The sequence below is a fragment of the Nuphar pumila genome, chromosome 13 (assembly GCF_984573655.1).
Source record: "Nuphar pumila chromosome 13, dmNupPumi1.hap1.1, whole genome shotgun sequence".
Lineage (NCBI taxonomy): Eukaryota > Viridiplantae > Streptophyta > Magnoliopsida > Nymphaeales > Nymphaeaceae > Nuphar > Nuphar pumila.
Window position 1 is genome coordinate 100,458,947 of NC_143261.1, and position 63,973 is coordinate 100,522,919.

At 37.6% G+C, this 63,973-nt stretch overlaps 1 protein-coding gene and 1 pseudogene across 3 annotated transcripts; one reads left to right on the forward strand and one right to left on the reverse strand.

The window, feature by feature from the left end:
* Positions 1-2,544: 2,544 nt before the first annotated feature.
* On the forward strand, positions 2,545-34,004 carry LOC149819457 (autophagy-related protein 3-like). Of its 2 annotated transcripts, none has more exons than XM_089984154.1 (10): positions 2,545-2,920; positions 3,927-3,997; positions 4,967-5,083; positions 5,261-5,421; positions 6,880-6,965; positions 7,730-7,781; positions 16,544-16,609; positions 17,044-17,171; positions 30,872-30,975; positions 33,815-34,004. In XM_089984154.1, exons 1-9 carry the CDS (start codon positions 2,760-2,762, stop codon positions 30,963-30,965), a joined length of 936 nt encoding a protein of 311 aa, XP_089840280.1. In that variant the 5' UTR covers positions 2,545-2,759; the 3' UTR covers positions 30,966-30,975; positions 33,815-34,004. The 2 variants fall into 2 exon arrangements, with proteins under 2 accessions (XP_089840280.1, XP_089840281.1); XM_089984155.1 differs by having other exon boundaries at positions 2,561-2,920; positions 5,354-5,421.
* A 24,719-nt stretch (positions 34,005-58,723) lies between these two features.
* Positions 58,724-59,695, reverse strand: LOC149819458 (ethylene-responsive transcription factor ERF024 pseudogene; annotated as a pseudogene). The gene has a single exon (XR_016427452.1). The product of XR_016427452.1 is annotated as an ethylene-responsive transcription factor ERF024 pseudogene (transcript).
* Positions 59,696-63,973: the final 4,278 nt, after the last annotated feature.

A 63,973-nucleotide genomic window follows, 5' to 3' on the forward strand; every position in this document is an offset into this window, starting at 1 on the left:
TCAACAGGGCAAAGAAAATGTGTGGCTATTGCTAGAAGATCACGTTGCTTAATTTAAAATTTTATTTTCCTATTCTTTTCTCTTAAATACTCTCTCTTTTAACTGTAGTACTTTCAAACAACACATAAAACATATAGGCTATTTCAAACTTACTATACTTTTTTTTTCATCTTTCACAACACCAAAGAAAAGGGAAGGTCGATTATCATTATTTGTTTTTTTTCTTTCCTTTAGGTGGGTCCCACTAGGGGCGTGTCACTCTATCCATTGTATTATTTAATAATTTATTCTTTTATTATAATTTATTTATATTTTTTTTTTTGGGTATCAACTCTGGTTTCCTAATAGATCTCAAATCCTATTTGGATCACATAATAATTTTGGATCTCTAAAAATCCAGCTTCAATATCCAATTATATTTCAGATCTATCCGAGATTCAGATCCAATTACCAAGTCCAAAACAGTATATTAGATCCATATGACTTTATTCGGATCCAAGACCCATTCAGATCACATTCTTCTATTTAATAATATAACCTATATAAAATAAGTTCACTTTTATTTATTTCAATAATTGCCTAACTTTTACTGGTTTTACAAATACCACCTACCCCTACAAGTGTATGAGAACACTGTTTTGGGAGTTGAGATAAACCATTTTGACAACTCAAGCATCATCTTCCATTTTCATTTTCACTCCCATCACCCTTCTAATCACATCTCAAATACCGATTCCCAAACATAGCAATGACTAGTCATAAGTAGGGATGTTAATGGGTTGCTCACAAGGGCTTTACTCATGGGGCGACTTGTGACCATCACCAAGTTTTTTTTGTTATGATGAAAAACTTCTCACTGAAGAAAAAAACCATGAGTTGGATCATGCCTTACAATCACCTTACCGTATGTCTTTGGTTGCCCCTTTGTTGAACATAGTTATATTAGGTTATTAAATGTTAGCGTTTGCGTACAAGTTGTTCTTTTAAAGCTTAGTTTAGTTAGAGTAATGTCTTAGTTAAGGTTTTTTATTTTGGTTCGCTTTCTCGAACTTTATTCTGTTGACCTATTAAATGCTAGCGTTTGCACACAAACTGACCTTTTATAGCTTAGTTCGATTAGAGTAATGTTATAGATAGAGTAATTATCCTTTGTTGTCTATTTCTCGAACTTAGTTATAAAAAACTATTAAACGTTAGCGCTTGCATACAAACTAACTATGTAGAGCTTAGTCTGGTTAGGGCAATACCATAGATAAGGTCTCACATTTATTGCTTTGAAAAAAATGACTAAGTTTGGGGTTAAAAAATTTGAGACGTTACAATTATGGTATTAGAGTGGGGTAGAATGTTTGGTTCATGGCCTGTCCAACAATCCGTCATCACGAGTAAAAATGATCCAGTTTTATCGTTTGATTCTGATTTGTGTATGAGAACCTAAGAAATAGTTAAGGACATCACTCGACATATATGATTACTAGTCATGTAGTTAGATTAGACCTAAGAATTTATAGTAATCTTTTTGTTTTGTTTGAATAGATAACATGATCGGCAAGATACAATTCATAATGCAGGTTATGAAGAATAACCTACAATAAATGACAAAGGAAAAACAAATTGCAGGTGAAAGGTTCATCTATAAGAAAATCATGGACATGATCTGCGTACACTGTACACTCGTAAGGAAGATTAACCGAGAATTAGTTTAGTAAAATTGAACACATTTTTTGTGTGTTTGAGGTCTCAGGTGACCGCAAGGTTAATTTTGAGACATATCGACTGAAGAAACATGCGTAACTCACCTCTAAAAGCTATAGGCACACCTGTGCACCAGCGTGGTTTGATCCAACATCTTAATCTCAATGCCCTCACAACCACCTGCTGGTGATGCGAGGGTCCCCCGCGATTTGAAACCAATATGAGCATCTCTTTCAGCGAGGTGGAAGCTGGGGTGTACTCGGTAGGCAGAGGAAGACTTGGTGTGGACATAGTAATCACTTAATCCAATCCAATCAGCTGGTCTTCACTTAAATGGGCTTGAATTCAGATATGGAGTCGGATGAAAAAAATAAAAAAGTGTCACTTAATCTAAATCTGATTAACTAATCGGACTATGAAATCGGGTCGGATATCCTTAAGGTTTTGATTGGAATGGAAAGCTGTATACTGAAGTCTGATACGAGTATTAATCTGATGGTACCTGCTTTATCAAACCTGATTAATTGGATATTTAATTTTAGACCAATTCGATCCGTTGCTACTGCATGAGCATGGATCTCATTTGGCCCTGCATGGTTCTTTCAGTTATGGATCAAATCCGAACCCGCAAATCAGAGCCGGTATCTCCCCGACGTGCTCGTACCGCTCCAATCGTCTCGTTAACGCCACAAAGACACGTACATGAAAATTGTTGGAATTAATAAAATAATATAAGTACGTCTTATACCGTGTCACAAAAAACATGCAGCTAAAATGCCGTGTCCCTGTGATGTGTCATCTCAATGGAGCTCGCCAGTTAAATTATCGAATCTGCGCGTTGAAACCAAAAGGGAGACCCAGCGAAAAGAAAGAGTCTCGACGATCTCATCCCCGCCCGATCGTGAAATTCTTCTCCTTCTTCGTTTCTTCCCCCCCCCTGAAATCCGTTCTCGTTTCGTGATTTTGGGTGGTTTCGCTTGTTATTGGTTCATCGAGGCCTATTTTTCTCCTATCTTTTCTGGATTTCTCGGGTTTCTTTCTTTATCCGGTTTTTGCGGGAAAGAATGATGCTGTCTCAGAGGATCCACGAGGCGTTCAAGGGGGCGGTGGAGAGGATCACCGGCCCGAGGACGGTCTCGGCCTTCAGAGAGAAGGGCGTACTCAGCGTCGAGGAGTTCGTCGTCGCCGGCGACAATCTCGTCTCGAAATGCCCCACTTGGTCGTGGTACTCCTTTTTTCTTCCTGTTGTTTGGTTATTCGATGCTTGTATTCTCTTTCGTTTTCGATTCGCAAGTTTCGTTTACGAGTTTGAATCGATCGAGGACGTTTATTCGCCTCAATGATGGAATTCTGATATGTTTGGGTTGATATTATTACAATTCGAAAGTTCGTATTGATTTTTTGTTTTCTGGATAGATGTTTTGTTATTGGATGTTAGCTTGCCGAGCTTGAATTGATCGGGGATGTTTATTTGGCTATTGCTTTACTAATTTATTTAGTTTTTCTGCCAAATACCGGGAAATCTGATGATTTGGGTTGGTATCGTTACAATTTGAAGTGAATTCGTGCACAGATGAAATTAGGCGATGTGATAGAAAATCGCGTAGATGGTTCGCGATGGTGATGATTATTCCTGTTTATAATTTTATGCATATGTGTGCGCTGTGTAGGTTGGACTTTTGGTGTTGTTGACACTTTTATTTATTTATTATAGTTGTAATGTGGATGTCATCCACATTAACTTCAGCTCAAAGTTAAGATCAGATACTCCACTTTGACAAAAAAAGACTTGTTAGCGATATGGCGAGTTGTTAGATGTAAGGAGTACAATGCTAAATTTTCTTGGTTCAGTAGTCTTATATTTTGCTAAGTTCATAGTTTCTTTAGCGCTTCATTTTCTTGGTTCAGTAGTCTTATATTTTGCTAAGTTCATAGTTTCTTTAGCGCTTAATTTTCTTGGTTCAGTAGTCTTATATTTTGCTAAATTCATAGTTTCCTTAGTGCTTAACTTAGACTTTGTTCTCGGATTTCCCACTGCAACGGTTCCTTTGCATTTAACACCCTCGCTTTAATTCTAGTTTAATTTTTGAGAAATTATCTTACCTTGTGTAATCTGTTTGAACAGGGAATCTGGTGATCCGAGCAATGGTTCCTTTGCATTTAACACCCTCGCTTTAATTCTAGTTTAATTTTTGAGAAATTATCTTACCTTATGTAATCTGTTTGAACAGGGAATCTGGTGATCCGAGCAAGAGAAAACCTTACCTGCCTGCTGAGAAACAGTATTTAATTACTCGAAATGGTATGACAACCCGTTAACCTCTATCTGTTTCTTCTTATCATCTTATAGCAATAAAAATAATAATGTCTTGTTGTTGTTCTTATTGCAATTATTATTAAGAGCACAATAACGTACATTATGGTCAAATGAATTGTAGCAAATATACAAAAAGAATGCACTGAGATTCTAAGGAAACATGAAAAGTTGCAAACGATAAAATAATCTTAAAGTGACATTGCAGCAAAACATTGGGTTTTGGTGAAAAGCTGTAAAAATGGTAAATTTTTTTAGAACTCATGTTTTGTTTCAAGATATTTTCAATGATAGGTGTCTAGTGGTCATTAGGACTTCAAATGTTTTTCACCACAGCCCAAAAAATGAAGTTGACTCTGCAAACTTATCCTTATGGTCGGGTTGACAGCCTAATTGTTATGGGTGCCATAGAGTATCCAGTTGGTTGATTAGTTTTCATAGGGAACCTGGTCGACTATGCATTGTCTTATGTTGCATTTAAATTACATACTTAATGTGTGCAAGTTGAAGAATGCCCATCAGGTGGTTAACAACTTGAGTTTCACCTAGCTGACTGATTCTAGTCGATTAGGCATCACTTATTCTTGCAATTAGGTTTCATAGTTTCTAAATTGAAACAGCTCATGCCCGTCTCCAACAATTTTGGGAGCATGATGATTTGGTGATGATTGCTACTGCAAGCATCTTCTGTCTCTTGCATCAACTCCACCGGATTGTGTTCAGTGTCACAACAGCAGTTTCACTATAAGTTTGTGTAACTTACAAAAAATGGCATGTTCATGTTATCGTCATTGTGTGCATCTTCTCTTATGGTTTAGACTATTTGTCTCATATGAGATCTGCATGACTTATTTTAATCCACTTTTTATCATCTTTTCTATTATCTTTTTTAATGTTCTCTTAGTGTGATTGAGGAGTACCGAAGTTGATATTTGGTGTGTTTGCATTTTGTTTCAGTGCCATGTCTTCGTAGAGTTCAGTCTGTTGAAGAAGAATGTGAAAATGCTGTGGCGGACACTCTCCCAGAAAACGAAGATTTTGATGGGTGGCTTTTTACACATGGGCAGCCCAAAGGTACAGCAACCATGAATTGGGACAAGAGATTTTAAGCTCATTATATTGATTAAATTGTAGTGTGTGAAAACATATTTTGGAATCTTGAACTTCTAGTAGATACAAAGTTGTATGCAGATATTTCCAGCGTATGCATTTTAATGCTGATAAATATCTTTTTATTTCTTCCTGTTGTAGATAATAAAAATAGCAAAGAGAATTTGCCTTCAATGGAAACATCTGAAACTGGCAAGTCAAGGACTATTCAATCTATTTCCACGTATTTTGCAGCTGAAGATCAAGATGTTCCAGACATGGAAGAATATGAAGATCCTGAATCTGTTCATGAAACTGATGCAGTAAGCTGATTTTTGCCTAAATATTTGTTCTGATAGCTCCGTAGTAGAAAAGAGCATGTTTGATATGCTTTCAGTTGCATCAACATAGTACAGGATGCCTGTCATGCTGATGCCACTTGAATGTAGTTCAGACTCTGACTTACCCATTGCCGCTATCTTACTTTCTGACTCGGAGGAGTTGCCTCATACATGGGGCAAATACTAGGATGATAGGGAGTGTTTTTTCTTCTTCTAGTAGGTTTCAGTGAATGGACATTCTTACTGGCATCAAAGTCTTTTTCCTGCTTTTGGTTGCAAAGTCACAGCACTCGACACATTTTTTGCATAAATGAAATTGTTCTCATTCCATTCCTTCTCTTGTCACTCTGTAGTCTATTGTCATCTTGAAGGGAGAAATGGAAGCAGACCATTGTTTTCCCCTGTTTGGATTCTCATATCACAAGCAGCAAGCTGCTATTTCATGTGTGGCAGCAATGCTGTCACTCAACAGTTTTTTTTTCTTTTTTGCATGGAGTCGTCCTCTTTGTACCATGGGAATGCAAATGAAAAAAGTTGGCATTTTATGCAAATAAGATATGCTGTACCCATTATGAGGCCTCGTGGAGCTCATATTGCTCCCTATCCTTTTCCCTTCTTTTTTTTCTCTCTGGTGTTGGGTGTAGGGAGGGTTTCTTCTCCCTGTGGACACAATTTGTATTTTATGCATTGAATATGCTTGTTGGAGCCAAATGGTGGGTGCAGTTGGAATGGAAGATATAAACCTTTTGGTTTTTACCTTGGTGTGGCATGTTATATAGTCAACAACCATTGGATCTACATATTGTTAGAATGGTAGATGGATAAATTTAAGTATTGAATGAATTCTGTAAGGGGTTACAGATAAGTAAAAGAAAAGGAAGAGAGAAAGAGAAATGCTCATATGTTTTCTGTGGTGTTGATGCCATTAACTGGATCAGATACATCAGATCTTATGTGTAGTTCTTTCTGGTTTTAAGGCTGTATATGTTGGTGCATTAACCTGTGTATGTGTTGTATGTTCATGTGTAAGCGTGTTTGCTGTGCATCTCTCTCTGTGTTTTTTTTATGATGTTTATGAGGGTTGTACACATGTATTACTGTGGTTCTATGCATCTATTTTTATGTGTATGTGTATCTGGCCATCTTTGGGAATGCAAATATGTGTGTGCTTGTGAATGTATGGGTGTGTGTGTGGCCATTTTTGTGGGTGTTGAGTGTTGATATGTTCCAGCGTGTGTTATGGGTGTGCGTGTGCATGGGTTTGTGGGTGACTGATTGATGAACACTTGATTCCATGTACTTACACTTAGCTGCATTATGCAATTTTGGAATTTTATTAGTGCTTGCTAAACATGGTTTTGCCTTCTTATTTGAAACACATTTAGTAGAAATCTTGAGTATCACGACTGCGGAGTCTTATGCTTCATTTGGCTAATGCAGGCCACACTTGATTCTACATATTTGGTGGCAAATGAACCAGATGATGACAATATTTTACGCACCCGAACATATGACGTTAGTATCACGTAAGACTTTATCTATGTTCCTATGCATGCTTTCCTTTTATTCAAGATTAATGGCTACTAGTTGCAACTATGTGGTTCACAATGTCACAATAAGAATGTTATAACAGCTAGATCATCCAATAGTTTGAATTTTTTTAACTGTTTAATTTTTTCTAAGATGAATCCTGTACTAGAAATTTAGCATGTGGTTGTGCTCTATATGGCTATATTTTATAATGGTTATGTTTACATAGTCATGCTTATTTTTTCCTTTTCATTCGCATTAAAAACTAGGAATTACTTGTTGATAATGCTAGGAGTAGCAACATAGTACTTCACTTTTTTTATTTTGTTAAATGGAACAAGGAAATCTAAGATAATTTTAGTACAAGGCAGAATGAAAGATGGTCATGGTGATAGGATGTTAATGCTGCTCAGTTGAACATTTAGATGTCTGCTACATGATAAAAAAAACAGTTTAAAATCAATTTATTAACAGAAACTTAATTTTTCTACAAACTTGGTGGTGTTCCAACTAGTTGAAAAGCAGCATGGTTTAGCATATTGTACCAACTTCAGTATTTGAAGTTGGTTGAAAGTTAGCAACCTATTGTTGCAACTTAGTGCAATCAAATTGGTTACTAATGCTTTAGCACACATATGGTGTGGATTTTTGTTCTCTTTTATTTACATGATCAAATAACATGGACTATTCCATTTCTCTTATTGCCCTTGTTAAGTAACTCAAACTGATCCCTTGTTTCATGTTTAATTAATCTCTCTAGGTATGATAAATATTATCAAACTCCTCGGGTATGGCTTACAGGATATGATGAGGTTATTTCTTTTCACCTTAACTGTTTATTTCCTAGAGATATGTCTCTGTATTAGACTATGTGCATGCAAGAAACATTGATGAACCAACAAAAATCATATTGAAATGCCTCACATTGTGAGAAGATATTATGTATGGTATCATCATCATGCTTGATATTTTAATCATGAATTTTCCCCCTTTTCTGTTCTGGAAGAGCTGATTGGTTGATTATGTTGCATCCCTCCATTTTTTCTAAATGTGTATTATTTGCAACAGAAATAAGATTTTGTGAAGTTAGATTTATGCCTCTCACAAGCAGGCCTATGAATCTAGCTTGTCTTCCTCTTGATAGCATTTTCCTTCCTCTATTCATGTTTTTAAGTTTCAGATCTTTCTTTAAAAGCATGGGATAAATTTGCACTTATACACCCACAAGCTTCTTTAGTATTGCGACTCTTAGAAAACTAGATACTTGGACACGGCTACATATATAAATATAAATAAATATATAAGCAAAATATGATAAAAATGTGTTAAATCAAACACAAAATATATATATCCATTTCATTCAATTTGGATCTTTGATTATTTATATGAACATGAATATGTCATCCGTCGAATACTTTGTGCCCAAGACATATAAACGTATCAGCGTACCTAAACTAGGTACTTTTTATTTCAAGACATTTAAGAGTGTCTTATTCGGATGCTTTATGTCCATGACACTAGACACTACATCTCTGAGGCACATAATTAGTGTTTTAACTATGTTACCTAGGTGCGGGTGCAACGATCTGGCACTTTTAAAAAATTTGTGTGCGGGGGTGCTAGAGGGTATATATATATATATACATATATATATATACATATATATATATATATATAATTTTTAACAGTTGACAATATCACTGATGAAATAAAAAGCAATTATCATATCATCAATTCATCATGCATGCAATTAATCAAATTAACATTCTACAATTGCTATTCTTCATCAATAAAAAATAACACCATAATTAAATCAACCTAAATATATTATGACTACGCTAAGTGAATTAAGAAAACATGAAACAATCAAACAAGTCAAGCAGAAAAGAAGTAAATTATACTAATAAACAATTCTTAATTACATACCAAAAGTATATTCTACACAATGTATAATAATCCTAATAATTTTCTGCTTCATCATAAAATTCATCGTAAGAAGGAAGAGCAGACTTAGATAAGTCCATGTTTATAATGTTGAAATCATGCTCCCTCTCTAAGTCACACTCCTCTGGGTTTACATCCCAAAAATTGGATGATCCTTGTCTACTGTAGAATGTGATGGGGTTGTACAGCCACCTGTGAGTGTAGAGAGAGAGAGAGAGAGACGACTGCACAATAGAACTCGTTAATTGAGATTAGGGCTTCTCTCTATATTAAATAGAGAGAGGCAAAAACAGAAAAATTACATCTAAGTCCTTATGAAAATAATATTTCAGAAAACCTCTAATATATGAGAACTTAACCAAAAACCACCTATTCTCAACACTCTCCCTCAAGCTGGAGCATAGATATCTATCATGCTCAGCTTGTCACAACATCTGGAGAAATTTGGCCTAGCAAGAGACTTTGTAAACATATCTGCAACTTGGTCTTCAGACTTTAGGTATTTTGTAGTGATATGACCAGCTTGAATCATATCTCTTACATAGTGGCAATCAACCTCAATGTGCTTTGTTCTCTCATGAAAGACAGGATTGTTTGCTATATATGTTGCCGCTTTGTTATCGCACATCATGGTCATTGGAGAGGAAACCTTCACCTGGAGATCATTAAGAACAGTGCGAACCCATATCAATTCAGCAGCTGTTTGGGCCATAGCCCGGTATTCTGATTCTGCACTTGACCTGGAAACCACATTTTGTTTCTTACTCCTCCATGAGATCAAGTTGTCTCCCAAAAACACACAGAATCTTGTGGTAAACTTTCTATCTACTACAGATCCAGCATAGTCAGCATCAGAATAGGCTACTATCTCCAGAGTTCCACCTTTCCTGAACAGTAACCCCTTTTCAGGAGAGGATTTTAGATATCTGAGAATCATTATGGCTGCATTTCAGTGTACCTCAGTTGGTTTGTCCATGAACTGGCTAACTTTGCTTACTGCTAAAGCAATATCTGGTCTGGTCACAGTTACATATAATAACTTCCCTACTAGGGAGCGATAGCTTTTACTATCAACAGGTTTTGACCCTTCTTCAAACAACTGAACTTTATGGTCCATGGAAATATTTGCTGGTTTAGCTCCCAACATGCTCGTTTCCTTTAATAAGTCAAGAACATACTTCCGCTAAGACAAAACCATCCCTTCACGGCTTCTAGCAACTTCTATACCCAGAAAATACCTGAGTGAACCAAGGTCTTTTGTAACAAAGTGTTTTTGAAGATGAGCCTTTGTGGCTTCAATAGCTTTCACATCATCTCCTGTAAGAATGATGTCATCCACATATACCACCATAACAACTATGCCAAAGCTAGTTTTCTTTATAAAAAGTGTATGATCTGCTGCCGATCTATTAAAGCCAAAACTTGACATCACTTCAAACAATTTTTGAAACCATGCACGAGGACTTTGTTTCAAGCCATAAATCGCCTTTCTCAATCTGCACACCTTCTGACGCTCCCTCTCAACCTCAAAACCTAGAGGTTGTTGCATGTAAACGGTCTCAGATAGATCCCCATACAGAAATGCATTTTTCACATCTAATTGACACAAGCTCCAACCATGCTGAACAACTACTGAGAGAACAAGACGGATGGTACCCATCCGTGCCACAGGAGAAAAAGTTTCAAAGAAGTCAATTCCATATGTCTGAGTATACCCTTTCGCGACTAATCTGGCCTTGTACCTGTCAATAGAACCATCAGATTTGTACTTTATTGTATATACCCATTTACATCCAACAATGTCAGCATCTGCTGGGGAATCAACTAGATCCCGTGTATGCTGAGAGACCAAAGCTGTCATTTCTTCTTGCATAGCCAGCTTCCAGCGATTATCGAGTGCTGTCTGGTGATAGTTCAGAGGAATGGTTTCAGCAGACAAGGCTGAAATAAACGACTTCATTTGATGTCCAATTCTGGCATGGGAGACATAATGAGATATGGGATATAAGGTGCATTGTCTTGTCCCCTTTCGTAGAGCAATAGGCCTGCTATCATCATCCTGAAGATCACTATTGTCAGTAGAACTTACCTCAGGAGAAGAAGAAGATGAAGGCTCTTGCGGACATGGAGCTCTACGCACATATACCAATGGCGGATTATTAAATCTGGAGGAGGATAAAGTTTGGTTCTTTAAGGAGGGCACAAATTCCAAATGAAAAGGAGGGATAGGTAATGGAAAAGATTCAGCTGGATCAACCTGCAACGGAGAACCGAAACTAGAGTAATATGGAGAAGATTCCAAGAAAGATACATCCGCACTGACATACTCTCGGCGAGAAATAGGATCATAACATCGATAGCCCTTTTGATTCTTTGGATAACCGATAAATATGCATTTTGTAGCTTGAGCGACTAATTTATCACGGTCAGGGCCAAGTTTGTGTACAAAACAAACACATCCAAATATTTTTGGTGAGAAAGAAAAAAGTGGGGCATCAGGTTTTAGGATATGTAATGGAATTTGATCACCCACAGAAGACGAAGGCATGCGGTTGATCAGATAGCAAGCAGTGGTAATCGCATCACCCTAGTATAAGGCAGAAACATTTGATTGAATCATAATGGTCCTGGCAACATCAAGGAGGTGCCTATGTTTTCGCTCAGCCACCCCATTTTGTTGAGATGAATAGGCACAGAAAGTTTGGGGTTGGATGCCATGATCTTGGTAAAATTGTAACAGACCTTTTGATTTAAACTCGAGAGCATTATCAGTGCGAACAATCTTGACAATAGATTCAAACTGAGTTTTTATTTCAAGAATTAGGGATTTGATAAGACTTGGAACTTCAGATCGTTCTTTTATTAAAAATACCCATGATAACTTAGAGAAATCATCAACAATAACAAGATAATAACGACACTGAGTCCTAGTAGGAATCTTACTAAGACCCCATACATCTGCATGTAAAAGTTCAAAAACTTTATTACTAGACTGACTCTGACTCGAAGGGAACGGGCTTCGATGATGCTTGCCCAACTGACATGCTTCACACTGAAATGATGTGGTGGAAGGAATCTGAGGAAATACCGACCGAAGCTTTGACAATGAAGGATGGCCAAGACGACGATGCCACTGAATAGGACTGAATGAATGTTCCACTGCAGCATGAACAAAACCCATTGGATGATGTAGGTAGTAAAGTCCATTTTCTTCATAGCCTCCACCAATCTTCTTCCCCGTCAGCAAATCCTGAAAATGACAACCCATTGGATCAAATATTACTCTACAGTTTTGTTCTTTTATAAGGCAACTAACAGAAAGTAAACTTTGAGGAAAGTTTGGAGCATGAAGAGCATTTTTCAACTGTAATGAGGAGGATATAGAAATATTTCCCTGACCAACAACCGGGGAGGAGCTCCCATCGGCTAATGAGACTCCAAGTTGAGCCTTAATGACCTTTAGATCTGAGAAAACACGTGAATTTCCACACAAATGTCTGGATGCACCAGAGTCAATAACCCACTTACTATCATTCGGATGGAGATGATTTCCGGTTGAAAAGGCAACCCCAGCTATAGGAGTGGGGGAACTCAAAGGTCGAAGAGCAATCAACTCATCATATTCCGCACGACTAAGGGTGATACTACTTTCATTTGCAGTGACAGTCTCTGGTGCATTTGTTGCCTCAATAGTAGTAACATTTGCTTTAGGGTTATATGACTTGGATGACGAAGAGCTTGGCCGACCATGCTTATTCCAGCAACGATCTTCTAAATGTCCAGATTTTCCACAAAATGTACATTGAAGCTTTCCTCTGCCTCCCATACCACGTCCACGTCCTCGTCCTCTGATATTCTGAATATTTCCACGCCCATAACTAGATGGGACAACAAGAGCAAATGACTGAGTCACAGGCTGAGATTGTGGCAGAGAGATCGCAAGTCTACTCAGACGATTGTAAGCATCAGCAAGAGTGGGAACATCTGAACCAGTCAACATTTGAACTTTTGCAACAGAGAAATCTGAAGACAGACCTGGAAGAAAACGAGCAACCATGGTTTGTTCTTGATGATCCTTTTGCTTCGAGCAACAAAGAGGCCTGTGAGCATTAAGTCTTTTAAACGCAACTTTGACAGAGGATAGTATTGGGCCAAGGTCTGATCTCCCTGTTGCAAGTTATATATTTCTTGTTCAACTTGCAGGATCCGACTCACATTCGTTTCTTGTGAGTATGTATCACGAAGATTGTCCCACATTAGTTTGACTGTATTATAGTAGATCAATCCATCGACAATATGGGGTTCGACACTATTCATGATCCATGACATAACTATGTCATTATCTTTATCCCAAGTGACATATTTTCCCAATTTTTCAGTGGGTGCATCTTCCAACAAAATATGTTTTCGACGATGTCCAGATACCGACATCATAAAAGTTCTGGACCACCTGGCATAGTTGGTTTCATTCAACCTTACAGAAGAGCCATATGAGAAGGGGTTGGCAAAAGCCTTATACTCCCCAATGTGTTCCAGTTTGGAATCACTTTTCGAATTTTCAGCCATACTGAAAAAAAAAACAGAATACCTTACTTGAACAACAAGTGTTCAAGAAGATTTTTTTTTCTTCAACTCGGCAGGAAACCACACCTGCTGTTTCCACAGCAAACAACAGCCCACACACGAAATAAAAATCAGTCCAGCAGGAAATCACACCTGCTACTTTCCACGACACAGAAACTTAAGCTACCATGTTTCCAAACAAAAAACGACACAGCAGCCACATTCTGAAATAAACCAATCCACTGAAGCAACTAAATTTCAGTTGCTGTTGATAGCACAGAAATCACGAACATTGAAAAGGCCCAAACACATCACGATAAATGAGAGACTGCAGTTGCAAACCAAAGTATTCACTACACTTGCTGTTCTCCAACATATAATGCACGACATCCAGTAAGTATCACAAGTAATCAGCATTCACAGCAGCACAGAAAAAAGAAGATGCATTCACGGCAGAATTCTGATAACACACAATCAGCATAGGCGAGAACCCAGCAATCACGGCAACACAAGAAAAAATAATTTCTGCTATTCCCAAACAGCAGGAACACACCTCGACAAGGACTTCAGCGCTCACAGCAACAAAAAAAAAATCTGTAACAGCAGGAACACACCTCGACAACTCACGAACAACAAAAAAAATATCACGTCATAGTAGAAACCAGTTCTCGGCAACACTCGATCGCAGTGGATCTTCTCCTTAGATCTGACGACAGATCTGGGTAACATCCCAGATCTGTGATCAGATCTTCCCCAGTCAACCCCACCGAACCTGATTTTTTTAAAAGGCCGTAGGGTTGTTGCTCCTCTTTGATGGAGAAAAAAAATCAGTCCCTGTTGATGAAGATCGCGCTCCCACGATCGAAGGCTCTGATACCATGTAGAATGTGATGGGGTTGTACAACCACCTGTGAGTGTAGAGAGAGAGAGAGAGAGAGAGAGAGAGAGAGAGAGAGAGAGAGAGAGAGAGACGACTGCACAATAGAACTCGTTAATTGAGATTAGGGCTTCTCTCTATATTAAATAGAGAGAGGCAAAAACAGAAAAATTACATCTAAGTCCTTATGAAAATAATATTTCAGAAAACCTCTAATATATGAGAACATAACCAAAAACCACCTATTCTCAACATCTACATTACAATTAAAATTAAAAAATGTTAAATACTTGCATATTTAAATGAAAAAACTAATAAATAGTCAAATAACTAAAAGAGCAATTAGTACCTATATTCCTCATTGGTTTACAAAAGTAATCGAAGATTAGAATGAATAAAGACTAAATCATTTGCACGCTTGCTGGTGAGTTTGTTTATCTTCATGTTGTGGATTTGAGCATATATGGTCTAATTTCTTTAACAACAAGATGAACTAGCAGACTGAGATAGTAATCTCAATGCAATATGTTGCAGAATAGGTGTTTCTGATCCATATGTTGACCACCATGTGCTAGAATTTAAATCCTCTTTCTATCTCGCTATTAATGTTTGTCTCTATAACCTCGAAGAGGAAATTTTTTCAAACTCTTGTGTGACTTGCTTTATAATATGTGATTCTCGATAGTCTTGCCATACATATATTTCTATTCTTTGATAGTTATGGGTCTAAATTTGGAGGGACACGGTCAACAACACTTTCTTGCCACTTTGTTGTGTAATATTTGGGATTGAGAGATTGTGTTATGCAATGCAAATGAGTGTTGCTCTTATCCCATCTTCTAACCTGTGTAGTCAAAAGCCCCGAGTAGGCACCGACGTGGAAGAGAGAAGGGGTCGGGGTCTGCCGCCGTAGAAGAGGAACAGGAGAAGCGAAGGGGGAGGCATCGGGATCGGGGGAGGAGGGTGATGTGCCCTAATACCTTGGGCCCCGCCCCTTAGTTTTTTTTTGTCCAACATGGACTCGGCCAGAGTTGCCTGAGTCCATTTTGGACAGATATCACCATGGGTATGGTTGACCTCACCGGGTGCCGCACCTGCACCCATGTCGTGTCATGTCGACCTATTGGGCGAATTCCTGTGACATAGTGTTTTAAGTTAAACACTTCTTGTTCATGACACCTAAAACTCTCTTAAATTGGATACTTTGTGTCTAAGGTATTCCACACTTCATCTCCCGAGTTGGACACTTTGTATCTAAGTTTTAAATATGTTATAAACAAAATATTTTGTGTCCAAGTGTCAGACACTCCATGTCACAAACTGGACACTTCATCTCCAAGTGTCAGACACTCTGTATTACAAACTGGACACTTCATGTCCAAGTGTCGGACACTTCATGTCTACATGTAGTCGTGTCCAACACATGACACACATGTCCAGTTTGGACACTCACTTTTTGCAAAAATTGTGTCCAGATGTGTCCGTGTCTAGCCATGTCTGACACTTACATTTCAAGTTCCTATAAGTGTCCATGTTACATATTTACAAGGGATCAGCAGGAAAGGTAAAATTACAGCTTAAAGTTTAAACAATGGTTTCTTCAAAAGAACTTTGCACTTCTTGAATTTGGATCACACACGTGCTTGCAAATATGCAGACCCATAAACCTTCTCACATACTATGTCATCCTTCTCATATAATTGCTGTATATTTGCACCTAATCTGTGTTTGATGTTATCCTCTGTATCTGTGTCCATGTTGAAGGATGTGGGATGTGCAAGATTATTGCCTCGTGCAAATAATGTTCATGTTCTTCATCACGCCATGTCTAGATAGTGGATATGTACAGTGCCACTTATGTATTGCACTACTATATCTAATGCACCACTTGCATTTGTTTTTGTCTGTTTCGATCTTTTCCAAATGCGCCTGGACAGTTCCACAGGTCGTTGGACTCTGGAATTTCCTTTTTCTAATTGTTAAGTTAGGTGATAGCCCCTGGTAGGATTTGAATCTGGAACCCTTCAGTGATGATAGTTTCTGTTCCTCTAGAAAGTATTTTATTTCATCTCATACTTTATTTTTTTGTTTGTTCCTCTTGAAAAAATGATTGTTCTGTTTGTGTTTTCTTTGTATTATCCTTCTAATACAACATTTGAAGTCTTTGGTTTGATTTGTATGTTTCTGCAGTCCAAGATGCTTTTGCAACCAGAGCTTGTATTGGAAGATGTTAGTCAAGACCATGCTAGAAAAACGGTACATTTTTGTATTGGTTTATTATTTTTCTTTGCTTTCTGATGAACAAATACTATATATATAGTTTCTATTGAATTTCTGCCTTCTCACAATAAGCAGGCTCACATAGTTTCCTTCAATGTGGAACATGTTATTTGGCACTTTAGCCACAACACCATTTCTTTGTAGGCTTAGCTTTTGTACAACGACCATGCCCCCATCATGTATGTGTGTCTGTGCCCATGGATGTACTAGCTAGCCATCTCTGACTTTTTTCTTTTGCATAGTCAACTACACAATTAGGTTGTCATACATGACCTGCTGAAGCTGAAAATGTGGCTCAAGTTCATTAGGTGCTTTTGCTTTTAATTTTAAATGCTTTTGTATGGTGTTTATTGTTGTGGTTTTAGTGGCTTATAGCCTTATCTCTTTCTCCCTGTTATGGCTCTGTATAGGTCACCATTGAGGACCATCCTCACTTGCCTGGAAAGCATGCTTCTGTACATCCTTGTCGGCACGGTGCTGTGATGAAAAAGATCATCGATGTTCTAATGTCACATGGAGTTGAACCAGAAGTTGACAAGTAATTATTTTCTAATACTCTCATCTACTTAAATTAGATATGAAAGTGATGATGAATTATGACTACTTTAAATCTTAAGTAAATAACTTGAAGCATGCAGCGTTTTTTGAGAAGTAGACAGCTTAATTTTAAGCAATTTTAATCAAGAAAAGTTGTTACAAGAGCCAATTTCAATTGCTAAGTCACCAACAAATCAATCAAAGTAATTTGAGTCAAAGCTGTCCTGTGTAATGAAACAAGAAGGAATACAAAAGAGTGCCTCTAAGGGCTACAAGAACATAAAAATACACAAATACAAAATGCCACTTAGGGGCAAAATACAAGTTCACATGAAGTCTCACTAACACATTCCAGTAAAGGGCCACAGTGTAAAAAATATAACTATTATTGAGCATCAATATGCTTGAGAAAGCATAGCTAAAAATACATGGCGGAGATCCCGTTTTATAGAACAAAGAAAGGAGCTAAGGGCTAGTCCAACTCAGAGTTGCCAGTCGAGGAAGCGGGAGCGGGAAGCGATACGGAAAGCGAAAGCGGGAAGCGAGGCACTTTCAAAATTTTAGAAAGCGGGGAAGCATGGGATGACTTAGAAGTGACCCAGGAATCGTCTCAGAAGCGACATAAGAAGCGAACCGGAAGAGACATAGGATTCGAGTGGGAAGTGAAAGAAAAGCGAATAGGAATCGAAAGGGAAGTGAAAATGTAATTATATGTTTTTAATTGATCAAAAAATAAGATTTATGTTATTATTTACAAAATAAAACAGGAGTTTCTAAAAACTGTATCATATATGCAAAGTGCAACCATTTAGCAAATACATTTGTTGCAAGCATTTAATAAATAATAAATAAAGTAAAATTCAGAATTCATAATTTCATATTCATGTTGCAACCATTTAAAAAATGCATCATGTTGCAAGCATTTAATAAATAATACATAAAAAGATTCATAATTCATAATTTCATATTCTGGCTGCAACTATTTAACAAATGCATCATGTTGCAACTTTCAAGCATTTAATAAATAATACATCAAGAAAAAATCATAATTCACATTCCTGTGGCAACCATTTAACAAATGCATACAAGCATTTAATAAATAATGCATTAAGAAAACTAATAAATTTGATTAAGAAGGATACGTTTTTCAACGAAAGAATCAAATGATTTGTTATTTGATGTTGTGAATCTTGTGATCTCTACATTATAGAAAATGAGAAATCAATAAACTCAAAGATTACATAGAGATATAGTTAAATTTTTAGGTACACAAAACAAATTGCATATTTAAGCACTAAAAAAGTAAAAACATAATTTTATTTCATGCATTTCAAAGTTGAATTAAAGTATAAACTATAATCTATAAAGTTGTAAACTTTAAACTTAAAATTAACATAATTCACTACTTCACTTTATCATGCAAGCTTCAAAACAAAACTACTTATCACCGAAATCAAAATATTACAAGGCCATGACAAAAAAAAGTAATATAAAAGTTTCTAAGTTGGACTACTCCAACTACATCATCAAAATAATAATTAAGAATTCAAGAGTTCATTTCATTGTCAACAATCAATAACCTGTCATCTTTCACTTTCCTTTCAGGTCAGCAATAGATCGAGAAGAACTTCCTGCATCACCACGTCCTCCTTACCCTCCACGACCATGCCTTTTGTTCCTTCCTTCATTTCCTATAATGAATATGTTAAAAAATAAAAATGTTCAAAAACCTTAATCTAAAATATAAAAAAATACATATATAGAATAAAGTAAAATAAAAAACACAAGATGTATTTTTTTTATAATAAGAAGTTCCAGATTGATATCCTATTTTCGACTAGGTCCTTCTTTATAGCGATTGTTGTACCTTTTTATAACAAGAATATAAAATATGAATGCCAACAAATAATCAATGATAGATAAATATTTTACAATATATCAAAACAAAAATACAAAACACTTTAATTATACATGTCAATCAATTGAAGATTCGAATGAATATACACCAACGTATCAACACGATCTTCATTGAGCATATTTCTTTTAACATTATAAATGTAGCTATAGGTGCTCTACACTATTTTTGGAGAAGATGTGCTAATAGGCTGAGATAAAACCTTAATGGCTAATGCTCTCAACTTGGGTATATCACCACTATAAAAACACCACCAATTAAGGACCGTCATTGTAGGATTCAATGCATCTAGTCTTGCTGCATTTCGGCTAAATCTTTCACTTCTCATTACAAAAGCTACAAGTTGTGACCTATAAAGTGTAGATAGTTTTTCATTTCCAGCAGATATAACTTCAAGAGTGAGCATTGCACCATCTAAGATATCATTGTCTTTTTCTGCAATTTTTTTGTTTAACTATAACAAGAAAATGCAAATGAAATAATAAAATAATTAAATCATTAAACTTTAAACTTTATTAAATAGCTAGAATAAAATTTTACAAGGAGAAACTCATTTGACCCCTCCTGGTGCTAGGATCTTGAGATACTCTGACTCGTAATATTTTAGAGTAAGCATGTGAGTCAGACTATGAAGGGGTACATTTATTCTATTTCATCTATTTGAGACAATCTTATGAATCTTTTCATACAAATCTGGTTGTCCTTTTAGATTATATTTGATTTTTTTCAACATGTTGTCCATGCCTTCATATACTTTACCAATTATAGGGCTTTCCTGATCATAAAATTTGATCATGTAGATGGGTTTTATAATCATTAATGTTAAACGAAAAAATCCCAGTATTCTTCATCAAGAACAGTTGTTTCTGTCGTAAGGGTCCTCATTTTCATAGTCTCATCAGTGCATGATTGCTTCCACTCACTCCATCTATCTAATATGACTGTAAGCCTCAAGCTCTCTCTCACATTAAGCAAGCGTTTCAGAGTAGTATAATGTGAAGCAAACCTTATTTTTGCAATCTTTATTAACTCTAATTTTTCATTACTTCTAAAGATTGTTAATGCTTTCGAATGATTGGTGATTTATTTTATAATTTCTTTATTTTGCAAATATGTCTCTTCCAACCAATATAACTCATGTGCGAAATCTTTGAAAATCAAATTAAGGGTATGCACAAAACAAGGTGAACAAAAAATATACTTATATGTTTATTTCAATTCTTCACCAGCTACCTTGCAATTTGTTGCAGTGTCTGTTATCACTTGCATTACATTAGAAGGCCTTACAATTTTAAATCCAGTCTTTAAAAACTTGGCAATATTTACAGCCGACTGTTGCACATTAAAAAAATCGCTCGCATATAAGGACATCGAGCCAAAATAATTTAATACAAATATATTTATCAAGTGTTTGTTCTTTATGTTTGTCCAACCATCTGAGACAATGAAAACTTCAAACTCCTCAATTTTTTTTCGAAATTCACTCAACTTCCTGTAAACACACTATTTCTCATTATCAAGCAACGTTGGTCAAGTTTTTTCATACGATGGGAGTTTATATCCAGGCACTTTACTAACTGCTGATATAATCTCTTCTCAATACGGTGATTGAAGCACATTGAAGGGTATGTCATTTGCACACAAAAAATCTAATAATTTTATGATCTACATCATCTCTTTTTACTTTTTTAAAGGTATCGCGAATATCAAATGTGTTTCAGCTTCCACTAGAGGCAAAAAAAGATGTCATACTAATAGACTTCAGTTTATCAATTCTCGATCTTTTCAACTTGAATGTGCTTGATAAAACTTTCACTCGTCAAAGTTGCCTCTTAATTTTTCTTGCCAACTCAACATTTTTGCAATTATAGGATAAAAGGCAATCCCAATACTTTGTCATTTTTGAATTCCTATGAGATGTGCAAAAACTCGAGTATATGACCCATGATAAATATTTTTACAGTGCCTGCACATAAAAACCTGAGTTCCACTTTGTTTTCTTTGCCCACTCTTTTTTTGTTTCAATACATGATGTCATAGCAATGTTGTCTTATGCATGCTAGGTGGTTCTACTTCTGGGGCATATTTGTCATATAACTCATCTAAGTCATATTCTTCTTCATCTTCCTCACAAAACAATTTTCTTTTCTTTCCTCAAACTGATATGGACAATCAGACCCCTTACCTTTTCTGACATTGTCATTCTCAACAACACTAGACGATTCATACTTCAAATTGCAAAAAATTTTTTACAGTGCCTGCACATAAAAACCTGAGTTCCACTTTGTTTTCTTTGCCCACTCTTTTTTTGTTTCAATACATGATGTCATAGCAATGTTGTCTTATGCATGCTAGGTGGTTCTACTTCTGGGGCATATTTGTCATATAACTCATCTAAGTCATATTCTTCTTCATCTTCCTCACAAAACAATTTTCTTTTCTTTCCTCAAACTGATATGGACAATCAGACCCCTTACCTTTTCTGACATTGTCATTCTCAACAACACTAGACGATTCATACTTCAAATTGCAAAAAATCTTCATCATCATAATTGTCGAGATCGTAGTTTGTGATGGTCATTAGGGAAGCAAAGAACAAGCAAATATACCTGCATCATAAAAGTATATGCATCAGTCTAAAACACTTTAAAAAAACTATTACTAGCTCCAAAGGATGGAGAGCGAAGAACACAAATCATTACTCTCATAATCTACCAATTACTAAAACAAAAAAATAAATATTTTGCATTAATGCAAGCTACAAAAAAAACAGCAGATAAATGGAAAACAACCAGCAGCTAGAGTCATAAACCAACCATGACAGGCACATATACTCTTCAATATCAAGTTTTTAGTGAGCCTTAGAGAACATGTATTTCTTATTTTATTTATTTATCTGAGGATACATGCAATTCCTCATCCACGCATGATGGTACAAAATAATTTCAAGTGTCATATCAAGGTTTTAATTGTGAATACTGAAATTTATGACTGTCAACTTCCAGATAATCATTTTTCAATCCCAAACAATTCCTCAAAGCTTGTACAAGAATATAAGTTAAATAGTTAAAATTGGTTTTTTAAGGGAAAATTCAACCAAAAAAGTCAAAGGTAAAACAGCTAAACTCATTATTTGCGTTGTATTAGACTATTAGACAGTTTTGTATTTACAGTTTGGATCCGGATCCGGATCCAAACTACTTGTATATAGCATAATGGTATACTTGTAAATAACCCCAGCTTATCAGGGTTATTGTAAAGGCTATGTATTAGGGCTTTTGCCTATTTATTAATGAAATAGGTCACGATTTTTGTTGTTGAGAAATCGTGACTCATTGCAGCCTCCACCTTTTCCCTCTCTTAACTTCTCGTTCGCAGGTTCTGGAGAAATCTCACATGGTATCAGAGCAAGTCTGATCCAAGGGCTGAAATTCTTCTACACAGGTACGTCCATACGAGATCTTCCCTTCTCTATTGGAATACGAGCCTCAGCCCCAGCTGCCATCTTCAGATCTCCTTCCTCCAATTTGTTCGTTCTTCTTCTCTACTGGACTACGAGACCCAGCCCCAGGTACTTTTTCTGTTCGTACTTCTCCCTTCTATCTATTCCTCCATCTTCACATCTCTTTACATCCAGTTTGATTGCTGAAACTGTTTTGGGTTTCTTCCTTCAATCTGTTCCTCCATCTTCACATCTCTTTACATTCAGTTTGATTGCTGAAACTGTTTTGGGTTTCTTCCTTCGATCTATTCCTCCATTTGATTGCTGAAACAGTTTGATTGCTGAAACTGTTTTGGGTTTGGGCCAAAATCCATTTTCACGATATCTTTGTTCATCGAATCGGTAGATCTCTCGATTTGGATTTGCTTCTTTGGATTTGTACCAAATCAGCCAATTTCTTTGATTTCACGATATCTTTTTGAGTTTTATCGGCTGCTGATACATCTGTACATCAGCGATATTCCTTTTGCTGTGTGCAATTTTTAAAGAAGAAGTCTTAGCTTCCTTTATCAAATCAGATTAGATCTGATAATTCAGGTATCAGTTCTGATTATCAGATTCACGCTGAATTCTCAGCTCTAAAAAAAAAAAACAAATTCTTCCATTCATTAAAAGTCAAGGTCTTTCTGGACATTTAAATGGATCAATTTCAGCCCCTCCAGAATTTGTCATACAAGAAACTAAGGATGGAAACGAGGCTGATCCTATACAACGAATACCAAATCCCCAATATGAAAATTGGATGAAGCGTGATCAAACTGCAGTTGCTTTCCTTATCTCCACTATCTCTCAAGAAGTATTGGTGGGAATTCCATATGAGTGCTCAGCAAAAGAATTATGGGACCGGCTAGTGAAGACATATTCTCAGATTTCAGAGGCTAGGATTTCCTTTCTTCAGCGTGAATTTCAACTCCTCGCTAAGGGTTCCATGTCTGTCATGGAATACTTGAACAAGGTCAAGAACATAAGCGATCAACTGGCTGTTGTCGGATATGAAGTTACAGACAAAGATAAAGTCAGGCAAGCCTTGAATGGATTAGGATCGGAATTCCATGTTCTTTCGACCTCATTGTTATGTCTACCCAGCTTACCATCGTTTGAAGACTTGCAAGCGAAACTCCTTCAATATGAGATGACCTTAAAGGGGATGTCACATGACACTGGTGGCCAGGTTCTTGCTACTAGTGTTTCCTTTGGCCAGGGACGCGGTGATAGTCATTTTGGTGCAGGCAGAGGACGAGGTACCCCAGGGGGGCGTGGGTTACTACCCACTCTGAATGCCTCCTTATAATCTGAAAAACGTGCCCACCTGTTACCTCTGTAACAAGCGAGGTCACGTCAAAGCCAACTGTTGGCACAATCCACAGAACAAAGGAAAGTTCCAAAAGGGTGAGAGTTCGTCAGGACGAAAGGAGAACCCTTCAAAGTTTGGTGGCGATGTGAAAGAGCTTCTTTTGGCTGCATTGTCTGAACTTGATCTGAAACGCGATGATAAAGGCGTCTGGTACATTGATTCGGGGGCGGCTACTCATGTCACAGGTAATGCGGGTAAATTCTCTACTTTAACTCCTTATTTTGGAAAAAGTAACATCGTCACTTGAGACGGGTCACACCACCCCATCACCCACATTGGAAATGTTTCTATCCCCTTGCCTAAATCCCCACTTCATCTTTCCAATGTTCTTCATGCCCCAAATATTACAAAAAATATTGTTTCTGTTTCTAAGCTTGTTGATCATACCAATTCTTCTGTTGAATTTACTCCGTCTTTTGTTTATGTCAAGGATCTACAAACGAAGAAGACATTCGCTAGAGGGGAACGCCGAGGAAATATGTATGTCTTCCAGGAGGACCCTTCTACTTGTGTTCGACCTACCTTGAAGTCATCTCCTCAGTCCATGTCGTCCAAGCATATTCATGTGTTCAATTTGCAATCTTCAAATAAATGTAATAAGCCTGATTTTTGGCATTTGCGTCTTGGTCATTGTGGTCGAGTCTTCGTTGAGCGACTCGTATCTGATGGTCTTATTCCTGAGTTTGGCCTGATTCCTAGACCAGATAATAAAATGTGTTCAAGTTGTCAAATGTGTAAGAGTCATGTTCTTCCTTTTCATTCAATAAATGAGAGAGCTTCAAGGCCTTTTGAAATCGTCTGTTTCGATGTATGGGGACCGGCTCCTAATCCTTCTAATTCTGGCAGCAAATATTATGTTACTTTTATTGATAATTTCTCTCGCTTCACTTGGATATATTTCATGAAGAATAAATCGGAAGTTTTCTCTATTTTTCGTTGTTTCCATACATTTGTCAAAACTCAGTTTTCTTTTAATATTCTACATTTCCAATGTGATGGTGGGGGGGAATACTCATCCAGGGATTTTATCAATTATCTCCAAGATAATGGGATAAATCGTAGAGTATCTTGCCCGCATACACCCCAACAGAATGGAATTGCAGAACGGAAACACCGTCACATTGTGGAAAGCGCTATGAGCATGATGCACGGAAGTCATACTCCCATAGGACTCTGGACAGAGGCTTTTCACTCTGCTGTTTACATTATTAATCGTCTGCCCATGAAGCTTTTAGAAGATAAATCACCTTTTTTTGTCCTATTTGGGAAGCATCCTGATTATGATGAACTAAAAATTTTTGGCTGCACGTGTTATGTTCATATTGACTCTTCTCTGCGAAACAAGTTTCAGGTTAAGGCATCCAAGTGTAGATTTGTCGGATATGCAAATCACCACAAAGGGTACAGGTGTTATGATCCTGACAATAGACGAATTAAGATATCTAGGAATGTAGTTTTTGATGAGAATGATTTTGGAGATGGAGAATATGCTTCTGCCCAAACCAATATGAATACTCTATTTTATGATCCATGGCTCAGTGCAGAGCTCTTTCCTGCAACCAATGATGAGTGTCCTTCCTCCTGTGCTCAAAGAACATCCTCTCAAGATGGATACAATGGCATACAGGAACTTGAAATAGAACATCCTCCAGAGATTAACAAGTTTGCTGGGCAAGTTTATAGGAGAAGAGAAAGGGACTCACTCTTGACTGCGGACGATATTGAACAAGAAGATCCTATGCTTGATCCATCCAATGACATTACTTCTTCAATTTCTAATACAGTAGCTATTCCGATCAGACGATCTGAAAGAGCTCGGCATCCTATTGAAAGGTGGGTCAGTTATGAGAATTTCACCATGGATTTTCAGTTATTTTTGTCACAGATTGAGAAAGAGACTGAGCCTAGACATTTTCATCAAGCCATTAATTCCAAAAAATGGATTCAAGCCATGAATGAAGAGATGAAAGCTTTGTACCAGTGTCAAACATGGACTGTCGTTCCTCGACCTCCAGATAGAAATGTTGTTGGCTCACGATGGGTCTACAAGATCAAATACAAACCGAATGGAAGTGTTGAACGATACAAAGCTCGTCTCGTAGCCAAGGGATTCACTCAAGAGTTTGGACAAGACTATGATGAAACATTTAGTCCAGTTGTGAAAATGGGTACAATTCGCATTGTTCTTTCATTAGCTGTCGATTATGGTTGGAAAATAAGTCAGCTAGATGTGAAGAATGCCTTCATGGCGATTTGAAGGAAGAAGTATACATGGAACAACCGCCAGGCTATACAGAAGTAGATTCAAAGGAATATGTATGCAAATTAAATCGAGCTCTCTATGGACTGAAACAAGCATCTCGATCTTGGTTTGATAGTTTCTCTCTAGAAATTCAAAAACATGGTTTCTATCGATCGCAATTGGATCACTCCCTCTTTATTCTTCGAGGTAAGGAGTTTACTACCTTCTTGTTAATATATGTTGATGATATAATTATTACAGGAAGTAGTGAGAACCATGTTCAAGAAACTAAAGACCTTCTGAGTCAAAGGTTCAAAATGAAGGACCTTGGAAACCTTCGGTACTTTCTTGGAGTAGAAGTGGATAGTCAAGGAAATAAACTTACTTTGACCCAACATAAATACACCCTGGATCTGTTAGAAAAGGGTGGAATGAAAGATTGCAAGCCTCTTGCTACTCCTAGTGTGCTTAACCAGAAACTAAGTGTGCAAAACGGAGACTTGTATCATGATCCCACCAAATATCGGAGTCTAGTGGGAATGCTTCAATATCTTACTTTTACCAGGCCCGATATTACATATTCAGTCAATCAAGTTTCTCAATTCATGCATGAGCCAAGGATGGGACACATGGATGCAGTAAAGAGGATACTGAGGTACTTGAAGAGTACTGTTGGAGATGGACTTTTGTACACCAAAAACAGATCCATGAATACTGCTCATGACATAATTGCTTATTCAGATGCAGACTGGGCAGGAGATCCTGATGATCGAAAGTCAGTTTCAGGGTATGGGGTTTTCATTGGTGCCAATCTTGTTTCCTGGAGTAGTAGAAAACAGAAGGCAGTGGCTAGATCTAACACAGAAGCAGAATACAGGGCGATGGCTGCTGCTACGGCAGAAGTAACATGGACTAGACATTTGTTAACAGAGCTCAAAGAGTCGATTGCTAGTTGCTCTCTCTTTTGTGATAACCAAAGTGCTATTCAAATATCTCTTAATCCCATTCATCACAGCAAGACCAAGCACATTGAGATTGATCAGCATTTTATCAGGCAGAAGATTGAAGAAAAAGAGATTGAGCCCCATTATATTAAAACAGAAGACCAAGTGGCTGATTTGTTTACTAAAGGACTCACAAAGTGCCGTTTTTGGTTTCTAAAGAGCAAGTTGTCCATGATTCAAAATCATGCACAACTTGAGGGAGACTATTAGACTATTAGACATTTTTGTATTTACAGTTTGGATCCGGATCCAAACTACTTGTATATAGCATAATGGTATACTTGTAAATAACCCCAGCTTATCAGGGTTATTGTAAAGGCTATGTATTAGGGCTTTTGCCTATTTATTAATGAAATAGGTCACGATTTCTGTTGTTGAGAAATCGTGACTCATTGCAGCCTCCACCTTTTCCCTCTCTTAACTTCTCGTTCGCAGGTTCTGGAGAAATCTCACACGTTGAACATTAAAGCCAGGTTGATGAGGATTTTGACAAAAGCCAAGTAATTTTCTTTTAAATGCAACACGGGTAATTTACAATGACAGGGATAGAGGTATGTAATTGCAAGCAAAATGGCAAGTAGTGTATGCAGTGTGCACAGGAAGCATGTTACATCCTACAGTAATGAACAATAACCTACTCAGTTTCCTAGTCAAGGGAAACCTAAACATGCTACCATCTAATGAGAGGCATCCACGAACCAAAAAACACAAACAGAAACTCCAATGAGACAGCTGTAGCTGTGCAAATTCAGCGATGAACTTCTATGTGCAAGCACTCTAACAGTCTTGATTTCATGAACCATGCGGTGACCTTAAGTTATCAAGGGAGTTGAACAAGCTAATACATCTCATAAGTCCACCTCTACATATATTTCTTGAAGATAAGAAGCCATGCCTATGTCAAATTGGATAAGAAATGGTGCATCCTAACATCACGCATTGTGTGATCTTCAACATTTCAAAACCATAAAGCACCCAATGTGAAAAAGCTGAAACGCATATAGAAAAGGAATAAGGAGATTCAATGCAGATACACAATATAACTCCAGAACTTACAATCATAAACAAAAGAAAAGAAAGCAACAAAAAGAAAAACAAGTTAATAAAAAATTACGGCATCTAAAATCTAGGTTAATTACCAATTCAATTCTGTGCAAAAACCCTAAACAATCCCAAAACAGAACACAAACCAAAGAAAACACTTCCTCACAATGAATCAAATAAAAAATCCACAAAAAGGATATATTTTCCTCACCACAATCCTTCTCTCAAATTCCAACAAAAAAATCAACAATATCAAGGAGCAAAAATGAACAATGATTGCAAACCAAAAAAAAGAACGAAACCCTAGAAATTGGGATCCCCAAAAAAAATAAGTTGTTAACGGCCCAGTCTGAGTGGGTGCGAGAGAGCGACCAAAAAAAAGCATTTCCCAGCTGGGCTGAGTGGGTGCGAGAGAAAGTAATAGTGAGTGAGAGAAGAGATGGAGAGATAGAGAGAGTGAGAGGAGAGTCATAGAGAAAGGAAAAAGGGGCATACCTAAACATCCTCATCGTCGGTCGGTGGAGGTCGCTGGATGTTGGTGAAGGTCGCCGGTCGGTGGCCGAAAACTTGAGAGAGGGAGGAGTTAGATGACAGACTGCTCGGTGAAAAAGAAGAAAAACCCTCGACCCTCTCTTGTTTATTCACGGGTTTTCAAAAATCCCAATTTTACCCTTATTAAGAAAATTTTTTCTCTATATTTTTTTTGGTAAAAAAAAGTTAAAACAAAGGGCAAACTTGTCCATCAATTTTAAAAAATTTTAAATACTCGCTCGCCCGATGACCCTTTCCCTTTAAAGGGAAGCACATTTTTCTTTAAAGGGAAACATGCCTCCCAATTGAATCGTGTGCTTCCCCACGCATTTCGGAAGTGCTGCGTTTCATGCTTTTGAAGCGCATTTTGGGAAAGTGCGCTTCCCTAATCTATAGGTGCTTCCGATAACTCTGGTCCAACTAGCCGTTGGATTATCTCAACATCTAGTTGGGCTAGTCCCAACAGCTATAAAACTAAAAACTAAAAAATAAGCAAAACTGAAAAGAGATTTACAAATCTGCCCCTATTGGCAGTCCCTATTACATAATTAGAAATGACCAAAATGCCCCTATTGGGCATTACCTATTAGATACATATATATAGATATATATATGCACACACATGCATTAACACTCCCTCAAACTTTCAGGGTGAAAACTGACAGTTTGTCGAGTATAAAGTGAAACCGAGGTGACAAAAGCGCCTTGGTGAAGGAGTCAACCAACTGATATTTTGAGGTGACGTAGAGCAAAGTGAGTCTTCTTCATAAATTCTTCACGTACATAGTGACAATCCATTACGATATGTTTAGTTATTTCATTAAATGTATGGTTGCCAATTATGTATATGATACTCTTGATGTCACTGCACAGTTTGGAGGGTGTTTGATAATGAACCCCCATGTCTTTAAGGAGTCTTCGTAGCCATACAATCTCTGATGTTTTAATAGTCATCACACGGTACTCAACTTCAGTAGATGATAACAAGACTTTCTATTGCTTTTTGCACTTCCAAGACACCAAAGATCATCTAAAAAGACACAAAAACAATAGTTGAGCGTATCATTTTGATCTCCTCCAAAATCTGAGTTAGAGTAAGCAATTAACTCAAGAGAAGAAGAGGAAGACAATAAATGACCTCTAGAAACAAAATTCTATAAATATCTAAAGATCCTAATTATAACACTCATGTGAACTATGGTGTGAGAATGTTGGAACTGACTTGCAGTATGAATTGCACTAGTAATATAAAGTCAGATAATAGTCAAGTAAGTTGATGTGTCAATCTTCTAAAAGTGATCCATCATCTTTATTTATTTTGGCATCGATAACTTCTGGAGTAGATATCATCTTCTCATCAATTATCTCGGACCTATCAATAATATCATTAGCAAACTTGGATTGAGACTTTGAGTTATTAAATATCCTCGAGGAGAATAAACTACCTTGATACCTAAAAAAAATCTAAGACATCCAAGGTTAGTCATTTCAAAATGCTTATTGAGAATAATTTTAATATGATTAGCTCCTTGTTTATCTTCACCTTTGATGATCATATCATCAATATAAAGAAGTAGAATGATTATTTTTTGCATTAGGTTTCTTAATAAACATAGCAATGTCAATATAACAAGATTTAAATCCAAATGGAAGCATAATATAACTAAATCTATCATACCAGGCCTATGTAGTAAAAAGCCCCGACTAGTCCACCTAATCGGTCTAGGCATAAGTAAAATGCCTAGGCTTTGCAATTCCTAGGTGGGTACCTTAAAAGGTACTAATTTTACCGACTAGGCACCGACTAAGGCTCCTGGTCGGCGACTAAGATGCCTCTGCCTAGGCATGAGGGCAGTTTAGTCATTTATTATTATATATATTTTGTTATTTTTTTGTGTATATATATAATTATATATATGTGCGTGTGTTTGTGTGATTTTTCTTTGAAATCATGAAAACATGCTTATATGTGTGTGTGTGTGTGTGTGTGTGTGTGTGTGTGTGTGTGTGTTTCTTTGTTTTTGGGCAACAATTATCTGAAGAGCTTTCCTTAACCCTTTTCTCTTTAATGTTCCTTTTTTATTAAAATCTTGAGCAACAATTCTGCAGGTATCTTTTCTTATTTCTAAAGTTTGTGGCTTCTGTGATCCCAACCATTGAGTATGACTACACAATTGACTTTGATATGGGAAAGGCCGATTGATGATTAAGAGGTAATCCTTGTCATTAGGTTTCTTTTTCAATTTTTTCTGGCAGGTAATTGAAATCATGGCTGAATGTTTCAAGTTACAAAATATGAAGCCAATATTTGTAAAACTTCACATACAAATGTTGCTAAAACAATTTTATTTACTTTGTACACCTATTTGATTTTCTCATTAGATGTAAACTGTTGTGTGATTCTTCCCTTTTATTGTATCTTTTAAAGTTTTACATTATTTGTTCCTAAAGAACATCAAATCTCCGTAAAAAAAAAATTGTATAAAGGGTATTCTTCTCATTTGCCAGTTCTAATGTAATTAGACCGGTGACAATACAGTGCAAATTGATGCCTTGACTCTGGCATATACCTAAGTATGGTACGATTATTGTCATATATGTTGTGCCCAAAGCAAAGGTGGTGTTCTTGTACGATGGATTGACTTGCACAATTGGATGATTTTCTTATTGAAAGCACAACCGCAAACTCTCTCTAGTCAAGTAGTGGAGTTGTCAATAAGAATACTGCTGCCAGTTTGAGGCAGGAGGTAACCAGAGCCTTGTCATGGGGACCATTTCTAGTGCTGCCAAGTTTGCATGACATTCATGCCCAGTTCCACAGACAGGCATGCTCTGTTCTCTCCCTGTAAATCTCTGCCTCGCATGTGGCTGTTGCATCAGTACCTTTGCTTCGCCGCTATGCCTTCAGATTGCCTGGTTCTATAACAAATTCTCTATAAACTGTTTTACGTTGTGAGCATGTGTTCTGCCTTTGCATTTGTTTTCAGCTGTTAGTCTTTGGACAAGAAATCTCTAGTTTGGCAATCAACATCTGTGGATAGGTCCCCACTTCTAACCCTGCTTGTTCCTCTGTTACGAGAGGGTTTCTCTGATTTTGCTTTACTGTCTGTCATTGGAGTTTTCATTTCCACCAGCCAGTTTCAATGTCCTAAGGTTGACAAAGATGCAAACTTAAGTTTTATAATTTGATGTGAACCCTGATTGCATTATATTGGTACGACGGTGCTTTATGCAAGCAGTTTGCACGTCAATTTAAATGTTGGTTCTTAACAAAAGGTATGGTCTTGTAAAAACTTTTTCTGTATTATGACCTATGTAGTCAAAAGCGGTGACTAGGCACCGACTAGACGCCTAATCTCCCTAGGAGCAGGTCCAGCGCCTAGGCAAGTGTGTCTAGGCGCTGAACAATTTTAAAAAGTTTTTTTTATGAAAAGGGGGTTGGGGGTAATTAGGTAAATTTTAAAAAAATGACTTTTGGGGGGACGGAGAAGAGAGGGAGCGGGGGGGGGGGGGGGGGGGCGGTGTAAAACCCTAACCCCTTTTACTTTTTCGCTTTCTACTCTCTCTCTCTCTGCTCACCCCTTCTTACCCGACTCACCCTTCTTTTTTTCTCCTATCTCCCATCTTCTGCCCACCTTTTCTTCTGTTTGTCTTCCTCTTTTTTTTCTCCCACCTCCCCTTTTCTTATTTTCTTCTTTTTTTCCTCGTCTCTTCTCCTTTTCCAGCTGAGTGAGTGTAAGAAAGAGAGAGGATATATATATATATAAAGAATTTTGTGTTAATATGTATCTATGTTTCTGAATTTTCTGTTTTTGTAGATCATGTTTCTCTGAAATCTGAATGCATGCTTCGGTAAAACTGTAAAAACATGATTCTGCTATGGCATTTTATGAATTTTGTGTACGCATGTCTATATTCTGATTTTTTTTTTGTTTTTATACATCATGGTTCTCTGAGTACGTGTTTTGTTAAAAGCATGATTCTAAATTTCGATTAAGGCATGAATTTGTCATTACATCATACATATTGTGTTTTTGAAAAGCATGAAATTTTCTGTAACATAGTATATTCACATTGTCAGTTATATGGTTTGTTTATTCAATTGTTCATTTATTTTTAGTTTTTTTAAGCAGGTTTTATAATATATCATTTTGCAGTTTTTGACTGCATTTTTTTATGTGTATTGTTTATTGTTGATTGATTTTGTTGTATACGTGTTTGTTATTAATTTTAACTGTTTACATATTTTTGTGTATTTTTTTATTTTTTAATTGGGCTGTCTAGTCTAGAGTTACCGGAAGCTTCTTAGGTAGGTGGGAAGCGCGCTTCTCGAAAACTCGCTTTGGAAGCACGATAGTCTTCACTTCCAAAACATTATGGGAATCTCGATTCCTCCACGTTTCTTCTATGTTTCCAATACACATGGTGTATGTTCCTTATATGCTTTTATCACGTTTCTTTTCACTTTCACTCACTTTCCATGTACTTTCTCTAAATTGGTAACCATCATTGTTAGATTTTAACAAAAATTTAACTCTTACTGAAAAATCATGAAATATAAGAATAATCAAATTTTATTTTAGGTTTTATTTGCCTCTTGTTTGATTCCTATTCAGTTACCATATTGCTTTATTTTTTATTTATATTTTGCTTTCAAATTGATACTTTGCTTCCTGCTTCCTATAAATTTCAAAATGCCTCACTTCTTGCTTCCGCTTCACATATCGATTCTCGCTTCTGCTTCTTAGTTTAGCAACCTTCGTCTAGTCTCACCCAGTCCCATACTAGTCTTTTTAGGGGCTCACCGCCTACTGCTTGATTTTGATGTAAATTTTGATTGAGTCAAGTAGAAGTTTAGTACAGATACAGACTTTGAAATCCAAATTCTTGGAGCCTTGTGCTCTCTGGTTTGAAGGTGCTGGTGGTCGTTATCATTCGTCGTTGTAAAATGTTGATCTGTAGCTTTGAGGTTCTTTCTTATAGATGGTAATATGTTATTATCTGTGTTGGGCTGATTTGTATATTATCTTCATTTTTTTTACTCTTTCACAGGATTTCATGCTGAGAAACGGGACACGGTCTTCCTTGGCTTCAAACTGCACCTCGCCAGAGGAAGACGCTCTTTTTTCATCCTCTCCATGTACATAACATTCATCAGATTTGGTTTTGATGTGTTCGAAGGAACTGTGATGAATCCTTTTAATTAATATGCAATGCAAAAAAATGTAAATTGTTATAGGCTCCAATTGCCTTTTATTATGGGCTTCAGACTTGACGATGTGACGATGCAATGTTAACAGTTGCCACTTTAAGAAAGGCCGGTCTAAAATAACGACAGGTCACTTGTCTATTTCATTTGAAAAAAGAAAAAGCGATGAAACAATTTTTTACCTTGAAAAATTTAGGGAAAATTATCGGTTTATTTACAATTTAAAATTCAGGAACAGTATAAGAATAATATTGAAAATATAAAAAAACACATATATTTGCATTAATAACATCATTATATTATGATAAAAGCACAAATTTTCAAAACGGGTGATTTTTAAAACTGTCAAATCTTTTTAGGGGAATGTTTCAGGTTTTGAAAATCACACTATAAAATCAGAAGAGTTTCAAAAACAGAAAATGACCTGTATGACAAAAATGATGCATTTTTTGAAAAACCTTATAAATTAAAAAAATCCACCCAATGTTCAAAATTGCAAATGTCTGGTGTTAAAAGAACCATTTTAACTTTTGCATAAGCTGATTTTTTTTCACAAATGTGAATTTTCTCTCGAATGTGTTCAAGTATTGCATTAAAGATATGTGACAGACTTTGTTATTAATTTTTTAAACATAAAATGAAGAATTTTTAAAAAACACAAAAAAATAAAGAAACTAGACTGAAATATCTTTCTAACTTGATATAGTCCCGATAACATTTTTAAAACAGGAGGTAAACATGTGTGGTTGTATCTATTTTGATTATTCAATGTTGTTTTTTTCGTCGCTTGTGTCAGAAATTAAGGAAAACAATAAAAAAGACAGACACATTTGGATATTAGAAGAAGCATCTTCTGTAAGAAAGATTGTTCAGTTGTTCCAGAGTAAAGAGCATGTTTTTGTTTCAGTATTGAAACATTGAAACTTAGAAACAAGAATAGGAGGGGTTTTCTTTTTTTACTCCAAATATTAAAATTACAGGTTTATATCTCATCTTTTCAACATGAAGATACAAATTTGAAAACAAAGATTATTCTGTAAAAAATGTGCGAATATGTGAATATCTTCATATATGCGTAGATTTTCTCATATATATAATGCAATTCTAACGTTCAAGGTACTTGAATTTTATCCTAATAACTCTGAGATTTATAGCCCTAAGAGATTTAGGGCAGTGACAGGCAGCCTTGCCACTAGACAGGTGGGTGGTCTGGGTTGCATTCTCATGGCTGTCACCGAAGCAAGGTAAATCCTTGAGGGCGACCTGTGGCATTCTTAAGTACGGCAGGCTTAGCCAGCGCCACTAGATCTGTTTCGGGGGGGGGGGGGGGGGGGGTCATTGTTATGGAAAAAAACACTGAGATTTAGGGTGTGTTTCAATGCATTGCGTGAGAATTCTCATAGGGCTTGGGTTCCAATCGGTTTCATAAAAAGTGAAAAGGCCATTCGTGAAATATCGGATCTCCATTAGTGTGTTAATACAAACTGGGTCTCACAATTATTTTGCTTGAGGCTCATTCTATGTGAATGCCACTTTCATTTTTTCTTTAATTCTTTATCATTGTATTTAAATAACCACTTAATAGAAGATGGTATGCATAATTCTTGAAAATGTGGTGCCAATTTCCAATGCAGTCATGTGAATTCACATTTACTGCGTAAACACTAAATCTAAACACGCTTGATCTGAAAGAGTACAAGGGCGAAACTAAGCCTTCAAATGGGGCCTAAGTTATCATCTTCTGCAAGAGGAAATTGATTTCTCAAAAAATTGTAGACTCCAAAATGCTTCACAATTTTCATGTTGGCTGGAAAAAAAGGGTTTTGTTTCTAAACCACGATTTGCCCAAGTTTAACGCATCGATATATACAGGCGGATTGAGACTTATTCAAGTCTTATTACCGGGCGCTTGATTTGGAATTTCTCTCAAATGAGTTTTACATATCACATGTGATAGTTGTTAACCGGAAGGAAATCCATCATTTTCCAGACTTTTTCTTTTTAAGGTTTCGTGGTGCATGGTGGCGTACAATCATTTCGATAGCTAAGCTAGCGTGTAGAGAGTGGTGTCACAGGTACACCTGGGGATGGATGGGCTCACATCCCAGGCAAATATATGGTCCTTCGATAGAGCGAGAGTTGTGCGTGAGTTCTCTGTGTGATCGAAAGGGTCAGCTCACGAGCTGTGTGGCCTAAACCGTTTGATCCCATGGGCATTCACCCCCTGCGTAAGCTGAAGCTTGGCGACTCCCTGGGGGTAGAGGGTAAGTCCCCGGAGTTTTACACTGACAGGACAGCGACCGTAAGTATGGCAGGCTGAGCTAGCGGTTTCTCCAAGTAAAAATCTACAAAAAAAAAACTCTATTCATCACTGTCCACGCATCAGTTACGCTTAAGTTTATTGTAGTCAGGTAAAAAGTTTCATGATTTCCTTGACCTTATAAAAGATTCTACTCTGTGCAGGTACGAGTATTTTACTTTCATCTAGGAAGCTGTTGGATATCCTTAATAAACTTGATGCTGCTTATCATTCTAAACCATCTGGACCTTCTTCATTTGATAGTTTGTATCAGATTAGTACCTTCTATTCATGAGAAATTGCGGATATATGCAATTTTGTCAATATTCAATATACTGTTCCTAAGATTCTGTATGCCAGAAGCATTCTGTCCTTTTCTTTTACAGTTTTGTGGACTTGTTTTTTCATTTTCGTGCTATTGTCAGGACGGGGAAGATGGTTTATCTGGTGCTAAAGGATCTCCCTTGTATGAAAATTGGATTCCCAGCTTGAAATTTTTATTGGTTCTGAAGATGGTGGAAAAAGGCCACTTGTGTTCATCAAGCAAAATACTGAATAAAGCAAAGTGTATATTTCCAGCCACAATTTGCATCCATTTTGTAATAGAACATTGCTAGTGCTTGTAAATGAACTGTGCAGCTTCTGCATCAGCTTGGTTAGGATCCTATAATAGCCGAAGCAGATCCAATGTTCGGGGCTGCGTGTTCTGCCCACCTAGGGTTTGCCATGTATGGCTGGCCCCTATAAAACAAAGGGTGCCCCCTAGGGGTGTCAAGGGTTTGGTTGGGACCCGGGTGGAACCAGACTTAGACCAGATTTTTGGGTATAGTATTGGGTCCGTACCCAGGTCTAATTGGGTCTACTATAAGAGAAACTATACCCGGCCTCGATAAGAACTACATGAACCAGACCCAGACCATACCCGATAAAATAATATTTTTTATCATTTTTACATTGAAAAATTATGGGTCTTAATAAAAGCATTTTTGGGCTCTAAAAATAGGCTTGGCAAGCCGTGTATGCCCAACTCATTTAGAATACTGAGTTGAGTACAAGCGTGTTCTCAACTAAGTTCTTTGCATGACATATATACTTTAGGTACAACATATATTAAGACTGTTTAGATTAGATGGTTAAAGTACATGACTTGTAAGTGAAGGGTTTGATTCCTATTGTCATCAATGTTAAAAGATATCGTTTTATTTAAAACAAGTCAGCTCTAAGCTAATGATCCTGTGCTGGGTGTGCTGTGCTTTAGCAGTCCAAGCTTGGCCCATACGTTCTGTTTGCCAGACCTAGACATTGCAAACTATGGTCATACGTGTCTTTTTCATGATATACATATATTCCAGTTTCTCATGAAAAAAAAAAATAAAACGTTGCAACACATTTTTGTTGCATTATCTCTTCTGTCTGTGTTTGCTATTCTTTTTTTTTTGAAAGAAAGCATAAAATTTCATTCATCCTATCGCCCACCCTTGCCCAATAACAATCCCTGGACACCCCCTATACATAGGAATGCCTGGGTACTTGATAGGTAAGCTCCCAATGCCACATTCAAACATACAAAGAGGCAAAACCCGCTTCACCCCCATTGTTATCATTCAAAGTTATTACTTTACTCTTTGTCCTTGTAGTCCTGTCAACTCCAAAATGCATCTTATGACCAACCAAAGGGATATCATATGAGATTAACCTCAGTATCATCTGCAAATAGGTGTGAAAATTTTGAGAGACTCAATAGCTTAATGCCTTTAAACAAGCCAATTTCACATGCTTCATTCATGAGGCAAGAGAACTGAATAGCCAAAATAAAAAGAATAGGTGACAGTTGATCCCCTTGATGGTTGAAAAAAATTCAGCCCTTTCGTCGTTAATGTTCACAACAATTGAAGCCGAAAATAGAATGGCCCTCACCCACGCTGTCCATTATCCCCCAAATCCCAATTGTTCCAAACATCTTAATAAAAAAGACCATTTGATGGAGTCGAATGCCTTACGCTGGTCAATCGTTAGAAGAAAGGCATTTGGCTTTGAGACATTAATACAGTGGATAGCCTCACGACCCACTACCACACAATCATGTAATCTTCTTCCTGGTAAGAAAGCACATTGTGTCGGGGTAATAACTGATGGAAGAGCCATTTTTGAGTCAGTTACTAAAAGCCTTGTGAGCAAAATTTTGTGGTGTTTATAAGTGAAATTGGTCTAAATTTTGTGATATTATTTCTGCCTTATTCCTTTGGGATAAGAACAAGGAACAGTTGCCCTCGTGCTAGGCAACTTCTCATTTCTATAAAAATCCCTAAAAGCTTCCAACAAATCTATTTTGCATTATTCTCGGGTAGCCTTAACAAATTCAATGGAAAGCGGCTTCCAAACCACAGATTTAATCTCCTCTAGTAAAACTGACACATCAATTGCCAATGAATCCGCCCCCATCGATGCGTAGTAGAGGTAACATACATATATCATAACCGTCCGGTCCTCAATAGGAAAATTTCGAGGCAAAGAAATGAGTGGTTTTTTTCGGTAATCTCTGTTCTCTTGCATCAGCAGCAGTCAATGATGAGAGAACCCAAATGATTTATGTAAAGAAAAATAGTGTGGGCTATCCATATGACATGTCACATATTTTCTTGGGTTTACTTTCTCTTTATGTGATATAATTTGGTTGGGCATGTGATATTTCATATAATAGGGTCTTATTACGTGAATAAATCTCTTATACCATTATCTGTCATTTTTCGATTCTACGATGGATTGAATTGGAAAGAGACTCTCAGTTGATTACAAATTAGGTTATAGTCCCCAAACCATATATAATAGTTTTCTTTCTTTAGACACATCATCTACAACAAGAGAAATCAATCCATCTCATTAGGTTTAGAGAAAGAAAAATAACCACATATACGGTTCTAGAAGATCATACCTGTCAACGATCTATCGAAGCACCAATGGATTCAGGTTCATTTTCGCATTGAGATTCGGCTTATGTTTTGCTTTTAACGATTTAGTACAAACATGTTTGATGATCATTTTAGTTTTTCGATGAATTCTAAATCCAACAATTAGTATCAGAGCTTCATGTCTCTGTTGAATCATTGAAACATACGATCTTATTATTTATTTCATGTTTTTCCTGTTTGTGGCAGCGATCTATTATGAGCAGAGTCGGGGCACGAGTGGAGGATGGTCGATTGACCTTTCTTGCACTGTTCGGTTATGCCCAGACGTAGGGAGGGCCGATCGCCCCTCCCATGGGGGTTTTCAGACGGTGGGAGGGCCGATCGACCCTCCCTCTTCTGATCACCAGATCGCCGCAGGGCGAAAAAGAGGCTTGTCCCTATGTTGACAGTCAGATGAGAAGGGTCATCGAGATTTTCTCCTTTGTTGATAGCCGGACGGGAAGGGCCCTTCCCTTTTGTTGATAATCGAATGAAAGGGTCGTTCAGCCCTTCCCCGATCTCTTTTGGCGTGGTCGGACGGCAAGCGCGTTCTTGATAATCAGATGAAAAGGGGATCATCCTGTCCTATTCAGATCCTAATGTTGATAGGGTGTGTTGCCATTCTCATCACCGTCTGACGGGGTGTGTCGTCGTTTTGAACGTCAGACAGATGATCTGTTGTTGGGTTCGACTGGCAGTCGAAGCCATTTTCAGACCTTCAAATGGTGCCAGACCGTGTCCGATGAGCATGGTGATACATAGCCCATTATCGGCCATTCGGGTGGTGTTGAGGTTATTTTCGGCCCTAAGTCAGTGCCAGGCCATGTTCGGCAAACACGAGGATGTCGAGGCCATTTTTCGCTCTTCAGTTGGTGTCGAGCCATGTCCAGCGTACGCAGAGATGCCAGGACATTTAGCTGGTATGGTTCTTTTTTTTCGACCGTCTGAACCAAGACCGATTCGGTCCCCTGTTGACCGGTTCAACGACGCATTCAGCACCCATTATCGGTTGTCTTAGGCAGGGTGGTTTAGGTGGTGGTCCCAGGTCGGTTTGGCCGTTAGGCACAGACCATTCTAGCCATTTGGTTTAAGATCGATTCGAGCCTCTGTTCACATGATGGTTCGACGCCCCGTCTGGGGCTGAGTCGCCCTAAGAATCATTTAGGGGTCACTGACCTACTGACCTGGTTCAGCCCCATTTAGTGAGGGGTTCAACAAAGTTAGGTGGGGCCAATGACTGGTTCAGTCCCATGCTTTAGTGTGGGTCGGGTCTGGTCAGACCCGACCCAATTCCATGGGCCAGCACCCGACCACCTATTGTTGTTGGGTCTAACTCGGACCCGATTCGATTCAGACCAATTTTGGACCCGTAGGTTGGTCTGGCCAGGTCTAATTGGTCAGACCTGCGCACTAGCCATAATAAAAACAATTATTATTTTTATGAAGATTTTATTACTTTCAAAGGCTATTGGTGTGCTTCATGGGTCATTTTGGTGGGCTATTTTCGGTTATTTTTCGGCCCCATGCATATTATAATTGTGCTTTGTTTATGTTCATATGCATAGATTAACGTATTTGAACCTTGATATTCTTTTGATTATGGGTCTGATATTCTAAATTGAATTTATTTAAACAATATGTTGACAAAGTAACATCTTTTGTGTAAATTAATTCGTTTGAAATATTGTGATGTTTATATGTTTATGATTCATGCGAATAGTGATCGGCCCAAAATAAGATTAATACTTGGCCAAACCTAAGTATATATATTTTTCAGTAATAAATATGGGATAATTATACATTTTTTCTATGTGAATAACGAGTCAGTCCAAAGAAAGACTCATTGTTTGACATGACTAATTGTCTATGTTTGATTACTTTTTTTAGAGTACCACTTACAAGTTGCCATTTATGTTCAAAGACTAAATGTTAATGTTGTACTGGGTATCTTGTGAAGGGGTTTCACCACTATTTAAATATGTTATTTTATGTTAATGCATGTAAAAATATATGTTACTTGTGAGCTTGTTTTGTTCTTGATTAAGTTAATACCACTACTTCTACGATATATGCAAACATTAATTTCATCTCTATTTTGAATGGTTCTAATTTAAAAAACTGAAAAGAGAACGTTATGATTATTCTTGGATGTATGGATTTAGATTTTGCACTACACGATGATCAACCATTTACCTCTTACGGATACGAGTTTCACTAAGAATAAAAGAAACCCTGAGCGGTAGGATCAATCCAATCGCATGAGTCTCATGATCATGAAACGTGTGATTCATGAATCCTTCAGGGGCACTATGTCCGAACAGGTAAATGCCAAAAGGTTTCTTGAAAAAATAGGAAATCGTTTTGCGAAAAATGAAAAAACTAAGACAAGTACTCTTCTTTCGAGTCTTGTTTCTATGAGGTATAAACGAAAAGAAAACATTAAGGAGTACAATATGAAAATGTCCCATCTTACTTCGAAACTAAAAGCGCTAAAGTTAGAGTTGTCTGAGGACTTACTTGTGCACTTGGTTTTGATATTCTTTCCTACACATAACAGTCAGTTTAAGGTTAGTTATAACTGCTAGAAGAAGAAATGTACTCTTAATAAGTTTATTTTATATTATGTGCAAGAAGAAGATAAGATAAAGCAAGAAAAGACTGAAAATGCTGACTTCGCAATAGCCTCTAAAAACAAATTTAAGAAAAAGAAAAAGACTAAAGAAGTTGCAGTGGACCCTCAATCGTAAAAGAAACAGAAAAGACATCAGGACCCAAAGTCTAGTTGTTTCTTTTGAAAAGGAGAGGGTCACATGAAGAATGATTGTACAAAGTATTATGCTTGGCGTGAGAAGAAAGGTACACTCCTTACTTTGGTTTGTTCTGAGATTAACTTCACTTCTGTGCCCGAACATACTTAGTGGATGGATTATGGTGTTTTCGCTCACATAAGTGTGTCTATGAAGGGTTGCCTAAGTTGTCGACTGTCAATTGATGTTGAAAGATTCATCTATGTAGGCGATGACAAATAAGTTCAAGTTGATGCAATAAGGACATTTATGTTACTTTTATATGGCATAAACACTTAGGTCATATTTCTAAATAAAAAATTAAAAGGTGTGTGTCAAGTGAGATTCTTAATTCCCTTGATTTCATTGACTTTTAGGTTTATATTGAGTGTATTAAAGAAAAATGATCAAACATAAAAAAAAATTGGGTGCAAAAAGGAAAACAGACGTCTTAGAACTAATTCATACAGATATTTGTGGGTCATTACTTACAACTTCTTGGAATAGTCAATAACATTTTATTACGTTCATAGATGACTATTCTCGTTATGGGTACATATATTTAATTCATGAAAAATCTCACTCCCTATATATGTTTTAATCTTTTAAGGCTGAAGTTGAAAACCAATTTGGCAAAAGAATTAAGATCGTCAAATCTGACTGTGGTGGTGAATACTATGGTAGATACGATAGATTAAGTAAACAACGTCTAGGGCTCTTTGTTAAATTCCTAGAAGAATATGGGATTATTCTTCAGTATACCATGCCAAGCACTTCTAACATGAATAGTATTGCTGAGAGATGAAATATGACCCTTAAGAATATGGTAAGGAGTATAATTTCTCATTCTACCGTACTAGAGTCCCTCTGGATAGAAGCATTAAAGATTGCAGTTTATATATTGAACAGGGTACCATCTAAAATAGTAACCAAGACCCCATATAAATTATGGATAGGCAAAAAGCCTAGCATTTTCATATTTGAGGCTGTTCAGCTGAGGTTAGGCCCTACAGGCCACATGAAAATAAACTGGATTCCAGAACGGCTAGGTGCTATGTTGTTGGGTATTATGAAAGATCCAAGGGGTATAAGTTTTATGACCTTCTGAATAAGTCCTATTTCGAAATGGGAAACACTTATTTCTTTGAGGGTACTGAGTTTGGAGGGAGTGATAAAGTAAAAGATATATCTTTTGAAGAAAAGTCACTTTCTCTTCCTACAGTTGTGGTTGACAACGATTGGATTTTTATTCCTGACATCGCACCCACAAATATGGATCAAGGCAATGTTTTAGATCTCCCTATCCAAAATCAAGCTTTTACTCTTGAAGTACAAACTTAACAACCTCAAGAACAAGTACCACTAAGAAAATCCATTAGAAAGAGAAGAAGAGCAATTTCAGATAATTATATTGTCTTTCTACAAAAACATGAGGGTGATACTGGCCTAAGGAAAGATGATTCATTCAACTTCTATCAAGCCACACAAAGTTCTAACTCTCAAAAGTAGATTGATGTAATTCAAGAGGAGATTAAATCTATGAGGGACAATGACGTGTGGGATCTTGTCTCATTACCTGAAGGTGTGAAACCTATTGGTTGCAAATGACTATTTTAAATCAAAAGGGATTCAAAGAGTAATGTGGAAAGATACAATGCATATCTTATTGCAAAAGAGTTTACTCAAAGAGAAGGCATTGATTACACATAGACTTTCTCTCTGGTTTCTACAAAAGACTCTTTTAGAACTATGATGGCACTTGTAGCTCATTATGACTTGAAGCTGCATCAGATGGATGTAAAGACTGCATTATTTAATGGTGACATTGATGAGACAATATATATGGTCCAACTAAAGTATTTTATCTCAGGCGGTGCAAAGAAAATAGTTTGCAAATTAAAGAAATCCATCTATGAACTTAAGTAGGCTTCTCGTGAGTGGTATCAAAAATTTAATGAAGTTGTCCTCTCATTTAGTTTTAAGATAGTTATGGTTGATGAATGCATATACCATAAGTTCAGTCGAAGTAAATATATTTTTCTGGTTTTATATGTTGATGACATATTGCTTGCTAGTAATGATATAGGCATACTGCACGAAACCAAGAAATTTCTGACAAAGAAATTTGAAATGAAAGATCTTGGTTATGCCTCTTTTGTATTAGGTATCCAAATGCATCGAAATCGTTTTCAGGGTATTCTTGAATTATAGCAAAAGAGCTATATCGAAAGGGTTCTAGATAAATTTGGCATGAAGGATTACAAACCGGGTGATACTCGTATTGCTAAGGAAGACAAGTTTAGTCTCACTCAGTGCCCCAAATACTAGTCTGAAATTAAAAATATAGAACGGATTTTCTATGCATTTGTTGTGGGGAGTCTTATGTATGCTCAAGTGTATACACATCCGAAATTAGCGTACATTGTTGGGATGTTAAGCAGATATCTTAGTAACCCAAGTATGGATCATTGGAAAGTAGCCAAATGGGTTATGCGGTATTTGTAGAGAACAAAAGATTACATGCTCGCATATAAAAAAGTCAGATCAGTTGGAGATCATTGGGTATTTTGATTCTGACTTTGCTGAATGTCAAGACAGTCGCAGATCCACGTCAGGTTATATTTTTCTGTTGGTCGGAGGAGATATTTTCTGGAGGAGTGCCGAGAAGACACTCATTGCTTCTTTCACCATGGCAACAAAATTCGTAGCATGTTATAAGGCATCTAATCATGAAATATGGTTACATAATTTTGTCATAGGGCTACGAATTTTGGATAATGTTGAGAGACCGCTAAAGTTATTTTGTGACAATAATTCAACAATGATATATTCCAATAACAACAGGCGCTCATCAAAGTCAAAATATATTGGCATTAAGTAACTTATTGTTAAAGAAAGAGTGAAGAATGATCAGATATCGATAGAACATATATATTGGCATAAACTTCATGATTGCGTATCCGTTTACTAAAGGTTTGCCACCCAAGGTCTTTCACGAACATACTGCTCGAATGGGTGTTTTATCATTTTATGATATACAGGTTTAGTGAGAGTTTGTATTTGGATGTTCTATGATATAATAAAATTTCTTTACCACTTCAGTATAAAGTTAAAGTTTTGGTTTCATTTTGTACTCATATGTTTTAATCTCACTAAAATTTAAGGAAGGACCAGTTGTAAATAGGCATGTTTAGATCATATTACATGTAATTTTCATGCTTCAGATCCATACTTGATCCATGTCATTTAGTTATGTCAATATACATAATCATTGATGGGTTCAATTACGTTATTTGTAATGAAGACCGCTTTGGTTCTATGTTGACATAATCAATGGATCAGATTGATAGAGATATCAATTAATAAGACAGTGTTTTTGAATTCATAAGGTTATAATGTATGATTATACTGTTGCATATTCGGCCCAAGTGGGAGATTGTTAGGAAAAATAGTGTGGGCCTGCATATGACATGTCACATATTATAGGTTGTCTTAGGTTTAGGCCCTCTTTATGTGATCTAATTCGGTTGGGCTATGTGATATCTCAAATATTATGGTCTTATTATGTGATGAGACCTCTTATTCCTTTATCTGTTATTTTTCGATTCTATGATAGGCTGAATTAGAAAAAGACTCTCAGTTGGTTACAAATTAGGTTATGGTCCTCAAATTAGTGACTTTCTCTCTTTATACTCTCTATCTACAATAAGAGAAATCAGTTCCTCTCATTAGGTTTAGAGAAAGAAAAATAACCAGATATACAGGTTCTAGATGATTATACTGGTCAATATCTATCAGAACACCAATGGATTCAGGTAGGCTTTCGCATTGGGATTTGATTTATGTTTTGCTTTCAAATATTTAACTATCCTTTTTCGGTGGATTCTAAATCCAACAGTTTATTCTTCTACAAGAAGAGGCAAATGCATAAAGCATTTACTATTTGCATCCTCATTATTCAGCCAATTTACTTTGTCCCTTTGTCTCCACCGTTGCTCTTCTCTAATTCATTAGACTATATAAAGCTGTCCCATCATCATTTCTTGGATACAATGGTCCCCAAGCTGAAATGGTGTGTCACGAGTTTACACTATCCAGACAGTGGTCATAAGTATGACAGACATAGCCGGCGCAACTAAGTTTACAAGGGTGGTTTTCCCATTTCTCATGACAAAAAAAAAACTCAATTATTTTCCTGTTGCAACACGTTTTTGTTCTCTCTCTCTCTCTCTCTCTCTCTCTCTCTCTCTCTCTCTCTCTCTGCCAATTGAGATCAGGTAATGATCCAACACTAAGACAGGAGAATTCTCTTCCCTCAATTCTCTTCCTTTAAAAACTAAACTAGTGCCCAAGAAGGGATGAAGGTTTGATACAATGAGCCTATGTTAGATCATTTGAACAAGTCTCGAAGTTCAAATCTTCCCCTTGTCCCTCTTTACAATTCTTTAATGTTTTTTCACTTCACATGAGCAAGCTTGGGCTCAGGCTCAGTCCATGCTTGCAGTTAGTCGGGCCAAACTTGTTGGCATAGGCTTGATCTCGTATGAAGCAGAACATGCCAACCTTCACTTGTTCGGCTCGTTTACCGTCCCTAATGGCAAAGGATCCCTAGCGTTCGACTGGGCCTGGGTACAACTGGGTCCACCCTGAGTCTGCACATGGGCGCCCTCCAAAAACTAGCAATCAAAAGCTACAAAAAAAATAATTCAAGATATAAACCTGCCCTTCACTGATAATGGTGTTTCCTATATTCCCTTGGTGCTATGCACACAAGGTGCAGTCCCACCCAACTTTGTTCTTTACAATCAAGTATAGATCAAGGGACAACAAAGAAAAATAATTCAAAAAATGTGTCACCTTCCTCTGTTTTGGTATCCCAAGTGCTCCACAATCAAATGATACCTTGATTTTGTCACGTTACTTGGCTTCACTAATGCCCTACTCACAACTGTCATAAGTATCATTTTGTCATATTTAGGGTACACATGCTAAAGGTGCCAAAAGGTTCAGTGCTGTATTACATCCTGCTGCAGGATAATTTGAAATGCAAGTTCTTAGAAAAGTATATATTGTTTCTCTGCAACCTTGTTTAACTAAGGTGGTTAGAAATAGACCATCGAAAGTATTAACAATGCCTAGAGCAAACTTGTCATTTACAGAAGCAGTTCTGTTTCAAAAACTTGTATTCCAGCAAAGATCGTGTTGGTTATGTAGTTTGGAAAACAGTTTTAACAAGAAGCAGGATTCTCCAAAAATGTAGTACAACTTGAAAATTGCAACAAAGCATTAAAAGTAGGTGTGGTATATCACAGTTGGGGCACTTAAAGCTCGGTGGCCGTGTCCTCAACCCGGAGTTTTACCTCAAAAGGAGACGGGCCCATTAGTGACCCAGTTCTGGGTGAGGGTTTTCCTTCATAAAAAAAGTGTGGTATAGGGTCCTACTGACAATTTAAAACCTTTCTGAGAAAAAACCTTCTTAATGGATGGCTTACATGTTTTGGAATTTTAAGATTATTAATGATAAGGTGTTCCCGAAGTACCTGCTCCCACCTAATAGAAACTTTAGATTTTCAATTTTCTTAAACTTTTTTGTGTTGATAAGACCTTTTATAGATATGATCTATAAGCATTGTTTAGTACAAGACAAGTTTTGGATCATGTGATTATAGCATTATAGCATACATGTATGTTTTTTAAGACCTTTACAAAATCAACGGCTCACAATGTATCAAAATTTCATGACTTAAAAAATCATATTTTTATGTCAAAAAAAGATGATCCAAAGCATGATTCCTACCAAATAAACTATGTTTTGTACAACCAACAACCGTGCTTTCTAGTATGTGGGAGTAGGTACTCCCGGAGCGCGCGGGAGCATCACTCTTTTAAGATATCTTCTTAAAAAAATGGTTTGTTCCTCAATCAGGTTTTTTTGGCTATTTAATCTACAAAATGAACAGTATGGAAACACTTTTTCTAAAATATAGGGTCCATATTAGTTGACCTTCAAGAAAGTTCTCCGTCATGAACATTATGGGTGGAACTGGAGGAACCATAGTGGGAGGGAAGCTAAGGGCCTTGAGAAGTTAATCTAGAGGAGCTAGATGACTAGGGATGGCAGTGGACCAGGAAAAATGGGGGCCCACCCTGCCTCGCCCCGTTTGGACCGGGGATGGAGGCTGGGATGAAGGTTAAAATCAAAACCCGTGCAGGGATGGACTTACGCTTTCTCTCGCCCCACCCCGCCTCTAATCCCCGTTAGTAAAATAACTAAAAATGCCTTGAGGGATGGCAGTGGACCGGGGAGAAACGGGGCTCCACCCTGCCTCACCCTGTTTGGATTAGGGATGGAGGCGGAGATGTTGGTTATGTCCACTGCCATCCCTATAGAGGACCCTTTCTTCTTACTTTGCTTGGCAGGTTGGTATCCTTCATCACTTGACATGGTGATTGGGAAATGAAAGATGTAGAAATCGAAACCCACGGTGGTATACTTCACTTGGGGCCCTTGATATGAAATAAAATGCATGAAATTATTATACATAACCCTTACAAATATACAAGAACATATAGCCAATGTAGCTGGGCATGGGGTCAAGCCTAGAAATTGGTCCACAAGCTTGTCCTGTCCCTAGCTCTGTAAACAGGGCCAAACTGACCCAGCCTCGACACATGACCACCCCTACAAAGACATGCATGCCGAAAATGACCCAATTGTATGGGACTAATTGGCTTCAAGGGGAGATGGAAATGGTACCCAAATGTATCCCCTGGTAGGAGTTAGTGGCAACAGAATAATTGTCAGACTTCAATTTGATATACTGGCATAATGGTGGTAACAATGCATGTAAAAGGCAGAAGTTCACTAATAACAACACCTAGTTTGAAAGTGTTTCAGATTAAAATAACGGATACACTAATTTCTTATAAAGATCAAGCAGTTCTATTACTATAAAATCATCAAGCTACTTTTTTTTAAAGGCAAGCTGGGGTTAGGCAGACCCCTACCAGTTATACAACTATACCATTGGGTTTTGAACCTGCAACGTCCCAACACAAGGTGACTTGCATTTTTCAAATCTGTGATTACCTTCTTAAGTTAAAAAAAAGGATGTAATGGGTCGGGTGCAACCCGATACTCTACCTGAATCTGAGTCCATTAAGCAGGTTTGGTAGCCAAATCTGAATTACCCGAATCCTATTAAACCCGATTAAGTGTAAATACTGGGTTTAAAGCTATTAGGATCTGGTTTGGTTTCATCATTTTTTATCCAAACCCTATTAAGTCAGACTTGGTAATGCCTAGATCCAACATGAATCCTAACCGTTTTATATTCCTAGTTAAAAAGCCACTCAAATCTTTTACAAATCTAAAATTACTTTACTATCCACAGAGAGAGAGAGAGAGAGAGAGAGAGAGAGAGAGAATATTTCATACCATTAATGAGGTTCTAGTTGTGTCCATAATGTGATGCCAACACAATAAAAGATGGTCCTGCCTAGGGATGACAGTGAACGTGTGTGTGTGCCTCGCTCCATTTAGACTGGGGATAGAGGACATGAAACGGGGATGGAGGTTAAAATCAAAATCCGTGTGGGGATGGAGGCATGGATGGACTTACGCTTTCCCCGCCCCACCCCATCCCGATCCCCACCATCCCCTGCCCCGCCCCATAATGAGGATGAAAGCGAGGATGGAGGGCAAGATTTTGAGACGGGGCAAGGGTAGAGACTTTATCCCCGACCCGGTCAACTGCCATCCCTAATCCTGCACCGGAACATGACTGGCCACAGCTGAGGGGACCCTAGAATCCTAGATACCCTACGCAGAGCCGTACCTGTGTTTTATGGGGCCTGAGGCGGAGGAAAAAAATGGGCCCCCTATTAATAGTAGGAGTTCGGGGGCAGCGCCTCCAAATTTTTTTTAAAGAATCAAAATAACAATAAAATTTGCATTCACATTAAACAAATATAATATTCCAAATATTTATATTATATTAAATAAAAATGTATAAATTATTTATATAAACTACCTAAACAATACTCACTAGCCTTAAAAATGGGCCCCTAAATTTTTTTTGGGCCTAGGGGCCCTGAGGCCTAGGCCTCATTGGCCTCTTTGCAGGTCCGGCTCTGACCCTACGGATTACCTTTTGCTGCAGACATGTCCATGTATAGTACAGTTCTCTTCTCCCCACTTTGATATGGATCGAAATAGGCCAGTTCAAAAAGTCTATACATAGAGGTGAATTTTGGTTATCTGAGACTACTTTTATGATGACATATTTACCATGGAACCTGCTTTTGACCGAATTGTATGAAAAAAAAATCCTGATTTTTTATTGCAAACGTTTGATACATGAACGGTTGATTCTCAACCCTTTTAATGATCTGCCTTAACTTTAGAAAAACCTCATCTTATGGATGTTTTCCATTAAATAAACAGTAATTATCACATTTTTTGTAGGGTTTGCTTTATAAAACATGCAATTAAGCATTAAAAAAAAATCCACTGCCTGCAGAATATTAGTTAATCAGGGTTCATTCATAAAGGACACCAATATTAAAGAGAGAACCTTACTTGAGCTAGCCCCTGAAATGGTTCACCCCGTTGAATAAACATATATATAGGATGGGAGTAACACTGGACTAAGTTTTAGTCCACTGTTGCTTGTGAAAAGATCAGGTGCAATATGATTGCACATATATTTTTGCATTAAGCACCTTATCACCCTCCATCTTGGTGACAAGGGCCTGTCAGGTGATGAATGAGATCGGGTGATTCATGCATAACTTTTGTGCAATCATACTGCACCCGATCCTCTCCTGTTCCTTGGACGCACAATCAACAACAGGTGTTCGATAAAGGGAACAATAACCTTTAGTGGTCTAAAGGTATTTTTTTGGAGTCCATGTCGAGTGCAATCACATGGCACAAAATTTGTGCATTAAGCACCTGATTGCCCTCCAATCAGGCCTTGGGCCCCACAACTGATAAGCCCTGACCCCAAGATGGAAGGTGATCAGGTGCTTAATGCGCAAATATTTGTGCATTCATATTGCATCTGATCTTTTTACATTTTTTTTGCCCAGCTTATTAGCAATGGTCAAAGACCGCCATTGATGCACCTAGACCAACTTCGGGCATGTATTAAACTATTTATTTTTTAGATCGTCTCATACCTTTTAAAAAACATATTTACATGTGTTTTTTACTTAATCTAAATGTGCTCTCTCTCTCTCTCTCTCTCTCTCTATATATATATATATATATATATATATATATATATATATATATATATATATATATATTATTACAAACATTTTTGCACCTCTATGTCGTAAGTTATTTTGATTCGATAGGACCTCATAGATGAATTCAACATGTCCAAAATAATGAGGATAAGCCTTTTGATTGTGTTTTTTTCGACAACAAAAAACATAATTTTATGACCTGGGAATGTATTGCACATTGTAGGCGAAGCTTTTTTATAAAACCTATATGTTCTAAGAGCTGATTCACACTAAGAAAAACATGTAAATGACATGTGAGATCAGTTTCATAAAAATGCATATGTACGTGCAAACGACTGTAACAAATATGATTCTTATATAAACTATTGGCTTGTAGAGAGAGAGAGACCTGTAGGGTTATCAGAGAATGCCAACCTTTGAGCCATTAATTCTAGTACTACATCAACCCCACCCACCCTCAAACACACATTCCATTTCTTCAAAAAATCTGATTCCATTATGCACAAAATCTTTCCACCCCACATTATTATTCATTTTTTTAAAGGCAAGATGGGGTTAGGTAGACCCCACCAGTTACTATTCAACGTACCACTGGGGTTTGAACCTGCAACGTCCCACCACTGACAGCTCCTACAAATTACGGGAGCCCCGTTGGTGCCCCCACATTATTTTACTACTATAATTATTTTTGCTCAACCATTTGAGCCTATCTTGTAGTTAGGATGTCATTTTCGTTGGTTGTATTATTTAAGCAACCGTACTAACAAATAAATTACAAAGTTGTGACTATGACATTGTCCATCTATCGCATGCACGAATTACAATAAGCTCGCCCATAAATAATACCATAAGTGCACCTAACCCTCCACCTGCATTTGTAAATATTACACAGCTTTTCAGCATGCATCTCCGATGGAGCCTATATTTAGGGTTGTCAACGGGTCGGGTTTGGTTTGAAACTAGGTGAAGCCAGACTTGGACCATATTTTTTGGTATGGTATTGGGGTTTGGACTCAGGTCTAATCGGGTTTACTATAAGAGAAATCATACCCGGACCTGATAAGAACTACATGAACCAGACTTGGACCATACCCGGTAAAATAATATTCTTTATAATTTTTACATTGAAAAATTGCAGGTCTTAATCAAACTCAGGTCTGGTCTGGGTTTGGGTCTGGTTCTGGTATAAAACTTCAAAAAATATACTCAGGTCCAAGGGCAGATCCAGGGGAGCGAGGAGGAGCTTGAGCCCCTCCTAAAGTTTTGAAAATAAAAAATAAAAATAAAAATAAAAGAAAAAATACAAGGTTTTGAAAAATTTCTGCCCCATTTAAGCAAAATTTTGAAACTTTTTTGTCCCTTTTTAAGCTTTTGAAAATTTGTTGCCCCCCTTAAGCTTTTGAAATTTTTTTTGCCCCCTTCTAAGCAAAATCCTGAATTTGACACTGCTCGGGTCCATGTATTAATAAGACCTTTGGGTCTGGACCTGAGTCTTCTAACTTGTCACCATACCCGGACCCTATAGGGTTTGATTCGGGTAAACCCAACCCGTTGATACCCCTACACCTTGTATTATATATTTTGTGCATGTTAATATTTTCCTAAAGGTCTCTCAAAAAATAAAAATGTTAAATTACTGTTAGATTAGCCTTGCTCATATTTTCCTGATAACGGGGTTTGTGACATGGAATTTGTGATTCAGGGTAGCCAACAGCCCGGTGCCAGGACTGACTGAAGATCTTTTTCTTTTTTCTTTTTTAGGCAAGAAGATTGCATTTCTATTAAATGAGTGGTTACACTACATGAAAAATGAGCGACGGACGCTATCCGTAGCTAATCCATCGTGAACTCCGTCACAAACATGTTTAGCGACAGATTCGCAACGGATAGCATCCGTCACATAATCTTAGTCACTAAAGTACGACAGAATTTATCTGTCGGCAATTAGTCGCTAATTAGCGACGGACTGGCAACGGATTATATCCGGATATAATTCGTCGCAAATTTTTGGTCGGCACGTTAGCGACGAATTTGCGACGGATTAAAAGTCTGTCGCAACCCATCAACTGATTTTAATTTGCGACAGATATTGTCGTCGCTAATCCGTCGCTAAGTTTAAAAAAATAAAAAAAATTGAAATATGAAACTCGAAAAAAATTCTCGTTATACAATTCATATAACCTGCTTATAAAAAACAAAATACACACAAAAAATACATATACAGGTGAAACAAAATTAACACAAGTTCTAAGTTAAACAACCTAATAGAGTCTCTATCAAGTTATAATTAGTTACAAGTACGTCAAACAAATTAAATACATGAATCTAATCGTCGTCAAGATTCGGGGCATCATCCTCTTCATTTTTTTGATCTACCCCTCCCTCCATACTCCCATCAGCTTCTCTACGTTGATCATCTACAGCATCCTACAAGAGAACCAAAATGTTAATATTTATAAACAAAATGCTCATATGTGTTCTAAGGCAGTAAAAAACTTGCATAATGATTCAATCATGCTCATATGTGTTCTAAGGGAGTAAAAAAACTTTATATGTGATTCAGTTATGCTCATATGTGTTCTAAGACAATTAAAAAACTTTATATGTGGTTCAATCATGTTCATATGTGTTCTAAGGCAGTCAAAAAACTTTATATGTGATTCAATCATGCTCATATGTGTTCTAAGGCAGTAAAAGAACTTTGTATGTGATTCAATCATGCTCATATGTGTTTTAAGGCTGTAAAAAACCTTCATATGTGATTTAATCATGCTCATATGTATTCTAAGGCAGTCAAAAAACTTGCATATTGATTCATTCATACTCATATGTCAAAAAACTTGCATATTGATTCAACAATGCTCATATGTGTTCTAAGGCAGTAAAAAAACTTTATATGTGATTCAATCATGCTCATATGTGTTCTAAGGCAGTAAAAGAACTTCATATGTAATTCAAAGAAAAAAAGAGAAAAAATTACCAAACTGCAGGTTATATCCCTATTGAAATTGGCAAGGAGAACAAGTCCATTAATGAAGATACTGGAGATGCTAGGCATGGAATAACCATATTTTAATAACAAATGATTGAATACATTTCTGAAGACAAGAGTATGCAAGCAGAAAGCTATTAAAGAGGACAACTTACTGTCATGAAACTGAAGTTTCCTTTCAAGTTTATGCTTGGCTCTTAGTAAGGGATCCTTTTTTGTACGACCTGATGAACTGCAACAATAATAAATAAAAACATTAACCATGGTCATTATTAAGAATCCAACCTTTCAAGTCTCTAAAGAGCTTTCCATGACATTGATTAGACCCTGCATTGTGATAACGACACAAGACAACAACCACAACAAAAGGATAACAATACAAAATATAAAAAAATTATATATATATATATATAAGTTAAATATATATGAAAAAAGCATGACCAAACACCAAAGATGTAGAAAATATAATATAAATTATAATAATATAAACTATGCATATTTTTTGTTTTCTTAAGAATCATTGATTTATCTCAAAGCCAGCAGAAGCAGATAGCCTAACTTAGCGTAGCATTCATTCAAGGCCATTTTCAGTGAGATCCTACCATACTGAACTTCTAAGAAACTCCCCACCCCAAAAATTAAAAGTGAAAGGGTGTCTCAACCTACCAATATAGTGTAGTCAACAAAGCCTAAGGATGTATGTATGAATAGTTTTTTTCTCTTTTGGCAGTGAGATCCTGTCAAAGAGAACTCTTTGCACCAGGGGCTTTCACTTATCCTAAGATGGCGATGTAGTGGGCAGGTCCTTCATCAATGACCATTACCTTCACTTGGTTAGCATCGATAAACAAATCCACTAACCAGATATGCTAACATGATGTTGTTCTTTGCTCAGTTTGAAAATATAAAAATCAACTGATTATATGTTTTTGCTGACAAGTTTGGAGATTGCACCTTCCTGACTCCCCCTTGGTGCAGCAGAATGGCAATATATGGAATTGCCTTTGGAGATAAAAGAGACTTTTTCGGCCTACCGGTAAAGTGACTTTGAAAGAAACTGAAAAATATTCAAGAATAGCAGCAATGGGTTGCATATATAACTCATTTGATAACCCGACCATTGGAATCACAAAGACATTGAGGAACAAGCACATAATCAGTTTTAAAATGAAAAAAAGGCACATTAATCGCATCAAAATCAAGGGCATCAAGAAAAACAACTCATAGATCGAAGAATTCACAACCTACCACCGTCGTAATCCCCGAAAAGTATGCAGAAAGATTAGGGCTTGAACATGTAAGGTTGCGAAAGAGTCATCGGCCCTCTTCTCGGATCATCGGAATCAAGCAGCCTCTGCACTCTTTTCTTTGCATAATACTGACGGTCGAAATGCTTCACCTGATTTTCAACCAAAGGTTCACGCTCTCACACACAAGCAAGAAGAAACAAACAAAAACACTAAAGAAAACTACAAGAGGGCCGATAAAAAAACCCAAACAAAAAACTCCTCAGAACATCGATTTGACCAAACCTAACGATGATGACCATCCAAACAGGCAGCAAAAGCAAAAACCACCGAAGGGAAGGTGTTGGTGCACTTACCCACGTCGCTCGACATCGGCTTACGAATTCAGCGTGAGCGCCTTTGCAATCAGCCGGGTAGAGAAGGCCGACGTAAGTGATTTCGATGGGTTTCTTGTCGGCTTCCTTCTCCAGGCAAGCGTAGAAGGCATCACAAGCCTGTTGCAGCAAAAAAAAAAAGGTGAAAGGAGCTCCCGTTGGCGTGTGCAAGAAAGCCAGAGAGGAAGGGGACGATCGCCGAAGAGAGGGAGGGGACACGGGAGGAGGCGATGGGTCACCAAGCTTGGAGGCCACCGGCGGCTTCAGTCACCGGCTTTCGCAAGGAAGGGGGCTGGAGACGAGAGGCAGAGCAGGGGAGGGGGCGGTCGACGGTCGGAGAGAGGGAGAGAGGGGGCGGTAGCTGGAGAGAGGGAGGGGGCGGTCAACGAAGAGCTGCGCAAGTGAGAGAGAGAGAGAGCCAGAAAAAGATCGATTTCGTGCTCTAGATGGGTGTTTTATATCGACATTTAGCGACGGATGGGCGACAGAAACATTTTGTCGCTACTCTGTCACTACCTAGCGAGCGTTTTACATCGACGATTAACGATAAAATGTTTCTGTCGCAAACGTCGTCGCTAACTAGCGAAAGAAAATATCTCGTCGCCACATCCGTCGCTAAGTGCGATGGGTTTTGCGACATAATTTTTTCATCGTGCATTTGTCGTTACTTAGCGACGGATTTGGCAACGAAATTTTTTTTGTTGTGAATGTCATAAATATTTCGAATGTTAGTGACGGATGAAATTAATTAGGGCTACCCACACCATTTTCACCTTTAGGGTTTTCTCATGTTCGCTCTAATGAAGTAAAAGTATGCTAAGGTCACCCTATTTTGGCTTCTTGTTTCCTTCGTCTACGCTCGTTTGGACTAATTATGGTAGAAGAGAATAAACAGTAAACTACTAATCCTTTAATTATTGAGATGGTCAATGACATGTTGACACCTGGCATGGCAGAGATTTACCCTAAATCTTGGTGACATTGATGCAAGATTCTATTAGATATTGACATCTTTTCAAATAACCAGCCTTGTATCCAAAGACTAAAATCACTGGGTTTTTTTTTAAAGCAGGCTGGGATTAGTCAGACCTCCACCGGTTATTATTCAAGGTACCACTAGGTTTTGAACCTGCAACGTTCCACAACAAGGACAAGTGCACTGGCAGTTCCTACCAACCACACGGACCACCCACCCCACCACATTTGGTGGTATCTAAATCACTGTCAAGTTGGCAACATGAGCAAGAATGTGAAGACAGGCTCAGGTGGATCGTTCTTGACTTGACTAGGGTTGAAGTCAGAGTCATCCGGCTTCGGTGGACTTAGGTGGGCTTCATGCAAGTCCCAGTTTTTGGCAAACCTACGCCCCGACCACGAGGACAGGTTTGAGTTAAGGAGCATCCATCAATGCCAGCTTGATGGGTTCGCGTTAGAATGAGTTGAACCTGATGAGTCAGGCACGATTTGAGATAGCTCACCAAGTCCACCTAAGCCGTGTTGGATTTGCCGGGGTCGGGCTCATGAAAAAGCACAGGTTTTTGTACATTTCCATAGAACCCAACATACCAGGGATGCCTTAGATAATACACCAAATTAAGTGTCTTTGCATGTTGATCCACTATTTAGAGAACTTCCATCCTAATTCCTACTTTGTTTAATTGGAACATAATAAAACCATATTATACCGTACGCATTTACTGAAAAGAATTAATGGACAAGCCATTCATTTTGACTCTTAAAAAGGAAAAAAATGGTCTTAAGACTAATAATTAATATTTGAGATCCCATTTGTTTTTTGCAAATAAAAATCAAAGCATACCAACAAAATTGTGGTTTGCTTGAGCAAGGAGTTGGCCACCATTGTTTTTTTTTTTTTTTACTCGGAGAAACTGCTCCAGTCACAAAGACCTAGCCGCACTGGCTCAACCTGCCGTACTAATGGTCTCTGTCCATGTTGGTGTAAAACTCTAAGGGCTTATCTCTCGGCCCAAAGGAGTCACCAAGCTTCGGCTTATGCAGGCAGTGACGGCCATGGGATTTGAACCTAGACTGCTCGTCAAACGGTCTAGGCCCCATCCCACTACGCCAAACCCCTTGGGTCTAGTTGGCCAGCATTGTTGATTGTTGCTGTTATCATAGCTTATTTTGAAATTGTACATCTAGTAAGGATAATCCTAATCCGAATCCAAATCCGGGTTTTGGCTACCTAGCCGAACCCGAATCCGATTAGTCGGATTTGGTACGCAGTTTTGCATTAATTTGAAACTGCATGGAGTCCAACTCCGGTGGATAATTTAAAAGGTTTTCGATTAGCTAACTGGATCCAGATTTGGTCTTACATTTTCTGGTCCGACTTTGAATCTGATTAGACAAGATTGGATTAGGTTAGATTTAGTAATGGCTATACCATAACTGAGTCCAACCCATTTGCATCCCTAATATTTTCTTGGTATTTGGGTTTTCTGTTTTATGTAAAAATTTAGGACAGCTGCGTCAAAACAGACAAAAGTCTGCAGAACATTGCAAGGTTCCCCCACATCTATCATGATTCATGACAAATTACCCACCCTTTGGAATTGATGATTTTCTAGGTTCTTCTATTATTGTTAGAAGTACTCTCTCTCTCTCTCTCTCTCTCTCTCTCTCTCTCTCTATATATATATATATATATATATATATATATATATATATATATATATATATATATATATATATATATATATATATATATATATATATATATATATATGCAATGGTCTTGGTCTTATACTTTTTAAGCATTCACCTATTGAATGAGTGCCATCCACTGCAAGTTTTTAACCAAAGACAAAATTATTGTCAAATTCTATCAAGAAATATGGTCTAAATATTGAAGGAAAAAGAAGTAGACAAGCCACACACACACGAGGTAAATGATAAGGTCTAATATAATAAAATGAAGACCCTTGTTCCTTACATAGCATCTTCCTTTTTACCAAAGTCACATCTAGCAAATGTACAATCACTGTGATCATGAACAGTAGTACGAGTCCCATAGAGTGTCCTCCTCTTGCCAGAATCCGGCATCAATTCCAGTCGGCAGCTTCGTGGGGAAGAGGTATACGCTATTGGTGGCATCGAGAAAGAGATCCGGTAAGTTGAAAAGTACCTCATCCTCGTCAGTGGTGATGGTGGTAGTAGTAGTGGTGCTGCTACTGCTGCTGTTGGTGCTGTTGGTAGTAGAGACTGGAACACTGTCTGCTGAACCAGTAGACTCAGTGGTTGGCTTATGTGCCAGGTGCACCTTGGGCTGGTTGAACATGAAGTTAGCAGCCTTGGCCGCAGCTGCTTGGATGTCACGCGGCGATGTTGTCGCCGGCCTCGGCAGGTTGGGCGCCAGCTCAGGGAAGTTGAGGTATGCCGACTGGCCTTTGATCGTCAGTGCGGCAACGTCGTGTGCCCGTGCACCCATCTCCGGCGTGGGGAAGGTGCCTAGCCAAATCCTCGACTTCTTGCGTGGCTCGCGGATCTCGGACACCCACTTACCCCAGTTCCTCATCCGGACCCCCCGGTAGGTCGGGTGCTTGCCTTTTCTGCCGACCCTGCACCGCTTCCGGACCTCATCCACTACGGTCTCAGGCAATTCTGATGATTTCCTGCTTGTTTCATCATACTTGGAGCAGTTATTCCGGCCACATTCTTGCTGAGTTGAGGCAGTGTAGGCCAAGAGTGTGGGAATTGTGTTGTTGGTGCTGGACCTGCTACTAGGGTTAGTGGCCACGGAGGAAGGGGAGGTGGAGGAGGAGGAGCTGGTCTCTTGTTGTTGGATGTGTGTCTCACTCATGATTGAGGAGTTGGTGTGGTAGGAGAGAATTGGAGGTGTGGTGTAGCAAGCTTATATGATTCTGGGTGTTTGGGGAAACTAAACAGGTGGGTCCCACCCCAAAAAGCTAAGGGGTTGCATTACTACTGTTCTTTTTTTTTTCACCACATTGGTTAGATGTATTTCTTTGCAACCATGACTCACAAACAATCTTTTAGGGGGCAATGCTCACGGTTTTGGTGACGTTTGGGAGCATCCCCACCAGTTGGGGGTTGCATTACTTTACTCTCAAACCACAGAGCCAAAGGAGTTGCAAAAACTTTGGTTAATTTACATACAAGTGCTTAATTTATCTAAATTGGCATTCAGCTGCCTCGAGTTTTAAATATTCAAGATAGATGCCTAACCTTTTAAGAAATTACACAAACGACCGTCTGAGTTACTGTTTTATTCACCTGACTTCAACTACTCTTGAAAAGCGCAGTTTTAACTTCTTTTTTCTTTAACTTACTGTATGTCACTTTTGTAGTCTATTTTTGAAGCTATACTTGATAGAAAATAAGTAAACTACAAATAGAAAAAAGTTAAAACAACAGCTCGGTCATCTTAGCAATCTCTTAAAAGTTTCAGTTTTCATAAGCAAAATCTCTTAAACAGTTAAAATGTCTGTCTTAAGTATTTGAAACCTGAGGTTGTTAAATGCAAATTTGTCATATATTAGTCGTCTATATGTAAATTATAGGAAAATCTTACCTCAACGAGTTTTGAAGACAACCTAGTGCGTCTCATGGCCTCATTATAATAACCCGAGAATCCCACACAAGTATCCAATGGTAGTTGGGACCCACTTTCGTTCGGGAAAGTTGGTGCAAATGGCAGTGGACAAGGAAAAAAACAGGCCCCGCTCGGCCTCGCCCCTTTGGACCAAGGATGGAGGACATGAAACGGGGATGGAGATTAAAATCAAAACCCGTGTGGGGATGGAGGCAGGCAAGGGCGTAGCTAGGGGGGCCGAAACAGTTGATTTTTTTTTTTTTTAAAAGCCCAGTCCTAGCCCAGCCCTGACTGCAGCAAATAGTTTGATTTGTCCATATGAAATAGATTTTTATTAATAATTGTAGCCATTTTTTATTTTATCTCAAAAAAAAAAATTCGGGGGCGTCCCGAACCCCCGACTATCGCACAAATAAATTTTTTTTGCTGCACCCCTGTTTGCCCCCCCTTCACATGAATCCTAGCTACGCCCCTGGAGGCAGGGATGGACTTACGCTTTCCCCCGCCCTGCCTCATCTCCCTCCCCATCCCCATCCTCAATCCTTCTTTAGAGATGGCAATAGACCAAAGGAAAATGGGCCCTACCCAGCCTCGACCCGTTTGGACCAAAGATGGAGGCGGGGATGGAGGTTAAAATCAAAACCCGTGTGGGGTTGGAGGAAAGGATTTTGAGATGGGGGTGGGGGTGGAGACCTTGTCCCTTGCCTCCCACCCCGGTCCACTGCCATCCCTAGTTGGGGCCCAGCCAAACCATGGAGAAACTTCGTCTCTAGTGAATACAAACACGGAATGATTGGCCCCCTTCTAAGTTTTCAACAGCATGGTAGTCACGTTGCTCGGTTTACAAATGGACCTTGTTTTTTTCCATTGTCTCCTCACCCTCTGCATATCTAACAGCTATATAGGACAATGCAGTGGTGAGAACAAGTACTCTATATGGAAGTTTAATAGAAGAAAGTAAAAAGAAAATGTTTCAGGTAATTTTTGAACTTTACTGTCTTCATTCGGACAGCACTTGATTAGTCTTTTTCTAGCTTGATTGTGAAGCATGGTTTGGAAAGGTCAGCTGAAAGACGGTATTTCTTAATTCAAGACTATTCCTTTGTAATAGGTGTCTATCATACTACTTAGCAGACATCATGCATTTGATTAGCTATTTTTCAAGCAAATATGTGTATTTTTAGAGGGAGAAAAATCAACGGCTTATATTGTGCTAAAATATGATCATAAAAGATTCCATTTTTTTTTTTGATAAATTGATTCAATCCATAACATGTTTCATGGTAAATAAACAATTGTGAGCACATCTATAGGTTTAGAGTCGACAAAAAAAAGCTGGAACCACATTTTTTGCTAGTACCTAACTTGAGACCAGACTAGAATTGAAAATATAAGAATTACAGTATCAATCATGATTTTCTTCTCATAAATCTAATCGTATGGATGTGATCTACATGTTTTTATAAGGACCAGTGCTTGAATCATCCAATTATGATGCATACATGAGATTTTTTTAAGGCTTTAAAATCAATAGATTATAATCTCAAACATTTAAAAATCACATTTTTTCATCAAAAATATATTATCCAACAATTGATTTTTAGCAAATTTACCATGTTGAACATGTTTACATGGATTTGCAAAATAAAAGATGAAATTGCTCTTATTTCTCTGGCTCTTATATTCTAGTGACTCCTGTCGTTGATAGGTTTTGTATTTTGTTTCATTTTTCACATATATATATATATATATATATATATATATATATATATATATATATAGAGAGAGAGAGAGAGAGAGAGAGACTGTTCCAGCACATGGACGGTTCAAAATCTACAGGAGAATCCAAGCCGTTCGATTTCATTAGTCGGACGGATCCTCTCTCTCTCTCTGTTACAACAGCCCTACCTCAAGCTGCCCTGCACCGACCCACTGGCCACTGCCTCCAACCTCGCCCTCCCTCTCTCTGGGTATGTTCTGATTGCTGACAGCGAGAGTTCGGATGGTTGTCCGGTGGTCGGCAGCTAACTGTCTTTCTCTCTCTCTCCACTGATGTGTTGTCCGACGAAAGTGTGATGCAAGGAGATTTTCTGCTGACCACTGGGCATCCGTCAACTAGCACCGATGGCAGCATGAAGAAAACGGGTGGTAGCCACCCTCAAAAAACACAAGAAAAAAAAAGAGAAAAACTGGCAGCCGACGGACTGAAGGCGATAGTCCGCGGACAGGCAGTACGTTGGCATATCGGAAGGGAAAGAAGAATCAGGAGGAGAGGTGGAGTTTGAGTGAGCGGCGGAAAGATTGCGCACTCGATGGGTTTGAATGAGTGGCGGAAAGGTTGGACGCCCTGGTGGGTTAGAGAGAGAGAGATTGTATGGGAGAAAATGCCATCTTTAGCAGATCCAGCATTATTCTGTAGATATATATATATATACTGCTCAACTAAATAATGTTCAAAATCTATAATCAATGAAGACCTGACGGCTCTTTTTCTTCAATGTTTGAGTGTTTTATCAATCAGAGATTTATATATTAGCTTTGTAATTTATTTAATAAGAAACATGATTTACACGGAGACTTAGCAACATCTAGACATGTTTTTTGAAACATGAAAAATCAACTGATCAAAATGCATTTAAAACTTTACGATACAAAAAATTGTGAGCCTTTAATTTTTAGCATATTAAAAAATTATTTTAAACATCAAAAATACATAATCTAAAACATGTTGCTCACAAAATTAATGATAAAAATCTAATATGTAAATTTTGATAGATGAAAAACTCAATCAATCAACAGATCGTTCTAAATTTTAGACCTTCCTTTGATGGACGGTCTCTCTCTCTCTCTCTCTCTCTCTCTCTCTCTCTCTCTCTCTCTCTATATATATATATATATATATATATATATATATATATATATATATATATATAATGAAGGTGCAGAACTAATTAATGAGCTAAAAATCAGGTAAAATGGATTGTTCTTTTGAGTTATAAATTTCGGTATATTGTGGGCCGTTTTGGACTTTTGTGAAAAACTAATTACTTATGATAATCACATTATTCAAAATAAATTTTCTATTAAATAAACCATGTAGATCAGATCAATAATATATTTTGTGATATTTACATAGAAAAACCACTCTCTGGATCATAAACCTAGCCACATTGACTCTGCCGGACGTACTTAAGATCACTATCCTAACAGCATAAAACTCCGTGGGCTTACCCCTTTCCCTGGGAATCGCCAACTTTGGCTTGTGCAAAGGGTGACACCCATGAGATTTGAACCCACATACATAATCTTTGATTTAAAAAAAAAAATTGAAGAAATATTTTTTAATCATTAGATTTTTACCTTCATAAGTAGCCAGTGCTGCCCGAGTACTTACTCCCACATACTAGAAAACATCTTCTCAATCAGACCTTATAAATGTATTCAACAAAATTTTTAATGGTCTAAAATTTTTGATAGGAATCCTGTTTTCTAAACATAAAAATAAGATTTTTTAAGTCATAAAAT

Coding starts and splice junctions, on each gene's coding strand:
- LOC149819457 (XM_089984154.1), top strand. CDS start 2,760: ATGATGCTGTCTCAGAGGATCCACGAGGCGTTCAAGGGGGCGGTGGAG. Junction 5,084..5,260: donor TACACATGGGCAGCCCAAAG/GTACAGCAACCA, acceptor TTCCTGTTGTAG/ATAATAAAAATAGCAAAGAG. Junction 6,966..7,729: donor ACATATGACGTTAGTATCAC/GTAAGACTTTAT, acceptor TAATCTCTCTAG/GTATGATAAATATTATCAAA.